At 49.9% G+C, this 70,474-nt stretch overlaps 3 protein-coding genes and 2 pseudogenes across 4 annotated transcripts; all 5 read left to right on the top strand.

The window, feature by feature from the left end:
- The first annotated feature begins 23,112 nt into the window (after positions 1–23,112).
- Positions 23,113–29,200, top strand: LOC136451063 (autophagy-related protein 18a-like). The gene is made up of 4 exons (XM_066451804.1): positions 23,113–24,231; positions 27,728–27,929; positions 28,633–28,759; positions 28,868–29,200. The coding sequence occupies exons 1-4, from the start codon at positions 23,320–23,322 to the stop codon at positions 28,956–28,958; spliced, it is 1,332 nt and encodes a 443-aa protein (XP_066307901.1). The 5' UTR covers positions 23,113–23,319; the 3' UTR covers positions 28,959–29,200.
- A 1,581-nt stretch (positions 29,201–30,781) lies between these two features.
- LOC136453984 (glutathione S-transferase 3-like) lies at positions 30,782–32,004 on the top strand. The gene is made up of 3 exons (XM_066454536.1): positions 30,782–31,042; positions 31,138–31,186; positions 31,414–32,004. Exons 1-3 carry the CDS (start codon positions 30,893–30,895, stop codon positions 31,869–31,871), a joined length of 657 nt encoding a protein of 218 aa, XP_066310633.1. The 5' UTR covers positions 30,782–30,892; the 3' UTR covers positions 31,872–32,004.
- A 448-nt stretch (positions 32,005–32,452) lies between these two features.
- LOC136453983 (uncharacterized) lies at positions 32,453–33,294 on the top strand (annotated as a pseudogene).
- A 26,041-nt stretch (positions 33,295–59,335) lies between these two features.
- LOC136453982 (flowering-promoting factor 1-like protein 2) lies at positions 59,336–60,222 on the top strand (annotated as a pseudogene).
- Positions 60,223–67,474: 7,252 nt separating this feature from the next.
- LOC136453981 (heavy metal-associated isoprenylated plant protein 35-like) lies at positions 67,475–69,570 on the top strand. 2 transcript variants are annotated; one of them, XM_066454534.1, is made up of 3 exons: positions 67,475–67,714; positions 67,860–67,935; positions 68,268–69,570. In XM_066454534.1, the coding sequence occupies exons 1-3, from the start codon at positions 67,688–67,690 to the stop codon at positions 69,158–69,160; spliced, it is 996 nt and encodes a 331-aa protein (XP_066310631.1). In that variant the 5' UTR covers positions 67,475–67,687; the 3' UTR covers positions 69,161–69,570. The 2 variants fall into 2 exon arrangements, with proteins under 2 accessions (XP_066310631.1, XP_066310632.1); XM_066454535.1 differs by lacking the exons at positions 67,475–67,714; positions 67,860–67,935 and adding an exon at positions 67,942–68,113.
- The last annotated feature ends 904 nt before the right edge of the window (positions 69,571–70,474 follow it).

Below are 70,474 nucleotides of genomic sequence, written 5' to 3'. Positions count from 1 at the left end.
TGATCCGAATAGCATGTAGCAAATTGATAGCACATCGATGAGACGTAGCAAGATCCGACCACCAAGAGAGTCTCCAGCTTAGCTGACGACGCTTGCACGAAGAATCGGAAAACCGAGAAGTCCCCAGCGTAGCTGACGACGAAACCCATGCAATGAGTAGTCCAACCAACTGGTCGGCGGCGAAGTGAACGCTAAGCAGGAGTGAGCGCCAAGCACTCCGACCAGTTGGTTGGCGGTGAAGTCAGTCTGATAGGTGGTCCGACCACCCGGACGATGATCATCTTGTCCGGTCTCTGAGCATAAGCTCGTTGACTAAACCGTGACCCTACGAAATAAATGTGTAGAATGGGTAGTACATGATGTAAAAATAAAACATATGAACTCGGCGATGAAGAATCAGCAATGGTGATGAAACAACGTATGCAGCTCGGCGATCAGTTGGCGCGAACACTTAGTGTTATTTTGAAGATGTGTTTATATTTAATATAAACTGTTCAACCAGTTAGTGTATAGCTGAGTCTCCAGCCCTTGCTAGCCTGTAAACCATAACGCGGAGCACGGAGCCCGTGTGCGTGTAGGAAGAGTAGGGCGTCGCTAAGTAGGCACTGTCGACCACCCCTAACGTAGAGGGTAGGCGCTCGTGCACGTGTAGGAAAAAAGCCAGAGATAGGGCCGTCTCTGAAAACATCCGAGCATCAACATGACTGGTCGGGGATTTGCCTTAGACTTAGCTGTATGTCATCTTTAAGATGATATACATGAAAGAAAATCGTTTGGAGAGCAAATATGGAGAAAGCAGCTCGGAGAAACATCATGGAGATATATGAAGGGTGGAGAATATTTAGAAAAATACTAAAGCATGACTTAGCTTTAGACAGAACGTCTAGTCAATGGCGTATGACGTTATGCGGTCGACGTTGACAAAATTGCCCGGCCCTCGAGCTTTCTGGCCTGTCATCGTGGCGACGGTCGCGGTTGTCACGGCGCTGTTCTTTGCTGCGATCATCATTGCGATGTGGCAGGTGGTTGGAGTAAGTAGTCCGGGCGACGTCGTCCTTATATTAGTGGTCGACGAATTTGTCTCTTAGAGCATCTTTGTAGGAGGCGGCGATACTGGTGAGCCCAAAGGATAGGGCCGTTAAGGCACCATCTCTTTGGCTATGCTGATCAGGCCCAGGCAGATTGGATCTGCGAGGTAGTTGACGCTGAGCGGCTGGTCGGCGATGGATCGTGCGCGCTTTCTGCGTCACGATGATGACGTGGGGCTCCTCGGACCGCCTACGATGGTAGGAGTGTATGGAGTGGTCGGAGCATGTCGTTCGGCGATGTGGACATGGCGAAAACTCCTCGTCGTCTGCAGGTCGGACAAGGGCTGATTCAGCAATGGACAAGCAGTTGGAAAGCTTCTGATTTACCTGATCGATAGATGTGACCAAGTCATCGTTGTCGATTTGCTTCCTCGGGTAGCGAGGGAGCAATCGATGAGTTGCTGATGAAGATGACCTCGGAGGTGGTTCCGAGATTGGATCTGCTGGCGCAGGCACAGGCGTAGGCGTAATCGACGTAGTAGAGTTCTGCGTCGGCTCGACGATCTCCCCATCACCGTTGTCGTTGATGAACCAGGAGATTGACCCAACCATGAAGGTTTGGCCGGGCTTTGGAGAGAACGGAGAGCTCGAGAATCGTACCATCTTGTTCGCCATGAAACAGCACGCACACCCCTTTCTAACGCGCCAACTGTCGATAGAATATCGTCGGTAGTCCTCCGAGGGGTATCCCACAAAGGTAGATTGATCAATAGAGGTGCGCGCAATCAAGAACAAGAAGGCAACAAAGACATAAGAGTTAGACAGGTTCGGATCATCAACACGACGTAATACCCTACCCCTGTGGTTTGTCGGTTTGTATTGGCTATCGTATGATATTGCGTGTTGTCAGATGCCTTAGGCTAAGCCTAGGATCCATATGGGGATGTCGACTAGAGGACCCCCACCCCTCCTTATATGCTCTAGAGGGGTAGGATTATAAGAAAAATATCATATTTGGTATTATACAATATCTAATAAATCACATCTTCATATAGTCCTACGGTGCACGCTGACTAGTGTCGTGTGCCGTATGCCTTGATCTTATGGGCTGGGCCACCTCTTATGATGCGGCCCATGTCTTGTCCTGTGGATACCGGGGGCCATACCCCCACAGGCTCCCATTTCGGAAGAAAGTCATAGATGAGCAGGGCGCCATGGCAGGGGCGGCTGGAGCCGGGGCAGGGGAGGTCATGGCGGTGCAGAGGGGCTACGGCTGCTTGGGCACGAAGGGGACGAGGCCCATGCGCGGCGTGCGCCTTTTGCTGCTGGTGCTGCTGCGCTATCTCGAGTTCGACTGCCGACGTTTGCTCAAGTCTGTTCTTGCTCGTAGTCGCTACGGTGTTCGCTCAAGCAAAAGGTAGCCCGTGCACGGAGGGGATGAGGCCCGTGCCAGCGTTCGGCTGCCGTGCTGTTCGCTCACCACGAGGGTGTGCCGGCTACCTTTTGCTCGCTCGGGATGAGGGCGTTCCGGGAGAGGCGACGTTCACCAGGTGTTTGATAAATTGCCTCAAAAGTGGTAAACTCACCTGTGCAGATAGGAAATGATGGTACCCAAGCCAAACCAGGTAACTAAACACGCTAGTTGCTAGCTAGACTTAGATGGTGCAGGTCCAAACAAGTCTATCTTCACTTGCTGCTAGGGACAGGCTTAGGCTAGACTCGCTTATTTTCTAGCCAGGCAACCAAATGTACCCTAATTCTCCGACTCGTTGATGGCCAACTTGGATGCAAATAAATCACTTGTCGTTCATGGTCGAATGACGCAAGCGAACACCAAGTGAGCTAGGCGCAACACAACCCCATCACAGAGCTCCGAGCACGAGTACAGGTTAGGGCTCATTTGGTAGGTCTATATCCCTCTAATAGACTACTCTCCATTCTCTCTGTAATTTTTTGGTATTTAATTAGACTACTTTCCAATCTCTCTATAATTTTTTATGTCTCAACTCTTATAGTACAAGAAGTAGTATCTAAACTCAGCACCAACTTACACTTCCTAGACTACACCTCTCTCCAATCTCTCTATAATTTTTTTATGCCTCAACTCATCAAGTACAAGAATACAGGTTAGGACTCATTTGGTAGGTCTATATCCCTCTAATTAGACTACTCCCCATTCTCCCAGTAATTTTTTTGTATTTAATTAGACTACTCTCTAATCTCTCTATAATTTTTTATGTCTCAACTCTTATAGTACAAGAAGTAGTATCTAAACTCAGCACCAACTTACACTTCCTAGACTACACCTCTCTCCAATCTCTCTATAATTTTTTTATGCCTCAGCTCTTCAAGTACAAGAATACAGGTTAGGACTCATTTGGTAGGTCTATATCCCTCTAATTAGACTACTCCCCATTCTCCCAGTATTTTTTTTGTATTTAATTAGACTACTCTCTAATCTCTCTATAATTTTTTATGTCTCAACTCTTATAGTACAAGAAGTAGTATCTAAACTCAGCACCAACTTACACATCCTAGACTACACCTCTCTCCAATCTCTCTATATTTTTTTATGCCTCAACTCTTCAAGTAAGAGAAAAGAAGTAGTATTTAAACTCAGCATCAACTTACACCACCACAACCCACACAGACTCACACATACATCCTAGACCTACAAGTCATCGAAGGCTTCGCAGGTGACAGGCACATCCTAGACTACACCTCTCTCGAATCTCTCTATAATTTTTTATGCCTCAACTCTTCAAATAAAAATCTCTCTATAATTTTTTTATGCCTCAACTCTTCAAATAAAAGAAAAGAAGTAGTATATGAACTCAGCACCAACTTACACCACCATAGCACAAACAGAGCCCATGTTTAGTTCCAACCCAAAATCCCAAAAAGTGCTACAGTAGCCATCACATCGAATGTTTGCGGTCCGTGCATGAAGCATTAAATGTAGATGAAAAAAATTAATTGCACAGTTTTGTGGGAAATTGCGAGACGAATGTTTTAAGTCTAATTAGTCCATATTTGAACACTAATTGCCAAATAAAAACGAAAAAGTGCTACAGTAGCCCAAAATTCCAACTTCCTGAAACTAAACACGGCCAGACTCACACATAGATCCTAGACAAAGCTTGGCAGGTGACAGTGGGAATCATGCACCAAGCAGCATTCGAACGCATGACCAGCGGCTTCCGCAACTGAAAAACCGACCGACCGAGCTAAGGCTCGCTCCCCCTGCAAAGTTTTGTTCTCATATAAATCTACCTGCCCGATCGCAGTCCAGTAGCGAAGCCACAACTTTTTAGAAGTCTGGACAATTATAGTTACTCAAAAATATTTAGCTAGTAAATTACTGAGTTTTTCTTTGAAACAATTATTTTTCTATTAAACTTCGCCGACTGGCTGTGCTATTTAAGCCGCGGATGCACACATTTGAGCTAATGAGTGGTTGCAGCAACAGTTGGATTCTATGAAGCTGCAACGTCAGCTGCAGCAGCAGTATTAGCTGAAAGCTTGAAACGGTCAGATCCTGCATTTTCTTTAGAGACAACCAGCCTCTTCTTTTATGCTGGCTGTAACTCAGCAACTGCAATTGCAAAGTTGACCTACTTACTTAGGCCTCCTTTCGAACACAGGATTGAAAAACATAAGAATAGAAAAAAAATAGGAATATGATAAGAATATATATGGAAAATATAGGATTGAAAAACATAGGGGTTTTGTAGGAATGGATGTTTGGACGAGCATAGAAAAAATGTAAGAAACAACCGCATGGGTAGAAAATAAATCCATCCATCCATACTAATAATCTACTAGTCTAATAGCTGCTTCTTCACCGAGGAAAAGCGTTTACATGTGGGCCAAGACTGCACCATCTCTGCCGTACGTGATCTTTTGCCTCGTTCCTACGCATGCATGATAGAAAAATGAGATCAGACTGGATGTTTCATTTCCTGTGCCTCTCTCGTGAAACCACGGTGAAAGGAAAAGTTTCTCCAATTTTTCTGTGCCTCAAACTTGGCAACCAAAGGCTGCTACAGTACAAATTCCTATAGGAATCAAAATCCCATGTTTTTCCTATGATCTTCCCACGATCCAAAGGAGGCCTTACAATGTTGGCCTGCTGAAGGATGTTTGGCGGATGGTGGGCAAAATCACAGATTAGGCGAATGGAGCATAGTCCGCAGCTATGTAAACGCAATTTGAATACCCGCTTGTCGAGAGAGCATAAACAAACACTTATAATAACCCCTCCTCCGTCTATTTAAAAAAACTATACAATTTATATGAATCAGACTAGTTCAGTTTTGATGAACGATATTAACAATTATGTTCAAAAACAATGAAAATTGCATTTTATTGTAGATCGAGGGAATAAAAGTGTCGGTGTTTTGGACCGGGGGTCCTCAACCGACTAGTGAATTTGTTCTGCGTGCTCCCGATTCCGGATGGTGATGCAAAGAGACACAAGGTTTATACTGGTTCAGGCAATCGGCGCCCTACGTCCAGTCTGAGGGATAGAACTTGTATTCCTTGCACCGAAGTGCTCGTAGTAGGGGGTTACAAGCTAAGGGAGAGAGGGAACTTGTCCCAGGTCTCGGCAGGGTGTCGTGGAGCCGTCTGAGACGTTGCTCTCAAGCGGCTGGAAGGTGTGCGTGTGTGTGTTCTCCGGGCGTCCCCCTAAGTGGCCCAAGTCCTTTCCTTTTATAGTTGAAGGGGGGACAAGGGCAGTACATGTATTACTATGCGGCGTCGTGCCGACAGGGACGGCATGTCCAAGCCCTGTGGCCTGTTCCTGTGGCGGCGTGGTCGTCGGAGCGGCCCATCCTTGGAGTACTGGGGCGGCGTGGTCGTTCCATCAGGTCCTGTGCGTCGTGGAAGCCCTAGGAATGCCTCGGAGTGGACGTGGCGGCGACCATAAGCCGCTGTGGACGGACTATGCACGAGGCCGAAACTTGGTCGGGGCCGAGGCTGGTACTGCGGTGGGGGGGTCTCGGCGGGCGCGAACCCCAACATTGCCGAGGCCCTGATGTACAGTGCCGAGGCCTTGGTGTACAGCGCCGAGGCCTTGAGCGGGCGGTTGATCGTGGACACAGTGGTAGGACACAGTGGCCAGTAACCCCCGCCACATCCTGTCCCAGGCGCTGACGGCGGCTGATCGTGGTCACAGTGTTTGGACACAGTGGCCGGTAATCCCCGCCGTGCCCTGTCCTGGCCGGTATGGTGCTGATGCGACCTCGGGTCGCGTCGGTCCTTCTCCTGTCCTGTGCGTCGTGGAAGCCCCAGGAATGCCTCGGAGTGGACGTGGCGGCGACCATAAGCCGCTGTGGACGGACTATGCACGAGGCCGAAACTTGGTCGGGGCTGAGGCTGGTACTGCGGTGGGGGGGTCTCGGCAGGCGTGGACCCCAACATTGCCGAGGCCCTGATGTACAGTGCCGAGGCCTTGGTGTACAGCGCCGAGGCCTTGAGCGGGCGGCTGATCGTGGACACAGTGGTAGGACACAGTGGCCAGTAGCCCCCGCCACCTCCTGTCCCAGGCGCTGACGGCGGCTGATCGTGGTCACAATGTTTGGACACAGTGGCCGGTAATCCCCGCCGTGCCCTGTCCTGGCCGGTATGGTGCTGATGCGACTTCGGGTCGCATCGGTCTTTCTGTGACGTTGAGCCACTGTCCGGCTGAGATCACGGGAGTGGTTGAAAGCATTAATGGGATGTGACCGGCTATCGGGAGGGTCGGCCGAGGCGGGGGGCGACGGACCACGGGCGAGCCGGCCTCGAGCGACATGGAGAATGGGGCCTCGCGCGAGACGGAGATCAGGCTCCTTGCCGAGGCTCCGCGCGAGAGGCCTCACGCGGTACGGAGAACGCGCCTCCTGCTGAGGCCTTCTGTGGAGAGCCTCGGGCGAGGCGGAGACGGCGTTTCCTACCGAGGCCTCCCTGGGGAGCCTCGCTAGGCCGTCGAGACCTCCTTCTCGGGGCTCGAGGCGAGGAGGAGGAGGACCCAGTGGGCCTGGTCGCGACGGGGAGGGGCCCACGACTTATCCTTTTGCTTTTATCATCATTATTATTTTTTAGATGGGACTTGGGCAACCCATTTGACGTTTTGCTTAGGGTACCCCATTATAAGGTACCCGACAGTAGCCCCCGAGCCTCGGGGGGAGTGCGTGCACTCCCCCTGAGGGTTTGCCGAGGCTTGTACTCCCCCGGAGGGTTTGCCAAGGCTTGGTTCATACCTGCCCCGTAGGAATTGGGGTTTGTTTTTTGAGGTTCTGGTGGGTGCGCGCGAGCGCACCTGCCGGGTGTAGCCCCCAAGCCCCTGGGGGAGTGGAGTTACTCCTCCAGGGGCTTTCTTCATTTCCGTGTCTGAACGAGTAGTTCTTATTGCATTTGCCAAGCCCCTAAGCGCAAGTTCGGGTTGCGGGGGTGTCGGCGAGGCTGCAGGGAAAAAAGGCCTCTAGCCTCTGCGCGGAGCAAGAGGTTCGCCAGGGGCCCCCTGACTTTGGGTATGATCCTCACGCTTCCTTTCGCTCGGAAGGAGGGGTGAAACATGCCATGCTACCCTCGATGGGCACGAGCGTGGACACTTTCGGTGAGCTGTTAGCGGGTAGTCCGAGTGGAGGCCCGAGCCCCTGTTCGCTGGGGGACGGCTAGTGGTCCAGGGACGCACTCCAAGAGTACCAGGGGGTTTCTCTAGTGGGTGCCGAGGCCATTCGCGGGCCTCGGTGGCTCGGTGTCTCCCTACGGTGGGATCCCATTCGGATACTTCCCCGCCGGTCTCAGACACGACTTAGGACGCCCTGAGCGACCGTTCGCTCGGGTCTGGGCCATTCGTAGGCTTGCCCCAATGTCGTCCCTGACTCTGTTGCCCTGGGGTGGCTGTCGAAACCTTTTGGAGGCCCAACCTTCGAACCCCTGGATCGTAACGGGCTCGACGCCCTTTTATCGTGTTTGTAGTGAAACCTCTAGCGCGGTTTTGGACCGTTTGTCTTTGTCTTGGGTGTTCTGGCCCTTTCATCTGGTCTTCATGTGTCCTTTTCGTTCGGATGGAGGGTTAGTTTGCCGAGCCCATTCTGGTCTCGGCAAGGTTGTAGGAAGAGCCCCTAGCCTCTGCGTGAGAGGGCCGTCGGGAGTTCTCCTGACTTTTTATACGCCCCTCGCGCGTGAGGGTTTGTTTGCCGAGGCCCCTTTGGGCGTGAGCCTGGGTCGTGAGGTCTTGGCATACTTGTAGGAGGAGCCCCTTAGCCTCTGCATAGGGCGAGAAGGCCGTCAGGGGTTCCCCTGACTTTTTATGCGACCCTCGCGCTTCCTTTTTGCTCAGAAGGAGGGGTGGAACGTGCCTCGCTACCCTCGATGGGCACGAGCGGTGGCACTTCCGGTGAGCTATTATCGGGTAGTCCGAGTGGAGGTCCGAACCCCGTTCGTTAGGGGACGGCTAGCGGTCCAGAGACACACTCCAAGAGTACCAAAGGATTTCTCTAGTGGGTGCCGAGGCCGTTCGTTGGGCCTCGATGGCTCGGTGCCTCCCTACGGTGGGATCCCATCCGGATACTTTCCTGCTGGTCTCGGACACAACTTTGGGCGTCCCAGGCGTTTCGCTCGCTTGGGTCTCGGCCCCGTATAGGCTCGCCCGTAGTTGCCCCTGACTCTGTTATCCAGGGGCGGCTGTCGAAACCCTTTGGGGTCCAGCCTTCGAACCCCTGGATCGTAACGGGCTCAGAGCCCGATTCCTTCCTATGAAAGGAACAGGCCGCGGGAAATGTCCTCCCTATCAGCTCAGCCGCGGGTGGCGTGCCTTTTGAGGCAGTTTCATGGGGAGGCGAAACGACGCCTGCTGCCGTAGTGGGCGAGCGCGACGTGATGGACGGGACATAACTGTTCACGCATTTAATGCGGGAGACGTGAGCGCGTGGGCCGCCGAAATCGGCTCGTGGTTAACCGCGCCGGACGGGGAAAACCTCCCTGATTTCATCGCCCGTTTGTTTCACCTCCTCCCTGCATAAATACCCGAAGAGTCTCGCCCCTCCTTATCTTACCTTGCCTGCCTCCTCCGTCGAGCCGTCGCCAGAGCAGCGGGTGCCGGGAAGAAGAGGAGAGAAGAGCGAGTCTAGGGAGAAAGCAAGAAAAAAAGCGAGAGCATGGAGGGAGGGAGAAAAACTCCCCACCGTGCCCGATTCCTCCATCGCATTCATGGCCGGCAACGTCGTCGTTGTCGAGGCGGACCCCTGGGATCCGTCGGATGTCACTGAGGAGATGCTCCAGTTGCTTGTCGACGGTGGACTCCTCCGCCCGGTGACAGACCCTAGTAGGCCAGAGTGGATTGCTCCATACGGCAAGCTGGAGCCGAGGCCCCACGATGGCTATGTCGTGAGCTTCGTCTCCTTCCATGAGCGCGGCCTCGGCGTTCCAGCGGACCGGTTCATGCGGGCGCTCCCGCATTACTACGGAGTGGAGCTCCATAATTTTAATCCCAACTCCATCGCTCAGGCGGCTATCTTTGTTGCCGTCTGCGAGGGGTATTTGGGGATCGCTCCCCATTGGGATTTGTGGCTCCACCTATTCTGGGCGGGGCATATTACCAAGCCGACGGGCACGTCGGGCAAGAAGAAGGCGTCGAGGGCCGGAGGCTGCACTCTCCAAGTGCGTCAGGACCGCCTGCACCTCTACATCCCGGCCCAACTCGCGTCCTCCAACCGCCGGTGGTACACGAGTTGGTTCTACCTCCGCAACGACGACGGGGGACTTCCCCCTTATACTGGGCGGATTGTGGGGAGTTGCCCGGAGAAAGTGGAAATGGGGCATCCTGAAGGTCGACCAGCCCAAGCTGGAGCCACTCCTAGAGGGGCTGGCGAGGCTGCGGAACCATGGCCTCACCGTTGCTGTGGTCGTGGCCGCCTTCCACCGCCGGAGGGTGCTGCCGCTGATGGCTCAACGGCGGCGGCTATTCGAGATGAGGCTGAGTGAGCCCGTCGAAGGCACCCGGATGTCTTCCTCTGCCCTCTCCGACGAGGAGATTCACCGTTGGGTGGGGGAGACGGTAGATGTGAAGTTGAGGGGCGGCAACCTGACCCCCTTCGCGATGCGACCGTCGTGGGGGTTTCTTTCGCTGGTAAGTCGAGTGCCGCTGCAGCCTCTGAGCCTCCTCAATCTCTCTTTATCCCTTGTTTCCTTATGTGCGTTTGTGGTTTGTTCAGGGGATGAGGGACGTGCGCTCCTCCCCGCCACCCGTTCCCGAGGACATGGGGCAGCGGGCGATTAACCGCGCTCACGCCAACGCGCAGAAGAAGCGGAAGGATGCTAAGGCGGCGAAGCGCACGAAGCACATCCTTGTGCGCGAGGCGTTGGATAAGCGCCGTCGTCAGCAACGGAAGGAAGGTCTCCCATTGGAGGAGTCCCCGTTGACGTCGTTGTCGACGGAGGCCTCGGACGGGAATGACAAGGGCGTGGTGGGGCGAGGCCCCCTAGACCACCTTCCGGACATCGAGGAGGTGGCGCCCGGGGCGTCGGTAAGCAGCCCGGCACCTCGGGAAGGGGAGAGGAAGTGGACCTGGGGCCGTGGCCGACATGCCCGAGGCACGGGCGTTAGGCAAACGCGCCGTTAGCCTGGTAAGCTCGGCGGAGCCGGCGGCGGTGGAGGCGACGCCACTGGCCCCGCAGAGGGTCGAAGGGGCACCGGGGTCCGCTGAGGACCGACCGGCGCCGGTGGATACAGATGCGATGCCCCTGCCACCGCCTTCGCCGTTGCGGAGGAGGTTTGCTGTGGCAAAGCTGGGGCTGTCCCGTTCAAAGTAAGTGTGTTTTTGGCGCGGTTATGGTGTCTTCCATTCGCTTTTTTGGTCTCGTGCTGACCCTGTAGGTTGATTTTCTTTAGTCGGAAGCGGCCTGCGGACGACCTCCCCTTGGCGCCCCTTAAAGCGCTTAAGGCGAGCCCCGGCTCCTCTGCCCACTGGGTGGCGGAGGCACAAGCCGCCATCCAGCGCAGCGCGGCGTCGGCGAGGGTGGACCCACAGGAACCGGCTACCCAAGGAAGGGTTGCCGAGGTGGCCCCTACACGGTCGGATGGGGCCGTCATGCCCTTTGTTGCCGAGGCTCCCGGGGCCTCTGGGGCTGAGGCGATGGGGGCCCCGGTGCCCATGACCGCCGAGACCGCAGTGTCCGCGGCCGGTGCTTCTGCGTCTGCCGAGGCCATAATGACGGAGGCCGGAGCCCCCGAGACCGCCGAGGCCGTGACTGCAGAGGCCGGAGCCCCCGAGGTCACCATGGTCGTCGTGATGGCAGCGAGGACGTCTGTGCAGGAGGCGGAGATGTCGGTGGCGGAGGCCTCGGCCGTGCCCTTGGCTCAGGGCCCGCCGTTGTTGCGGGAGAGTGCCCGGAAGACGGAGGTCTATCCGATCTCCTCCGACGATACTTCCCGGGCACGGGAGGTGGTTGGCGCCGAGGAGACCGACGCCGTGGAGCAGCCGGCGCCGCTCTTAGACGAGGGAAGCTCGGCCCTTGTGCGGGTGCGACCCGCGGGTACTGTGGTGGAGCCAGGACGACCCTGAGGGGGAGCCTTTGTTCGCCCTCGAGGACACGGCCGAGGGCAGGCGCTAGAGTACCTTCGAGCAGTACCGCGAGCTGGCGGAACGGTCATTACGAACGGCGCTGTCCGTGGTGGCCGACGACCTTCCCGGAGTCGCTCAGGTTCGTGTTTTCCTTTCTCGCGTGACGTTGTTCTTTCCTTGGTTTTGTCGCAATCGACGACCTCTGCTCTGCCTCCTCAGGAGCTCGAGACCCGGTCCCTCAGGAAGTCGGTCTTCCTCTGGTGGGAGAGGAGAATCTGGGACCAGCTTCAGAGGCAGAGGGGCCTTCTTACCGATGCTAACGAGCTTCTATCGGCCCGAAGCGCGGAGGTGGAGGACCTCCGCCTTCGCTGTGCCGACACGAAGGTCGAGGCGGCCACGGCCTAGACGTAGCTCGCCCCCTTGGCGGCATGGATCAAGGAGCTGGAGGAGGAGCTTACCCGCGCCGTCAGCGACCGGGATGCCTTCAGGTCCCGGGCTGAAGAAGCGATGACCTGAGGCAAGGCCCTCGCCGGGCAGCTAGGGGCAGAGGAGAGTGCGCACCGGCTGACCAAAGGCGCTCTGAACGAGGCCCTTGCTGCGGCTGAGGCCTCGTAATTCGAGGCTGTGGTTTTGAGGGGGACGGTCGAGGGTGAGTTTGAGTCCCCTTGTTTTGTTTTCTTCCCCTTATGTTCGCTTCCTAACTTCCTCGTATGATGCAGAGCTGGGGAGTGAAGCCTCCAGGGTGGCCGAGGCCTCTCGAGTCGAGGCCTAGCGGTTGAAGGCGAAAGCCGAGGCCTGCCAGGCCGAGACCCGACGCTGGGAGCTGAAGGCCAAGGGTGAGCTCCGTGGGCTCCCATCCCTAACTTAGGTTGTTTTTTCTCTGGCTCGACCTTATTTCATTTTCCGTGGTGCAGAGTCAGAGGCGGAGGTCATTCGGGCCACCGAGGCTTCCAGCGCGGTGCAGCCGGTGCTCGAGACCGAGATCGGGGAGCACGAGGCGCTAAAGCGTGCTGCCCTTTCCGCCTGCGAGGCCCTGGAAGTCGAGGGGGTTTAGTCAGGTAGCTCCCTGGGGAGCCGCTTGATTGCGCTGAGCAGCCAGATACACGAGCGGCTCTGAGGGGCGCTGCACACGGGTGTCAAGCGGGCGATGGCCGTCATCTCCTCTCGCTACCTTGGCATCGACCTCCCGGCCATCAGTGATGGCTACGTTCTGCCTGATGATGACGAGGAGGCCCACGTGGCAGTCGCGAAGCTGCTGGAGGCGGAGGAAGGCCCTGGCACGGCGCTGGCGACGCTCTTTGAAGATGAGGTGGTTCCTCCCCTACCCTCTGTCGGTGCTGGGGGCCCTGAGCCTTAATCTGGGCCCCGGGGGCTATGTAAAGATAGAATAGGGGTTATTTTTGTATCATAACGTTTGTGGCCGTCGAGGCTTTTATTTCTGACGTATTTGTGTTTCTTAGTTGTTTTTCTCATGTTTCCGAGCCTTTGCCCTCTGTTGCTCCTGATCCGATTTCGTTTGCAAAACACCCCTTTGGGGCCTAAGCCGTCCCTTGAGCGAGAGGTAGTGAGGGAGTGCCGTAACCCGGGGGGCGTAGGCCGTCTCGCGACTCAGCTGGCCTCTTGCTTAGGAAACAGACCTTGGTCCGAGGAGTCTCTACAAATGATTCGTCAGAGCCTGCTAGAGACTTGGCGTAGGAATTTTTTCGAAAAGCAACTAAAAAAAGGCGCGTGGGACCTAGGGGAAGTCCCCTATCTAGCCCCCGAGGGAGGCTTGGTTCTGCTAAGGCAGAGTCGAGTCTCCCTTATTGTGTTTATTGTACTGCCGAGACCTACTGTGGGCTCGGGGGGTTTCTTGAAAAGTAAAGACCAACTAAAGAGCGCTTTTTTAATTGTATTTCGAGAAACGATATATACAATGCTTGGAAATTTAGGGATAAAAGCGACGTAGCTGTTCTATGTTCCAAGCGTTGGTGAAGATTTCGCCCTTCTCGTTGACCAGCTTGTAGGTCCCAGGCTTCAGGACTTGGGCGATGACGTACGGTCCTTCCCATGGCGGGGTTAGCTTGTGGCGACCCTTGTTGCTCTATGCTAGCCTCAGCACCAGGTCGCCTACCTTCAGGTCTCGGCCTCGGACGCGTTGGGCCTGATAGCGCCGCAGGCTCTGCTGATACTTGGCTGAGTGTAGTAGCGCGACGTCTCGGGCTTCCTCCAGCTGATCGAGGGCGTCCTCTCGGGTTGTGTGGTTGCTTTGTTCGTTATAGGCTTGCAGCCTCGGGGAACCATATTCTAGGTCGGTGGGGAGGATGGCCTCGGCCCCATAGACTAGGAAGAAAGGCGTGAACCCCGTGGCTTGGCTTGGAGTGTTCCTCAGGCTCCAGATGACCGATGGGAGCTCGGCAAGCCATTTCTTGCCAAACTTTTTCAACCGGTTGTGAATTCTTGGCTTGAGGCCTTGTAGGATCATGCCGTTGGCATGCTCTACTTGGCCGTTGGTCCTTGGGTGTCCTATGGCCGACTAGGCCACACGGATGTGGTGGTCGTCGCAAAACGTCAGGAACTTTTTGCCGGTGAACTGCGTCCCGTTGTCGGTGATGATGGTGTTGGGGACCCCGAACCGGTGGATAATGTCAGTGAAGAACAGCACCGCTTGCTCGGATTTGATTCAATTGATCGGACGAGCCTCAATCCATTTGGAGAACTTGTCGATTGATACCAGTAGATGGGTGTAGCCCCCGGGGGCCTTTTGCAGAGGCCCGACCATGTCGAGCCCCCACACGGCGAATGGCCATGTGATGGGGATGGTTTGCAAGGCCAGGGCCGGGAGATGTGTCTGCCGAGCGTAGTACTAGCATCCTTCGTAGGAGCGTATTAGCTTGGTAGCGTCGGCGACCGCTGTCGGCCAGTAGAATCCTTGGCGGAAAGCGTTCCCTACGAGCGTCCGAGGCGCCGCATGGTGCCCGCAGGCGCCTGCGTGTAAGTCCCAAAGCAGGGCTTGGCTCGCCTCGGAACTGATGCATCGTTGAAGGACGCTTGAGGGACTTCGCCTGTATAATTCGCCATTGTAGAGGGTGTAGGTCTTGGCTCGGCGCGCAAGCCATCGTGCTTCAGTTCGGTCGTCGGGAAGCTCCCCCCGGTCAAGCCAATCGAGGAATGGGACTCGCCAATCCACGTCCTGATCGTTCTGCGGAGGCTCGGCGTTGACTTCCATGACCTCGGGCTTGGTCGAGGGGGTCTCGGCAGCAGAGGGGGTGTTTGGCTTTGCCATGGGTTCCCCAGGTGGGCCCTCCTCTATTGTCGAGGTGCAGCCGATGGACGGTTTGTGGAGGTCTCTAGCGAAGACGTTCGGGGGGACCGGGGCCCGTGCTGAGGCCATCTTTGCCAGCTCGTCGGCGGCCTCGTTGTACTTTCGCGCGACGTGATTTAGTTCGAGACCGTCGAACTTGTCTTCTAGGCGTCGCACCATCTTGCAGTAAGCCTCCATTTTAGGGTCAAGGCAGTTTGACTCCTTCATCACTTGGTCTATGACGAGCCGTGAGTCGCCTCGGACGTCGAGGCGCCGTGCCCCAAGCTTGATGGTGACTTGTAAGCCATTGATGAGGGCCTCGTATTCGGCCACGTTGTTGGAGGCGGCGAAGTGGAGCCGCACCATGTAGCGCATGTGTACTCCGAGGGGCGAAATGAAGAGCAGACCCGCGCCTGCCCCGATCTTCATCAGGGATCCGTCGAAGTACAGGGTCCAGCACTCTGTCTGAATCTGAGCAGGTGGCAATTGAGTATCTGTCCATTCAGCCACAAAATCGGCCAAGACCTGAGACTTGATCGCCTTTCGAGGCGCAAAGGTCAAGGTTTCCCCCATAAGCTCGATAGCCCACTTGGCTATCCTGCCCGAGGCCTCCCGGTTATGAACTATCTCGCCCAGGGGGAAGGATGATACCACAGTCACTGGGTGCGACTTGAAGTAGTGGCGCAGTTTGCGCCGGGCCAGGACCACGGCGTAGACTAGCTTCTGGATGTGGGGGTAGCGCGCTTTGGTCTCGGAGAGCACCTCGCTGATGAAATAGACCGGTCGTTGGGTAGGCAGAGTATGCCCTTCTTCCTGCCTCTCTACTACTACGGCGGCGCTGACCACTTGGGTTGTTGCGGCGACGTAGAGTAAGAGGGCCTCATCCAAGGTCAGGGGGTATCAGAACGGGAGGATTGGTGAGCAGCCTCTTGAGTCTGTCGAGGGCTTCCTCGGCCTCGGGGGTCCAAGAAAAACGCTCGGACTTTCTCAAGAGTCGGTACAGAGGCAAACCTTTTTCGCCGAGGCGCGAGATGAAGCGACTCAGGGCCGCAAGGCATCCCATGACCCTCTATACTCCCTTGAGGTCTCTGACTGGTCCCATGCTGGTTATAGCCGAGACCTTCTCTGGGTTGGCCTCAATGCCGCGTTCTGAGACTATGAATCCTAAGAGCATCCCTCGGAGGACCCCGAACACACACTTCTCGGGGTTGAGCTTGATGCCCTTCTCTCTAAGGCATTTGAAGGTCACCCTCAAGTCATTCATGAGATTTTCAGCCTTTCTGGTTTTGACCACGATGTCGTCTACGTAGGCCTCGATGGTCTACCCGATGTTGTCGCCAAAGACCTGGGTCATGCACCGCTGGTACGTGGCACCTGCGTTTCTGAGGCCGAAGGGCATCGTCACGTAGCAGTACATGCCAAACGGTGTGATGAAAGAAGTCGCGAGCTGGTCGGACTCTTTCATCTTGATCTGATGGTAACCAGAGTACGCATCGAGGAAAGACAGGGTCTCGCACCCTGCGGTGGAATCAACGATTTGATCGATTCGAGGTAATGGGAAGGGGACCTTTGGACAGGCTTTATTCAGACCGGTGTAGTCTACACACATCCTCCATTTCCCGCTTTTCTTTTTGACTAAAACGGGGTTAGCCAACCACTCTGGGTGGGATACTTCCTTGATGAACCCGGCCGCCAAGAGTTTCTGTACCTCCTCTCCGATGGCCCTGCGCTTTTCTTCGTCGAAGCGGCGTAGGCGTTGCCTCGCCAATCTAGATCCAGCCCGGATGTCCAGGGCGTGCTTGGCGACTTCTCTTGGTATGCCTGGCATGTCCGAGGGACTCCATGCGAATATGTCGGCGTTCACACGGAGAAAGTCAACGAGCACGGCTTCCTATTTGATGTTGAGGGTGGCGCTGATCCTCAGTGCTCGGTCGTCGGGGCATGCGGGGTCGACCGGGATGAGTTTGATGGTTTCAGCGGGCTCGAACGCCCCTGCACGACGCTTGGAGTCAGGCACCTTGCCACTGAGTTGGTCGAGGTGGGCGATGAGGGTCTCGGCCTCTGCAAGAGCCTCGGCGTACTCGATGCACTCGACGTCGCAGTCGTATGCATGTTCGTACGTGGACTCGATTGTGATGACACCATTAGGGCCTGGCATCTTGAGCTTGAGGTAGGTATAGTTGGGCACTGCCATGAACTTGGCGTAGCATGGTCGCCCTAGAATGGCATGGTAGGCTCCCCCAAACCCGACTACCTCGAAGGTGAGGACTTCCTTGCGGTAGTTGAAAGGGGTGCCGAAGCAGACAGGAAGGTCGATGCACCCGAGGGGTCGCGTGCGCTTCCCTGGCACGATGCCGTGGAAGGGTGCGACGTCACCTCGTAGCCTCGACCGATCGATCTCCAAGAGCTCTAGGGTGTTGGCGTAGAGGATGTTGAGGCCGCTGCCTCCGTCCATCAACACCTTGGAGAGTCGGGTGTTGCCGATGATCGGGTCGACGACCAGTGGGTACTGCCCGGGATTCAGAATACGGTCGGGGTGGTCACCTCGATCAAAGGTGATCGCCTCTTGAGACCAGTCGAGGTACTAGGGGTGGCTACCTTGACCGAGAAGACTTCTCGGCGTTCCCTCTTGCGCTGCCGCGCCGTAAGGCATGCCGAGGGCCCACCGAAGATCATGAAAGCGTTGCGTACCTCTCGGAACCCGTCGTCCTTGTCTTCGTCCCGCTCGCCGGTGCCTTTCTGCTTGGCGTCGTCGTCGGGGAGCCCAAGCCTGGCGTAATAACGCCGCAGCATGGTGCAATCCTCGAGAGCGTGCCTGACCGGGCCCTGGTGGTAAGGGCAGGGTTTCTTGAGCATGTCGTCGAAGGGCCTTGGGCCTTTGGGGCCTCGGGGATTCTTGCGCTCTATGGTCGCAACCAGATCAGCCTCCAGGACTTCCTGCCTCCCCAGGCGCCCCTTTTTCTTTTTCTTAGGGAGGTGGGAGGCTGAGGCCTCGGGGGCCTCTTCCCTCCGCTTACCCTTGGTATCGGCATCGGGGAAGAGGGCTCCGACAGCCTCTTCTCCTGAGGCGAAGCTGGTGGCGATGTCGAGGAGCACGGCAGCGGAGCGCAAGACATTGCGACCTAACTCTCGGACCAAGTCCCGACAAGTGGTGCCGGAGAGGAAAGCCTGGACAATCTCCGAGTCGTCGACGCTGGGTAGCTCGGTGCACTGTTTGGAGAAGCACCGGATGAAGTCTCGGAGAGACTCGTCCGGCTTCTGGCGACAGCTCTTAAGATCCCAGGAATTCCTAGGGCGCACGTATGTGCCCTGGAAGTTCCCGACGAAGATCCCAACCAAGTCGCGCCAGTCGTGGATTTGCGAGGGAGGGAGATGCTCAAGCCAGGCTCGTGCCGAGTCCAACAAGAGCAAAGGGAGATTACGGATGATGAGCAGGTCATCGTCCATGCCACCTAGCTGGCAGGCTAGGTGGTAATCGGCGAGCTAGAGCTCTGGGTTGGTCTCGCCGCTATACTTCACGAGATTGGCCGGCTGTCGGAACCGGGCGGGGAAAGGAGCAGCGCGGATGGCCCTGCTGAAGACCCGAGGGCCTGGCGGCTCAGGGGAAGGACTGCGGTCCTCACCGCTGTCGTAGCGACCGCCTCGGTGTGGGTGGTAGCCCTGAGCGGACCCCTCGTTGTCGTGGCATCGTCGCCTGCTGACCACCTCATGGTCTCCCTGCACCTCGCGTCGATTGCCGAGGCGGTCCAGAAGCATGGGGACCCTGTGGGCTATCAGCGCTCGGTCGGGGTCGGGACGAGCCGGGGCTTCCCTGTCCTACCGAGGCGGTGCCGTGAGAAGGTTCGTGGCGCCCCCGCGCCATCGGGAGGCGGAACTCTTGGCCTGCTGGACCGCAGCGGTCTCTAGGAGATCGTGGAGCTCACCGCGGACCCGCCGCCCCTCCGTGGTAGAAGGCTCGGGCATTGCACGAACCAGCATTGCCGCAGCCGCAACGTTCTAGCTGGCGCGATTAAAGACTGAGGGTTGCTCGCTTCCTTTGTCGTCATGGATGCGGTGATACACATCACGAGCTCTTCGTCGGGCTCCCCCACCTTCACCGCGGCCTCACTGTTCCTATTCGAGAGAGTCTTGAAGCTGCTACAGAAGGAGTTGGTCTTGCTCGACCTTGGCCTGGAGCTCACGGAGTTGCTCTAGGTCTGGGCGCTGAGGTCGTGCAAGAGCGACGTTCTCATTTCGTGCGGTCGGCAGGGCATTGCATGGGGGCGTGACGGCACCCGCCCCTGGACGAAGTGGGGAGCGGCTACCTGCCCCCTCATCCTCTTCGCCTGCCCTCGGCATCCCGAGCCCGACGTGAAAACACTCGTGAGTGGGGTCATAAGTGCCTTCGTCGTCGGAGTCGGAGTAACCGAAGCAGTAGTCGCTTGCGGCCAAGAACTGGCGCAAAGTCCCAGGGTCGTGGAGCCCGGAGAAATCCACTCCGGGCCATGCCTCGTCCTCATCCGAGGAGTCAGCGTGGGTGCTTAGGTCGAGACCGAAGCGCTGGCAGCGTTCTGAGGGACCCTCATGAACAGCAGCGTACGCGTAGGTGTAGGAAGCGGTGGCATTTTTCAACCCAAAGGGGTATGGGGATGATGTCGTTGCCAGATTCTGCTCCACCGGGGTTGGATCTTCAGGGAGTGGTGGAGCGGAGCTTGACGACTGGGCATCATCGCGAGCCACCGGCGATTTCCCTTTGTCCAAGCTCAGGCCAAACAGGTCCCCAGCCAGGGACCCCGTACCAACAGCTGGTCGTAGGATATCGGCAGGGAGTGGCGTGCCGCCCCGGGTTCGCGTAACGTCGGGGTGGTCTTGCTCGTGTCGTGCCTGGCGAGCGCGGCGAGAGCGGCCGCTCAGGCGTCGCCTGCGCCTAGGCTGCCGGTGCGTAACTTCATCGTCGGGTGGTGGGGCTCAAGGAGCGAGGAGTACCATGTCGTACTCATGCCCTAGAGACATGAACTCTAGGCTCCCGAACCAAACTACGGTGCCGAGACGCAATGGTCGCACGGGGTCTGCCATCCGGAACCTGCTGGGATGACGAAACTGACACGCAGACGCCCCCTACCTGGCGCGCCAACTGTCGGTGTTTCGGACCGGGGGGTCCTCAACCGACTAGTGAATTTGTTCTGCGTGCTCCCGATTCCGGATGGTGATGCAAAGAGACATAAGGTTTATACTGGTTCAGGCAATCGGCGCCCTACGTCCAGTCTAAGGGATAGAACTTGTATTCCTTGCACCGAAGTGCTCGTAGTAGGGGGTTACAAGCTAAGGGAGAGAGGGAACTTGTCCCAGGTCTCGACAAGGTGTCGTGGAGCCGTCTGAGACATTGCTCTCAAGCGGCTGGAAGGTGTGCGTGTGTGTGTGTTCTCCGGGCGTCCCCCCTAAGTGGCCCAAGTCCTCTCCTTTTATAGTTGAAGAGGGGACAAGGGCAGTACATATATTACTATGCGGCGTCGTGCCAACAGGGACGGCATGTCTAAGCCCTATGGCCTGTTCCTGTGGCAGCGTGGTCGTTGGAGCGGCCCATCCTTGGAGTACTGGGGCGGCGTGGTCGTCCCATCAGGTCCTGTGCGTCGTGGAAGCCCCAGGAATGCCTCGGAGTGGACGTGGCGGCGACCATAAGCCGCTGTGGACGGACTATGCACAAGGCCAAAACTTGGTCGGGGCCAAGGCTGGTACTGCGGTGGGGGGTCTCGGCGGGCGCGGACCCCAACATTGCCGAGGCCCTGATGTACAGTGCCGAGGCCTTGGTGTACAGCGCCGAGGCCTTGAGCGGGCGGCTGATCGTGGACATAGTGGTAGGACACAGTGGCCAGTAACCCCCGCCACATCCTGTCCCAGGCGCTGACGGCGGCTGATCGTGGTCACAGTGTTTGGACACAGTGGCCGGTAATCTCCGCCGTGCCCTGTCCTGGCCGGTATGGTGCTGATGCGACCTCGGGTCGCGTCGGTCCTTCTCCTGTCCTGTGCGTCGTGGAAGCCCCAGGAATGCCTCGGAGTGGACGTGGCGGCGACCATAAGCCGCTGTGGACGGACTATGCACGAGGCCGAAACTTGGTCGGGGCCGAGGCTGGTACTGCGGTGGGGGGGTCTCGGCAGGCACGGACCCCAACATTGCCGAGGCCCTGATGTACAGTGCCGAGGCCTTGGTGTATAGCGCCGAGGCCTTGAGCGGGCGGCTGATCGTGGACACAGTGGTAGGACACAGTGGCCAGTAGCCCCCGCCACCTCCTGTCCCAGGCGCTGACGGCGGCTGATCGTGGTCACAGTGTTTGGACACAGTGGCCGGTAATCCCCGCCGTGCCCTGTCCTGGCCGGTATGGTGCTGATGCTACTTCGGGTCGCGTCGGTCTTTCTGTGACGTTGAGCCGCTGTCCGGCTGAGATCACGAGAGTGGTTGAAAGCATTAATGGGACGTGACCGGCTGTCGGGAGGGTCGGCCGAGGCGGGGGCGACGGACCGCGGGCGAGCCGGCCTCGAGCGACACGGAGAATGGGGCCTCGCGCGAGACGGAGATCAGGCTCCTTGCCGAGGCTCCGTGCGAGAGGCCTCGCGCGGTACGGAGAACGCGCCTCCTGCTGAGGCCTTCTGTGGAGAGCCTCGGGCGAGGCGGAGACGGCGTTTTCTACCGAGGCCTCCCTGGGGAGCCTCGCCAGGCCGTCGAGACCTCCTTCTCGGGGCTCGAGGCGAGGAGGAGGAGGACCCAGTGGGCCTGGTCGCGACGGGGAGGGGCCCACGACTTATCCTTTTGCTTTTATCATCATTATTATTTTTTAGATGGGACTTGGGCAACCCATTTGACGTTTTGCTTGGGGTACCCCATTCTAAGGTACCCGACAAAAAGATAGTAGTTGCCACAACTCACAAAGCACAGAGTTTTTAACTCTAAAGAGCATAGACACATTCCTTTGACTGACACAACCTCCTAGAGCCTGTTCGGCAGGACTGAAAAATAAGCCAAAATACTGTTCCGGCTGATTGTTGTGAGAAAAAAAAATTGTTCTTTCTAAAAAAACACTGTTCACGTGAACAGTTGTCTCATGAGTGGGCTGGCCAGCCAGCCAACCAGTCACCCGCCAGCCGAACACCCTACTAGTCCCTGACTTTACCATCACCGCTGCTACCTTCGCTGATCCTCCTCCTCCTTCTCTTAAAGCAGCCTCAAGCTCTCACCAGCGGCAAGAGAAGCGGAAACCTATACTGAATAATGATTGTTCCATGGGACGACAACTAGTATCTTCTTCATCGCTGTATCATATTTATCATAGAGGTCTTTAGTGTACGTACCGCTCTAGGCATCTTATATGGGGGTCTTCATGTTGCTTATGTTTTTGTAAGGGCGGTGCAACCGTAGGATAATCGAGTTCCTTGTTCGCAACATCCGTGTGTGTGACCGACTCATTGGACTCTAACTCATGGCAGCTAGACAGATACTTGAACTTTTAGCGGCGTTGGTACTGGCAGAGCTAAATTGGTTGTACCTTGATCATCTTCGACGATGAGATGGAAGATGTTCTTCGAACATGTCAGATATGTCCTGAAAAGTTTCCGCGGTGCCAGATCATGTAGTGTTTTCAAGTCTAGGTGTTTGCCGTTAAGGATGATAAGAGAGTTATGCTCATTTGGCAATCATCAGTATTATTGGGTTCTAATTAGATAATCGTCAACATAATTTAGTGGTGAAGATTTTTATTAGTGGACTTAGCCTATACTATTTTTTCTATACTATTTTTTGCGTCCAGAGTTTCACATTTAAACATGATGATCTATACTATAGTATACTTACTATAGTATAAAGAGCGTGCAAGCCGCCGAGTTCCGTCTCTCTCACAGATCACTGTTACCGGGCAGTCAACGTGCGGCGTTTTTGCGATGAATAGTAACGTTTTTTGTGAACAGTAACGGGTTTTATGAACAGCAGCGGGTTACTACGAACAATACTCGATCCATTAAGGAACAGTATGATTTTTTTTTAACGCAATACAAATTTTTCCCCCCCACTATTACCCGCGCAACGCGCGGGGTTACCTGCTTGTGTATGTAATTACGCTACTTATATCAATACAATCCTTTTCCCGTAAAAAAACACCTACTATGAGAATAGCCAAAAGAATCAGAATTCAGAAGCGAGCGCGTAGAACATCTCTGAATCAGAAACATTTTCGTTTTCGCCCATCCATTCTGGTCACGGCAACCCGTACGCCACGAAAGGTACGCGCTGCCTTCCCCACCACGCCTCTACCCAAGCCGAGCCGAGGACGACCAGCCACCTCGACCAATGGCAACACCGTGAATAACCCCGACCGCCAGCCCCGCTTACCCTACCTCACCCCTGATCTCTATCGCTAACCCAGCAGCACCGTGACGCGGCCACTCACGCAACCCTACCTACCTCCCCGTTCTGCCCCTCGCCCCGCCCATGGCGACGCCCGCCCCCGCGCCGGGCCCACCGAACCCTAACCCCGTCCCCGACGACCCGCCGCTACAGCAGCAGCACGAGGAGGAGGAGGAAGAGGCGGCGGAGCCGGAGACGGCGCCGACGTCCCTCACCACCTCGATCGACCCCACCCCTTCCGGCGGCGAGGAGAGCGAGAGCGAGAGCGATGACTCCTCGTCCGTCTCCTCGGCGCCCTCCCCCGCCCCCGCGGCCAAGGACCTACTCCACATCTCCTTCAACCAGGACTACGGCTGCTTCGCGGCGGGCGCCAAGTCGGGCTTCCGCATCTACAACTGCGACCCCTTCCGCGAGATCTTCCGCCGGGACCTCGCCGCCGTGTGCGACGGCGCTACCGGCGCCGGCGTCGTCGGCGGCGGCGCCGGGGGAGGGGGTATCGGCGTCGTCGAGATGCTGTTCCGCTGCAACATACTCGCGCTCGTCGGCGGCGGCGATAACCCGCACTACCCGCCCAACAAGGTCATGATCTGGGACGACCACCAGAGTCGCTGCATCGGGGAGCTCTCCTTCCGCTCCCCCGTCCGGGGCGTCCGGCTCCGACGCGACCGCATCATCGTGGTGCTCGAGAACAAAATCTTCGTCTACAACTTCGCGGACCTTAAGCTCGTGCATCAGATCGAGACGGCGCCCAACCCCAAGGGCCTCTGCGCCGTGTCGCAGCAGCCCGGGTCTATCGTGCTTGTTTGCCCCGGTGCCCATAAGGGGCAGGTTAGGGTGGAACACTATGGGGCAAGGAAAACCAAGTTCATCAATGCGCACACTTCCCGCGTCGCGTGTTTCGCGTTGTCGCAGGATGGGAGGCTCATTGCAACTGCTAGCACCAAGGGAACACTTGTTAGAATCTATAATGCAGCTGAAGGCAATCTCCTGCAGGAAGTAAGCTTTCTTTCACGTGCTCGTAGTTGTATTGTATAGATGCAAGTTCTGTTGGGTGACGTTACAACTGACAAAAACTGATTTTGTCGAGTAAATTGGGGGAAAACATGTCCTTAAGCAGCTGCTGAATGGGAGCTTAGAATAGCCGTATGCCGCAATCAAATGTGTTACTTTTTGATAAGTATCGTATAGTGCCAGGCTGGCAGCTCACAGGATTGTTTTCTTACTGATCATTGAGTAGTAACCGCAGTCTTCTACGCTAGTTTGAAAACCTCTGAGCAGCTGCTGGATGGGAAATTATAGTAGCTCTATGCAACCACATGTGCTGCTTTGCTAGCATCGTATAGACCAGCGCACATGGTTTCCTTTTGAAGTAGTGTGATTAAATAGCAACTTTCTACTTTCTAGTATAAGTGGTTTTAGATGTTGACAGGATTTTTGGCTAGCTCAGAGATCTGTGGGGTATTAATAGAAACAGGACATAGCTTTTTTTGATCTTGACCAAAAATCAAGCAATCACAGTTTCATTGCTGTCGCGTGCCTTGGTTCATTTGTAAATTGAAGCTATTTAGGAGTGTGTAACAGATTGCATACTGTTAACTTTACAATGAAACTCAACAAAAGCCCGTGAAAATGTCTGAGTTCTGTTGGGTTACGTTACAATTGACAAAAACTGATTTTGTCGAGTAAATTGGTGGAAATCATGTCTTTAAGCAGCTGCTGAGTGGGAGCTTAGAATAGCCGTATGCTGCAATTAAATGTGTTACCTTTTGATGAGGATCGTATAGTACCAGACTGCCAGCTCACAGGATTGCTTTCTTACTTGTCATTGAGTAGTAACTGCAGTCTTCTACGCTAGTTTGAAAACCTCTGATCAGCTGCTGGATGGGAAACTGAAGTTATTTAGGAGTGTGTAACAGATTGCATACTGTTAACTTTTGCAACGAAACTCAACAAGAGCCTGTGAAAGTGTATGAGTTTATGCTTATTTGAAATCATGGTTCAAAAAGGCGACGCTAGGCGGTCGCCTGGGCGCGCTTACGCGCTGGGCGATGGGGTACCGCCTCGCCTAGGGGGGGTAGGTGGGTACCTAGGCGGCTGCCCAACTGTTGCCGGCGAAAGGCGGCCAGATCCACCAAGGCAGGGACGTGTCGGGGCGGTGCGGAGGTCGGGAGACGATGGGGGAGGAGCTAAGGTGAGGCAGCGGCGGCCGGTGGGGGAAGAGGCGGCGTCAGGCGGTGGCGGCGGGCAGATCCGCCAAAGCAGGGACGAGTGGGGGCGGCGCGGACGTCAGGCGGCGGTGGGGGAAGGAGGTAATGTTGGCGGGGGCGGCAGCGACCGGTGGGGAAGGAGGCGACGTCGGGGCGTCGGGCGATGGCGGCGGCGTGGGCGAGTGACGAGCGAGCGCGAGCAGAGGCTGGGAGGGAGAGAGACGGGAATAGAGGCTGGGAGGGGAGGGGATAAGACTTGGACTAGACTTGGGCTGTTATGGGGCCTTCTCTTCTTTCTCCACCACTGATCTGCTATTTTTTCTTTTTCTTTTAAGTATTTATGCATGTATTAGCTACCGCCTAGGAAAACGCCTTAAAACGCCTAGGCTCGCCTAGGCGCTAGGCTATGGGTCACCGCCTAGAGAGTGCCTAGCGCCTTCTTGAACTTTGTTTGAAATTGATGAGCGTTATAGCGGACTGGCTCTCCATTTTGAATATTTAAACTCGAATTTACGCCTCACAAAATTATTGCTTTGTAACAACAGTTAGTTTCTGACTTTGTGTTGCAAGTATTTCTTCTTGATGCTAGAAAATTTCAGAAAGATTACACTTGCCTCTGTAACCTATCAAAATTTGGTAGTAGGTTCAAATGTTTTCAGCTTTTCCTTTTTTTACTAGTTTTGGTTCCTGTAAAAGTAAATGAATGCAGCAAGATGGATTTTCATCCAAACAAACTGGAAATTTCGACTTCATATTTCAAACTTTGACCTGAAATTATACTTTTTCTTTTTGCTTAAAGGTCATTTTTTCAATTGAAATCTCATGAAGTTTCTATTTGAAAACCACACTATTATCACTGTATTATGAAGAAGACCTAGGTGATTCCACCTCCCCAAATCATACTACGATAGCAATGTTGGCAGTGAGAATGGTAGCAAAGACCATGGCATGGGCATAATTGAGGAATGAGGATCCCAGTTGGGTAATCATGGTTATTAAGGCGGGAAGGCGAGGTGACCCACCCCCTTCCAGACGACTAGGTGCTCAAGGCGCGTGGCAAGGCGATGCCATACACATGACCTAACCTATAGTGGAGAAGAATAAACTTACCTTGTTGCTGCCAATTTTGGAGCCCATGTAACAAGCATAAACATAGCCTAACCTATAGCAGAGAAGCATAAACACATGCACACAAAGCACATCACTTGTGCCTACACATAACAGATAGTAGTTGCACCAAGCACAAGCAGAGCAGTTCATATCTAAGCACAAGCAGCAGAGGCACAGAGTAGAGGGAGGATGCACAAATCAGGGGGCCGAATTGGCGGAGCAGAGAGTGGAGGTGTGAATCAAGGAGGCGAATCGTCGGAGCAGAGGGATGTGTCGCGAATTCGGTGGAGTAGAAGGGGAGGGAGTGGCTGGAAGGAGGCGCCGCCGGCGAGGACTCCAGGTGCTTCCTTCCCACCTGCTGCTTCTTTCCTCCGCCCTCTCTTGATTGATGCTAGATGGCTGGGTCATGGCCCCATGGGAGGTGTAGCTCTGGTTTCCCATGCGCGTAAACTCTCATCGTCTCCCCGTGTCTGTTTCCCACGCGTGCACATCTGCTCCTTCCGTTTCTTGCCTGCGTGCGCATCTCAGGTCGCGCTGCCCATGCCCTCTATTTCACTCGTGCGGCGTCCGCCTGGGGCACGGCACCAAAAAGATGCCCAATGTGGCAGGTAGGGCAGGATTTGGCGTTGACGATCTAGGCAAAGTGACAATTTGTTAGTGTGCAGGGGAGGCACAAAGCTGTGCCTATGGCATGGTGAGGATATGGTGTTTTTTGTTGAAGAGAACTGTATTGTGGCATCTGGGGCTGTTTCGCAATGGGTTGAACTATTTTAGAAAAAAAAAGTGATGCATGCAAGCTCTTGGATGACTACTGCAGAACTGTCCCATTCACAACGCTCATGAGGGGCACCCTTACTGATACTTACAATAGAGGAGTGACCTGACTTCTACCCTGTTTTTCTAATATATCTAGATTTGAACAAAAATTATAAACTTTTACTGTGTCGTGCTTCTGAGTTCTGATTGTGACTGTTCTTGATCAAGTTTCCTGCTTATGGATCTCTATGCGTAGCTATTACCATCCTTTGTTGCTCATTGATATATTCGTTCTTTTGGGTTTACCTTTCCCCCCAAGCTTTTGACAAATGTATTACGTGAGGAAGTTTTAACATTACAGTATCTTACTTTTTACTGAGGATATGGTTACTAATTGTGTCTGCTTTCTTCTGTTGTAGGTAAGGAGAGGTGCTGATAGAGCAGAAATATATAGCTTGGCTTTCTCGAATAATTTGCAGTATTTGTCTGTCTCCAGTGATAAAGGAACAATACATGTGTTCAACTTAAAGATAAATGTGGGATCGACTGCAAATGATAAGCCTATGCCTGCTCCAGATCCTGAAGTTCCCCATATAAGCCCCCCTCTTTCATTCATTAAGGGTAAGTTCTATCCATTTGAACGACTTGTCAGGATACCCAATGTCTGAGAGAAGTCCCCTTTTTGGTTTACTGTGAATGGTATTTATAGGCTTGAAAAGTTATGTTTCAAAATATACAAGCTTATTATTTGTTGTGATTTGTCTTAAATGCTTTTCGTAAATTTACGCATTGTACTTTGGGAGTTAGTTTGTTGGACAAAAGCCTTAGAAGGTTCATTATATGTTGCACATCCCATTTTAATAAATTCCAAATTGTTACAAGAATACAGAGCGTTTTCCTTGATCTCTTATTTAGATTTGATCGTGTCCTTTATGTTTTAGTATCATTGATATACTCCCTCCAATTTTTGTCGTATTAGGTTTGTCCTAAGTAAAACATTTGTAACTTTGACCATCAATTTCGAAAAATCCATGTAATTCCACAACATGTGAAATATTATATTATGAAAGTATTTCTCATAGTGAATCTAAAAACAAAAATCTTTTGTTGTTAACCTATACAGTTTTTTTTAATTGATGGTTAAAGATGTAAAAAAGTAGAGGGAGTATTGTCTTGCTGGAAGCTTAGAATTGAACACTCTTAGTATAATATATGATAGTTACACAGGACGAGACCATCTCAAAATGAAAGCGTCTCCTTGCTGTTTCTGATTACCTTTTTTAATCAGGCTCGTATTTACCTGTTTATTTTCCATCAATGGTAGGTGTGTTGCCGAAATATTTCCACTCTGAGTGGTCAGTAGCTCAATTCAGGCTCCATGAGGGTGAGCAGTATATTGTTGCATTTGGACATGAGAAGAATACTGTGGCAGTTGTTGGTATGGATGGAAGGTGAGAACATGGAATCGAACATTGATTCTCATCAACAGCTATAAACGCAGTAGTTGAAGCTATATATCTGAATCTAAATATTTCTTTTTGCCCCCAATGGTTTTGCAGCTTCTACAGATGCCAATTTGACCCAGTTAACGGAGGAGAAATGCTGCAGCTGGAGTGCTACAATTTCCTAAAACCGTCGGATCAACCGTAGCGACATAATCATCATCAATGTATTCATGGCTGCCCCCTGTAGCAAGGATTGTACAGTATCTTTGTGTGCCCTCGTTGACCCGAGGGCTAAGCAAGAGATAATAATATTTCTATTTGTAAATATATCTCTGATGTATGTTCTGCGGAAGGGCTAAAACACCCATTTGCAGATGAACGTAATAGAATGCATCGTTATTTATTTATGAATAAAATACATAAAATAGCCTAGCAATGTTTCTACAATGCTGTCTTAGTGAATTGTTCACTCATTTGGTGAATAGATTAGCTAGCGTTCTACATTATGCCTGATTTTTTTTAATATTCTGCTCGTACGGCAACTATTATGCCCCTGTGTTTGGTTGATTGATTGATTGCGTTGTGATCTGTATGATCCTTTAGGCCTTGTTCGGTTGTTGTCTAAATCAAAGGGATTGAAGGGTATCAGAGGGGGTTGAGGAGGATTTTGACTTGGGGATTTAATCACCCTCCATCCCTCCCGACCCCCTTAGTTTTGGGATAAAAAAACATGCCCTTGGGGTCCCTTTTTTTTTTTTTTTGGGGGGGGGGGGGGGGGGGGTACTGTATTATCCTTTTTTTAGTATAATAAATAATGTTTCGTCTCATTTGATGATTAGTTAGAGTGCCCAGTTGCTTGTCCCTGCAGTTGAATGAGTCGCCCGCCAGATAAGAGCTGTTCAGCTGGGGAATGGTCATATTATGAAATTAGCACAAGTAATCAGCTTATGAAAGATGAATGAACCGGAACGTATATTATATACACATAGCTAAAAGAAGGAAGGAACACGAGTTATGCATGATGAGCTTGGCAGGGACCAAGCAAAAACAAAAAGAGACCCAGACCTCATTTAGATTGCGAAAAAATTTCAAACCGATGAATAGTACCACTTTTGTCTTATTTGGCAAATATTGTCCAATCGTGGACCAACTAGGATCAAAAGATTCATATCGTGATTTCCAATTAAACTGTGTAATTAGTTATTTTTTTTACCTACATTTAATACTCCATACAAACGGCTAAAAATTAATGTGATAGAGAGAAAATGAAAAAACTTAAAATTTAGATGGCATCTAAACAAGGCCCCCAAGATCCATTTGCACCTCGACCAGAGAGACGTTTCAACGACCAGAAACGACGAATCAGGCCCCTGCTGCAGGCTGCGTCATCCGCATCCGGCTTCCCAACGACCCCGATCCAATCCGGTTCCTCGGGCCGGCCCGCTGGTCGGGCACACGCGGCTCGTCGCTTCTCCCCACGTCCGGCATTTTTTTCCTGCCGACACGACGCGTCCGTCATCCATGATTCCACGCCCGTAACGCCTTGTACCTACCGATCTACTCTATGATAAAAACGGATAGGATAGGAATGGATTGATATTACATTTATTTTTCTATTTCTATTTGGATTTGTATTTAAATACAGATAATATCAATCATATCTGTTATGATATGATTAAATATCAACATTATAAATATACGATTGAAGTATTCGAATACAGATATGATATCGGATGTTGAATATCCGGACACAGATCTTCACCCCTGCACCCCAGCCAGCAGCAGGTCATAATCGTTCATCGAGTTCAAAAAAAAAAAAAATCCATGTCTCCATTTTCGCGGTGAGAACAGGAATTTGCGCCATTTTATTATGGCGGTGGACGGTGGTGGTGGCGCAATTAAAAAATATGGCGGCTGCCACCGTCGCCCCGGCGTTCCCCGATCCCGAGTGATTGGCGCGCCCCGCTGGCCGCTGGCCGCTGGCCCCGCCCATCTCCCCACCCGTCTTCTTCATCGACTGCTATAAAGAACGGGAGGGCAAGTTGCAGTGTGGACGCGTGCGTGAGGGAGACTGACCGACCGACTTGTGTGAGAAGAAAGAAGCAAGCAGCAGCGAAGGAAGGCAACCAACAGGAGGAGATGGCGCCGCTGAAGCTGTACGGGATGCCGCTGTCCCCCAACGTGGTGCGCGTGGCCACCGTGCTCAACGAGAAGGGCCTCGACTTCGAGATCATCCCCGTCGACCTCACCACCGGCGCCCACAAGCAGCCCGACTTCCTCGCCCTCAACGTGCGTCTCTCCCCCACTTCCGGCTTCCGTTCCGCTACTAGTTTCGCTTGCTGCGCGTGCCTCTCGCTCATCATTTTGCTTGTTGTTCCAAACAGCCCTTCGGCCAGATCCCGGCTCTCGTCGACGGAGACGAAGTCCTCTACGGTAAACTCTCCATTCACCCCTCTGTTCTTATCTTACTGACATAACTCCTCGTAGCCTGTTGATTATAGTTTTGAATTGAATAACGAGATCCAGATCTAGGAACAAGATTAGATCCCTGTTTTTTTTTTTTTTTTGTTTTTCCAAACTAAACCTTATTCCAGTTGACCACTTGGACTTCGTCTGTCTGAAAACAAAAAAAAAAAATATCTCCGGATGTCTGATTGCAGAGTCCCGTGCCATCAACCGGTACATCGCGACCAAGTACGCGTCGTCGGGCGCGGCCCTGCTCCCCGCGACACCGTCGGCGAAGCTGGAGGTGTGGCTGGAGGTGGAGTCGCACCACTTCTACCCGAACGCGTCGCCGCTGGTGTTCCAGCTCGTCTTCAGGCCGCTCTTTGGCGGGTCCCCGGACCCGGTGGTGGTGGACAAGCACGCGCACGAGCTCGCCAAGGTGCTCGACGTCTACGAGGCGCACCTCGCGCAGAACAAGTACCTCGCCGGGGACCAGTTCACGCTCGCCGACGCCAACCACGCGTCCTACCTGCTCTACCTCACCAAGACCCCCAAGGCCGGGCTCGTGAACGACCGCCCCCATGTGAAGGCCTGGTGGGAGGACATCGCCGCCCGCCCCGCGTTCCAGAAGACCGCCGCCGCCCTCCCCTTGCCCCCGCCGCCCTCCGCTTGAGTTGACCTTGCACTGGGTCGCCGGTCGCGGACGCGTCCAAGTTTGAATAAAAAGGCCGCCTCTTGCTGCGCCATTGTGTGAATCAAATTCAAATCAAATAAACACTGTAGTGGTTTTCATGTGTGTTCATTCACTGCTTGCTTCGTTGTGTGAAGAGCACGGTGGGGGTGTGTTAGAATTGACTTCTTTGATCCTTGGATATTTCTACTAGTGCTTCCGTTGTTGCTTTCTCGGTAAAATCGATACGTATTTTTTTGGAACTTGGATTGGATGAACGCGTTTTCTTGCCTAATCCCTTTTTTCCTGAGGGACGTGATTGTTGATTGAACCAAAAAAAAAACAGAGAGAAAACGAAAAGCGAACTGCGTTGGCCAATGTGATAGGGCCACATCGCCGGGCCCGTTGCGAGCCGGAGGACTCCCCTGTTGGGCTGTAGTCAGTGGCGCATGGCGATTAAGCCCATGAAGTTGTTATCATAGGCCCAGGGTCCAACTGCTCCAGACCCGCATCAATCAACCCAGCAAAACGTTGCTGCCCTCCAAGCCGGCCCCCGAGCCGCGAGATGCGAGCCCACAAGGCCACAACTAGCATCGGCCTCGTAATCAGCCTGCGACTCCCCGAGCCCCAATTCTCGGGAGCGGCAGTGTTTTGGAGAAACTTTCCCCGGCGTGCCTGGGATTCCTGTGCTCCCACTGAATCTTCAGTGTGAGATCTCTCAATATCTCCCCAAGCAAACCAGCTCCTCATTGCTCTAAGTCCCAACGCAATTCGGGCTGGTTAAAGGGCAAACATTGGTTTAGCTTCTCGGCCTTGGTTGCGACTTCGGGATTTGGGAGTGGTAGCACCGTTTGGTAAGCTGCTCAGTTTGGGGATGGCCGAGTCTAACTCGGGACTGCAGCAATCTGTAAGGGAAAGGGACGGTGACCTCGATGTTTTGCTCCAGCACTTGGAGATAAAGAGAGGATGAAGAACAAGATATTGTTTTAGAGAAGAAGATCTGGAGGAGTTAAAAGCAGAGGCGCGATGGACAGCTTTGGCAAAGATTTGTTCCTCAAAAACCTTCAATCATGCTGCTTTCATTGTGAATATGAACTATGCGTGGAGCTTGGCAAAAGATGTTAGCTTTAAGGCCATAGAGGAAAACTTGCTTCTACTTAAGTTTACTTGCCTAGGAGATTGGCGCAAGGTGATGGATGAGGGCCCTTGGATTTTTAGGGGGCATGCTATTCTCTTGGAAGAATACGATGGGATTACAAAGCCCTCCAAAGTGAGATTCAAATATCTGGCAACTTGGGTTCGAATTTATGATTTGCCAATAGGATTTAGAACGAAGAAAATAGGGCACCAATTGGGAAATAAAATAGGTGATTTTTTGAAGGTGGATCTGGATGATAACATTAATCAGTGACGAAGCCAGCGGTGGGGCTAGCCCCCCCTACCGATCCTGAGCACGTGGAGTTTCCCTAAGCCTTTTCTTAAAATTTTATGCATACATGTATTAGGTAGGAGGGGCTAAGATTAAGAGAAGATAAAAAAGCCTCTATTCTTTTGTTCAGCCCCTCCTAAATTTTTTCTGGCTTCGTCACTGATATTAATGGGTGGAGAGACTTACGTATCAGAGTTAAGCTACATGTGGAGAAACCTCTTACCAGGATTGTCTATGTTTCGTTAGGAGTTGGAAAACGAGAGGCCTTTCGTTGAAGTATGAGAAGCTCCCCAGATTCTGTGCTGTGTGTGGTCTTTATTACAAAATATCTTGATGATCTCAACTAACTGGATTGACTGAGGACAATAAAACAACCAAGTTAACAAGAATCAAGCAACCGGCTTCCAAATGGATACCTCTGCCTGAAGCTTTCTTGAAGTTTAATGTTGATGGCGAAGGGGACTGTTGGAGTGGTGCGTCGGGATACTGCAGGGAATTATGTTGCTACAACTGCTATGGTCATTGATGGTTTAACTGATCCGTCATCTTTGGAAGCTCTGGCTTGTAATGAAGCAACTTAATTCATTGGCCGTGGACATGGGTGTGCGCAAGTGTGTAATAGCTTCAGATTGCTTGGAAATGATTATGAATCTTCAGAAACAAAATTTGTGTGCTTATTCCACAATCTTGAAGGAAATTAAAGCCAGGGGCACTTTGTTTCAGAAAGTCATTTTTAAGCACGAAGGTAGACAATCAAATCGTGAGGCCCATGCTCTTGCTAAAAGTGTTTGTAAATTGGCACCATGGAGATATGTATGGCTTCTTGGGCGTCCAAAAATTTTACATGTACCTTAAAACATTATGAATTAATAAGAGTCTACCTCGATTACAGCCTCCTCAAAACACAAAACCTGAAAACCTGATAGTCTACACTTGAAATTAACTAATACTTTACAAATGACAATGTTAGCTAGTTTATTTAGTACTCCCCTTTCCAAATTATAGTTCAAAATTATAAGACGTTTTGACGTTTTTCTAGATACATTACTTTTACTTTGCGTCTAGACATATACAATGTATATCTAAGTACATTGAAAAACCTATGAAAATAGAAATATCAAAAAGTCTCATAATTTGGAACGAAAGAGGTGATTTCACTGATTTCACGTGACTTGAAAAGAGACACCAAAAAAGTCAGGAAGGAGTAGATGATTTCACGTGACTATAGACACCACATGTTAGGTGGTGCCAACTAGCGTTTGTCACATCGATGTATGACGATATGACAGAGAGAAAGATCGCAGAAGAATTCAATGAGTGTACTAACGCTAAGAAGAAGAGGAGAGACCGGGCCGCGGGGGAAGATGATGGATGTCACTATTTCTTAATGCCCGGAACCTTTACGTCGTTGTCCGACGTGTGATCTCCACACCGCCCTTGAAGGAGTCCTCCATGCTCGACGATGCTGACGTAGCGTCAAGGTGGTCATGGACACCCATCGTCCCCGAAGGAAGCAGGGTGAGTTTGATGCCTTCCATGTGCTTGTCGTTGGAGTGTGCAATGAATACCGGCCCAGCTTCGTTGTCAATGGAGAGCTTGTCGTTGTCATTGGAGTATGCTTGAGGGAAGAATGAAAACGACAAAGACTGTTGGACCCGGCCGTTTTGTAGCCTCAGCGGATGCTAGAGAACTTGCATATATAGTTGCATTGCTAGCTGCTGATCGATCTTGGCAGGAGGAGATTGATGAATGTGTACAATCGATTGGCAAGGGAAGATTGAGGAACGTGAACACCCATCATCAACGAAGGAAAGGAAAAATTGTTCCCATGGGCGACCAAGACCGTGGGCGCGCATCCGACGTTCGCGGAGCTCTTCGAGCGAGGGGTCGCCTCTGTCGAGGGCGAGGTCCGCTGCAAGCACTGCGACGCCAGCAAAACCATCTCCTACGAGATTAAGCTGTCCGGCTTCATCGTTCGCAATGTGGACGCCATGAATGACCTCGTGCCATCGGAGTGGATGTACCCGGCGCTACCAGACTGCGACAAGTGCGGGCAGAAGAACAACTTGTGCCTCGTGATTGCGCCCAAGCACGAATGGAGGATCAACTGGATGTTTTTGCTACTCCGCCAAACACTGGGGCTCTACATGCTAGGGCAGCTGAAGAACTTCTATGCCGTACCAGGCTGCACCGCACCGCCGCCAAGGATAAAACGGACTTCGCGGGAGCGGATGACGAGACTATTACTAATGAACCTTCATCGACACCTCTGGCTCGAGTAGATCGGATTGAACTCGAACTCGAACCTCCTGCATTCACCTCCGTGCTCCATGCCTCCTCCCTCGCGCCTAGATCCAGAATTCCGGATTCGATAATAATGACTACGGGCAGCGAACGTGAATTGCTGTCCCTCTGTAACGACCTGCTCGCTGCCATCTTCATCCACTCGCTGCCATCTTCGTCCTATCCTAACCCTCGTTTACCTAGGGCGCATCTATATGCTCTACCTGCTTTCCACCTTGTCATCATTGGACCGGACTCCTAGCTTACAGTGCATCCATTCCACTCGCCACGTTCCCGACGGTTTGAGCCCGATGAGGAGGCGCTCCACCTTGTGGCTGACTTCTAAAAGCTATATTGCTAAAAACTAGATTATACATAAAAGTTGAGTTGTGATTGAAATTTAAAGGACAATATAAAATTAAATAATGGATGACCCTAATTTCCTAAATTGATGACCCCAAATTCATGATCATGTCACTAAAAACGGAAATCTATGAATGATTTATGTGCATGGTTTAAAAGGCGTCGCCTAGTCGTCCAGGCGAGGAAAGTTGCTGGGCGTCGGGCTCGCCTGGACTTCCACGCGTAAGGCGTCCGCCTTGACGTACTAGGCGTCCACCTTGCTCGATTAGGCGTCTGGTCGTCGCCAAGGCGCCCGCGGCGGATCCTTTAACTCGCGAAATCAGGGGGGGGGGCGCGGAAAGAAGCGATGCGCGCCAGCGCGCGGGAAGAAATCGCTCCCGTGTCGGGCCTTCCCGCCTTTTCGCTGCTGCGTGTAGGAACAAATTGAGAGGGAGAGATAAAGCGCAGGAGGTAAATTAGAGAGATGGAGGGTAATTAGATTTAGAAACCAAAGGCCCGCCGCTCCGCCCCTTCCTGACACGGCGATTCCCACCTGCGCGGCGTCAAATCCTCGCGGAGCGCGGCATAGCCGGCGGCCCCCGCACATCTCCGTTGGTCGCCCCCCTCCTGCAGCAACCGGATCCCGCCGTTCGCAGCTCGATTGAAGCCTGCCGGTCGCCAAATTGACTGGAGACCAGCCGTCCACCATCTGCTCTCCATCAGGCACTAGGACGGGGCTCCGATTTGCTTTACCGTCGGCCCCCAGCTCCGACCTGCTCACCTGCCTTCCCGCTAGGCACCTGCAAGCTGAGGTAGTGCCTCTCCTCTCTGTTTCCCTCCCTTCCTCTGTTACTTAAAGAGTCGATTGTGCCTGACTGCTTGTGGTTGGATTGCATAAAAAACAGAGCACGTCACATGGTGTTGTCTGCTTCTTGCTTGGATACTTGTGGTTTGTTTTATAGATGCAGATTGGAGTGGTCCACTCGTAGAGTCGTAGTTTTTTTTGGTTAGAACATCTAGGGCTGTGTATTATATGCTGATTGCTCTATTTTATATGCTAATTGCTCTATTTTATATGCTAATTGCTCCGATTTATGTGCTAAAGTGACTTGATTTATGCTAATTTCTACACCTTTATCCCATATTATACTGCTACTTTCCGCTAGTGTTTGCTTTAGGATGTACTGTAGTGTCCTTTGCTCTTTGTTGAACTGCTCGTTAGCCTATATAAACTATACAGAGCATTAACCATGCTATGTGCTTGGGTTCTTTGCCTTTTTATGCAGGAGAAGCACAATGGCAAGTCCACCTTCCGCTGCTAGCGAGTATGATCCCAAGAATGATCCAACCCGGAAGCCACAAAAGACCAAGGATCCAGGGTGGAAGTACGCCTACTGGCCAAACCTTAGCAACAAGGATGAGGTAGCATGCACCTTGTGTGGTGGGAGTGTTCATGGAGGGATAAAAAGGTTGAAGCAACATTTAGCAGGTGGCTTTGGAGATGCAAAAAAATTGTCCTAAAGTGAGCACTGAAATTAGATTAACTTCCTAGTGAACAGCCCGGAGGGGACATACTTCTTAGAGTCAGTTGATGCATCAAGTGAAGTACATGATGCTAAGATGCTTGCTGATATGCTAGAGGAAAGAATTGATTACATTGGAAAAGACAAGGTTGTCCAAGTTGTTACAGATAATGGTGCTAACTTCAAGGCAGCAGGCAAGCTTTTGATGGAAAGGATTCCTACAATATTTTGGAGTCCATGTGTTGCATACTGTTTGGATCTCATGCTAGAGGAGATTGAGAACTTGCCAGCATTCAAGAAATATATTGCACGTGCAAGGCGTGTTACAACTTTCATCTATAGGCATGGGAGGATCCTTCATGCCATGAGGAAGAAGACAGGTGGGGCTGATCTTGTGAGACCTGCAGCAACTCGTTTTGCAACTTCCTTTCTTACTTTGAAGAGTTTGTACAAGCACAAGGAAGCTTTGAAGGCTTTATTTCATAATGAACAGTGGATTGGGAATAAATTGGCAAAAACCAAAGCAGGTCTAGATGTGCATGCCATTGTGTTCTCTACAGAGTTCTGGAACAAAGTTGAAGATTGCCTTAGAGCTTCAGCCCCACTTCTCATTGTGCTTAGGGTGATTGATGGAGATGAGAAGCCAGCAATGCCAAAGGTTCAAGCATTAATGAACCATGCAAAAGAGAAGATCAATCTGAGCTTTGACATACCATCCAAGAAAAAGTTGCTTGACAAGATCATGGAGATAATTGAGCGAAGGTGGGAGAAACAAATGGATCATCCACTCTATGGGGCTGCATTGTTTTTGAACCCAGGGATGCGCCATCCTCTCATAAGAAAAAATGATGATGCAACTGTTGGATAGCTAAGAGGTTGCTTTCTTGATGTACTTGCAAGAATGGTGGAGGATAAGGAAACTAGAGACAAGATCAATGCTCAAGCCATGGATTATGAATTTCTTTGAGGAGATGTTTTTTCAAACAAAATGGCCAAGCAAAACCTTGAGTCTTTGAGCCCTCATAAGTGTTGTGTTCTTCTCTTTTAATGTCATCAAGTGTACATTACAGCAATTTAATTCCAGCAAGCTAGCATTTTTTAATCCCAGCTCCTAACATATGATGCATTTGTTGTTCTAGATGATTGGTGGCGTTCATATGGTGGCCGTGCTATTGAGATACAAAGGTTTGATAAGCGTGTGGTCAGTCTTTGTGCTTCATCATCTGGTTGTGAGCGCAATTGGAGCACCTTTGAATTTGTGAGTTTTTTTCCCATCTGTCATCTCCTTGCTGTTCTTACCAATATTTCAGCAAGCATTTTATTCATCTTTTTGGTGTATTGTATTTCTTATTTTGTAGATCCACACAAAGAAAAGGAACCGGTTGTTGCATAAGAGGTTAAATTCTATTGTCTTTGTTTCCTACAACCGGAAGATGAAAACTAGGTTCTAGAAATTGAGGCAGAAGAAAGGTAAAGGCTTTGATTCTTTGGTTGTTGAGGAGTTTGATTGGGACAATGAGTGGGCTGACTCACTGCATGTGCCCCCTCATGGTGCTCGTGGCTGTGAGTGTGACCTTACATGGGACCTTGTTGATGAAGCTATTGGAGCATCAGAGTTACTTCGTGGCAGAAATTTACCAAGAACAACCCACAACAAGCGTGCTAGAAATTCTGCACCTATTGGGGTTCAGGAGGAGCTGGGTTTAGAAAATGAGGATGAAGAAAATCAAGATCCCTATGATGACGCAGGTGTGACAGATTGAGGATGATCCTTGTGATGCCAATGGTAGTAGAGGAGATGAGGAGGCAGCCAACATCATTGGAGAGTTTGATGATGGCTATTAAGAGGAGGGATTTCATACTTCCTATGTTGCTATTTCATATATGATGCGCACTAGCAGCGCTACTAATTAAGTCATACCATTAGAGACTAGTTTTTGGCTACTGAGACATTTCAGATTTGCTCTTTTGCTACTTCATATTGTGCACTAGTAGACTAGTACTCTAGTAGCACTACTTATCATCCTTATTATGGTCTAAAACTATGTATGTTTGCTAAGAATTGGTAATATTAAGGTCTGATTTGCTTCTGAATTTTAGCGCCATTATATATTATGATATTCTTATGGCGTTGCCTAGGCGTCCTCCTTGCTCGCATAGGCGTCCGGAAGGGGGTCGCTCGCCTTGCCTCGCCTTAACACCTTTTAAACCATGATTCCGATAGACAAACTACTACAGAAACTGGAAAGATTAAAGGATAGAAATGACCACCCAAAAAACTGACACCAGTCTGTATGTTAAACCATTCACAAGTGATCGGTGGTAACAATTGTTGTAGCATGTTGGATAAGTTATGCAGTCAGAACTTAGAAACATTAAACTGGAATTGCAAATCATAAGGCTACCTTTTCCCTCTGAGCACTGACTAATTGTGCAAGAGCCCTTTCAAATTCATCCATGCGAAGGCATACCCTTTTAACTTCATTCATCAGAAGGCGTATTTCAGCCTCTGCAGCTTGATTCTTATCTGGCTATCCTTAGCCATGCTTCGCTGCTTCAATTCAACCATCCGCCTTGCTCGCGTAGGCGTCCAGAAGGGGTGGCTCGCCTCGCCTTAACGCCTTTTAAAACATGTTTATGTGTTATAATCATGTGAATTATGATGATGCTTTCGAGGGAGCCTGATTGCGGTTGTGACAGTGAACGATTTACATTGCTGATAAGGATCAAATGACAACGATTTTTCTTATTAACATTGCACATTTTTTTGCATATAGTGTTGGTTTGCAACGGGAGAGTGAGTGGGAGAGTGAGAGAGAGAGATGGAGTGGAAAAAGAGGAAGAGAGTGAGTGATGGACCAAGCCCTCTCGCACCTTCTATCCCCTTTTTATAGGGGAGGTGGGATGTGGATTTTTCCATTTTCTTCTCTGGTGGGGCTAGCAATTACAGATAGGTCGTTACAAATTACATTCGGACCTTAAATACTCACAAATAGGCCCTTGGGCTTAGTAACTAGGCCCATTAGATCGGAGAAGTTTATAACAAGAAAATGACGATTTGGACTTTGAGAATGTCAAATGGCTTGGGCTGGTTGGCACAACTTTGCATGGGAGGCTATTGAAAATAGGCCAGACTAGTTTTCAATAATGAATTGGATTTTTTTGCAGGGTTCCCCCAAATTTGATCCTTTTTTTATCTCTTTTGTCTGCACGTGATTTTCTAGTTCTATCTTCGACCCCCTGATCATATTTTGACGGCCAACATGAGGAATGTGAGATAGGGTGAGAGCACCAATCACGTCGTGCCACTTCGAGAGATGCAATGAAAGGATTGGTGCTCCTTAAGCGTGTCCTAGAGCGTGCCTGTGTGGTGCGTCCACACGACACTCTCAGATTTTCACATTAGTGACACGGTTAGATAGTCAGTGTGACGCACAAAAAACTCATCACTTATATTGCGTCTGTAATGTGGAAGAGTCTCTGATCACTTGTTTTTAGTGACACATTTTATTTTCTAGTCATGGGCGATAACTAATCAACGAAGCGTATTATTTACCCGCGTCACTAGTGTAATTCTAGTGACGCATTTCAATTCCGAGTCGCTGATTTAGGCGTCTCCTTTGTGCTGTCTTGCCATAGTGCGATATAGGGAAGAGGGATATAATAACAAGAGACCACCTACCATATTGCCATATGGGGCGCACACCGTCACATCATACGAAACCACTGTTGAATGAAAGCCAGCCAGTTGTAACGTGCGGCTTATCCGATGGTTAGTTTAGGGTGCACCATATCTTGATTTGTGTTTTGAGAGGAAAATCAAACCATCAAGATGATAGTTGTGGGAGGCCAAATCACCCCCCCCCCCCCCCCCCCCCCCCCCCCCCCCCAATATACTACAAACAGATATATAATTGGTGCGTGAACGCATGAATGTATGCATTCATTCACGTGTACGTTACACTATGTTAACACCACAGAATATCCATTCGCATCGATGCATCTTCGCTGCACGAGGGGACGCACAGACACTATTGTAGCCGAAGCCTGCTATGTGCTATGCTTTGCTATATACCCAGGTACATGGAGCATCTCGTCACATGCATATGCATGGCCGGGTCTGGCGAGCTAGAGAGACGATAAGCGATAAGGATTCGATCGGTGATTTTGATCTCTCGCTCCGATCCGTCGCTTGTCTTAGAAAATGTAACCTCATATATCGTCTCGGCCGGGGCGGATCGATCCATCCACCACCTTTGTTATTCGCATGGAAATTCGTCCATATAATATATCCTCATCGCTGGGTTGGGTTGGGTATATATGTGACGATGGGGATATAGATAGATAGATGCATATTCTTTCACATATGACATATCGGTCCTTGTCATCAATCATCACTGCGCTGAGCCTAGCTAGAAGGCTACAGTCGTGCTGTTGTGACTGTGAATTCGTGATTTGGCAATTGACGGACTGGCGCTGGCCCGGTACGGTCTTTTCGCTGTACCGCTACCAACATAATGGTGTCATATGCTCCGTTCGTTCTTGAAAAAAAATCAATTCAAGAGTTGTCCTAAGCAAAACATTTCTTACATATATGTGGATTTTATAGGAAAAAATATAAATATTTATGATACCAAATAAGCATACTATGAAACTATAGTTTATGATATATCTAATGACACTAATTTCGTGTTATAAATCTTGACGCTCTTTTCTATAAATTTGGTCAAACTTTTGGACAATTATAGAAATTGATTTATTGAAGGATGGATGGAGTATGTCCAAGTAGATCTCGAGCGGTATCCTTAATAGCGGAGGCGGTGAGGCCAAAGCCTGTGCTCCGTAGGCGGACGAGGGAGGTGGAAGGTTGCTTTGTCAATGGGTGCCCGCCCCGCTCAAAAATAAGGTGTGTATCCAACCACCACCAAGCAGATCGATCTCGTAGCCAAGCACCTTCCAGCCGCTTGTTAGTCCATTGCCACGAGCAGGGTCTTGCCGCTAACGAACTCACACTATGACTCGATGAGGATGGTCGCCTCAACAACCTCTGACATTATCGATGATCTGCTCAGAGCTAGAGGTGGAGTGCCAAAGGTCGTCATGTAGGCACCAGACGCACCACCCTCATGTGTGACCCTCTAGTCAAGAGCCACGGAGGCATATAGCATCAGGGCATGGAGTGGTTTGGTGCTCGTTTGGAGTTAGCCCATATTATTTGACAAGTTTAAGGATCTAGATGGCATCTTAATTAGGAAGTGCGGGGATATTAAAAATGCTATTTTTTAAAGATTTAGATTAGAGGCTGTATTCGAGAACGGGGAGTACCTAAATAAACACTCCAACACGACACGAGGACAGGTTTGACTGTAGCACCATATCGGGCTGTCCTGTCGTAGTGGTACCAGCCTGTCAGAGCGGCATATGGTAGAGTACGTACGTGTGAGCTGTGACGTGCTAATAATTCCAGCGAGATCATGCATGCATGTCCTCCTCCGTCCAGCCAGGGAGAGGGCTCGCGGCGACCGGTCGCGGCCGTAGACGACGCGCGCATGAGACGCAAGGACGAGCCGACGGGATCGGACGAGGACCAGCGGCACCGCGCTCTGCTCCGGTCCGGGTCCGGCCAGGCCTACCTATACCTATAGTCTATCGATGGTGAGTGGTGACCACGTCCGGTCCGGCCACTGCGCCGCGATTAAATTCGGCGACGGCGACTGGTCGAGGGGCGGGCCGTCCTGCCTGCGCTTGCGCTTGCTGCGCGTCCGCGCGGCCACAGGCCACAGCGCACAGCAGGCTCCAGCCAGAGCCAGCAGCGCGCCATGAGCCGGCCGGCCAGTAGGTACAGCTGTCACGTCAGCGAGGGCGCGGTCACCCGGACCCGGCCGGGGACGGGATGCATGATATGATCGATACCAAGGACGACCTCCGATCCGCCGCCGGCGCCACGTTCCGGAGCGTGGCCCGCGCGGCCGAGATCGCCATCTATCATCCGCGCGCAGCACAGCGTGCCATCAATGCTCGCTCTAGCATACGCGGTCGCGGTCGCGGTCGTCGTCAATCGATCGCAATCCACCGGCCGGGCTGGCCGCTGACACACGCTCTCTCCAGCTCCGTCCTTGACGCCGACGCCGGCGGGCGCGCTGTCTTCGTCCCAGTCGTCGAGATCGGGGCCGGGGTGGTTGGGTGCACACTGACACTGCCACACGGCAGAGCGTAGCGTGCTGTACGTGCGCGGCATGCATGAATCGATGAGGCCTGGCCGTGCGCGGGCGTATAACGTCACGGCGCGCGTGTGCGTGCCACACAATTCGATCGATCGCGATTTGCATGGGTGGGGAGCGTAGGGCCACATATGCATGTACCACCGCTCTGGGATGTGGAAGCTAGGAAAGAAAGAGAAATGCCTCCCTCCTTTTATGGAAACAGTACACACACTATTTATGGTTGACTTCTTTTGTTCTAAATTAAATACCCCCTCCGCCCAAGAAAAAATGCAACTATGACATTCATGTCGGTCAAACTAATTCAAGTTTAACAAATTTTATAGTAAATAATATTAATGTTTATATCTTCAAATAAATTTATTATGAAAATATATCCTATAATGAATTCAATGATACTTATTTTGTATCATGAATGTTAGTACATTTTTATACAAATTTAGTGAAAGTTCAAACTGCTTAACTTCTTGAAAAACGATAATTATATTCTTTTGTGGATGGAGGGAGTAAAATGTATAAAAAAATTAGAACCAAATAAGAAGTCTAGCAAAAAAGCCTGACTTTGTTTCTCACTAATTAGTTAGTTAGTTTGTTAACTTAGCTTAATTTTCAAGTAAAACATAGTTTTAAAGGACATGCATGTATATATCATTAATTTTGGCTACAAACTACGTGATTCATTTTGGGCAGGATAAAGTTTAAAAGGTAGTCCAGTATGGCTAAGTTTGAGCAATATAGAATACCTTAGGGCCTCTTTGGAGCTTCTGGCTTTATTGCTACAGTACCAAGAAGTTAAAGTCGATTAACCAAAAAAAAAAATAATGGCTTCACCAGCTTCTAGTTGTTGGAGAGGAGGAGAGAGAAAAGGGGCTTCCTCCGCCTCGACGACTACTGCACCCAAAGCTTCCTCCACCTCGGTGGCTTCACGACTCCTATGCCCCGACGACCTCGTAGCCCCCGGAGTACCGATGGCCTTGATGGCAATGGTCCACCATGGTTCGACGCCGCTCCTCCGCCACGGTCCAACGGCGATGCTCCAGCTTTGACGACACCCCCTGCTTGTGCTCATGTTTTTTTTTATGCCTCACCTCTTCGAGTACAAGTTGTAGTATCTGAACGTACACACCAACTCACACAACCACACACACACAAACTCACACACACCCACACTAGTGTGCACGCTAGTGCCTATACCTACACGAAGAGGCTGCACGTGGTTGAGAGATATCCGAAGTCCACCAGGCTTCGCACGTGACAGGCACGTCACACTTACCATTGTGGCACATCCACGCATGAGACTGGAGATACACAATACCTGCAAATTTATTTAACGGGGAAAAACCCCGTGGGTGCGAGACAGGAAATTCAGCTCCCCGGGGGATCGAGCTCCGGTCGGCAAGCACCAGCACCTAGTTACTCGCCACTCGAGCTAGGCTCGGTCTGCTGTGCTCATGTTGTTTGTTCACTGCACTTGGAGGAGGGGTATTTTCGCCTGGACCCGCAAGCACCAAGGATGGAGCTGGGAAAAGCTGTTTTTTGGGGGTTTCTCGCCTCTTGACGCACGAAGTGGCGTCTCCCTATACCTGTCCATGTAGCCCGAGGCACGACGACACGACACGAAGCCCGTTTTTTAGCCCGACACAAGCACGGTCTGGCCCGGTGACGTGCGGGCTCGGGCTGGCCTGGCCCGAGGGAGCAGGCCGTGCCTGGGCCGCTGCTCAGGCCCGTGGGCTGGCCCGGCACGGCCCGCCCTGCATCGGTCGGCCCGGCAGTGGCCCGGCCTCCCCCACCCCCCTCCTCACTCCTCCTCCCCTCCTCGCGGCCCGGCACGGCCGACCCAGTGTCCCCACCTCCCCCCACCTCATATGGCCCCGCGGCCCGCGCAGCCGCAGCCCCACGCTGGCACGCTTCCACCCTCGGCTGAACCCTAACTCCCTTCTGGCCTTCCCCTCCCCCTCCCTGCCGCCACCTCCCATTCCCTGCACCGTAGACCGCACACGCACGAACGCAACATGACTTCGTACATGCGCGGCGTGGACGTGGCCTTCTCCTTCCCCGCTGTTCACCTGCATCTCTGCCCTACAGCTACCCGCCTCCTCCTCGCGCACAAACTATAGAACGCCACGATAGCCATCCGCGACCTACCTCGGGCTCCTCTCCTCCCGTCCCTCCACGAGGCCGCGCCTTGGGAGCGAGCGCAGGTGTGCTCGAGATCCACCCTGCCGACCGCCGACTGCCTCGAGCTCCTACTTCCCCGCGGCTCACCGAAGTCCCACCCACCTCCACCGACGGTGGCCACCTCCTCCTCACCGCCACGCGCTGCTGCTCCTCCATATGCCTCCTCTGCGTGGATCCAACCTTGTTCTTCGCGGATCCTGGCCTCCTCATCGCTCATCCTTCGTGGATCCGGCCTCCTCATTGCTCATCCTCCGCAGATGGAAAGGTCACGTCGTCCATGGCCTTCCAAAGCAATGACGGCAGCCTGGCTGCACTGGCCTCCCCCCTCTCTCTCTCTGTCGGTGTAGTGGGCCTTGGACCGGCCCGGCACGCTGGATTAGCCATGCTTCTCGGGTCGGCCGGGCACGAAAAATGGCCCAGCAGGCCATGCCTGGGCCATCGACCAGGCACGAAGCCCATGGCGGCACGGCCCACAGGGCACGTCAGTGCCTTGTCGGCCCGACCCCTATCGGGTCGTGCTGTTGGACATCTATACGTCTCGCTCACCCGTTTGGCTGTGGCGTCGTTGAGAAACAACTTTAGAAGCTGAGTGAGAATCGCTACCAAACAAGCCCAAAGAGTGAGAGTGAGGGACCGTATAGCAAGGGGCAAAGATGATTGAGGGACGAACGGGAGGTGAGAGAGTGAGAGATGAGAGAAATAAATTTCTGATCTTTATTACTTCCCTGGGTCCTAAAACAAGTGTTGTTCTCGCTTCTCGAGTAGTGAAATGCTATTAACTTTGACAAAATATATACAATAAAATATTAATATTTATAATTTATAACTAGTTAGTTTATTAAGGCCTTATTTAAATTAAGGGTGTAAAGTTTTGGGTGTCATATCGAGTGTCATATGGGTTTGTCGTGTGGGGTATTCGGATACTAATAAAAAAACAAATTATAGAATCCATCAGTTATCTGCGAGACGAATTTATTAAGCCTAATTAACCCATCATTAGAGCATGTGTGTACTGTAGCACCACTTTGTCAAATCATAGACTAATTAAGCTTAAAAGATTCGCTTAACAAATTAGTTGCAAACTTTGTAATTAGCTATTTTTAGTCTATATTTAATACTCCATGTATGTGTCCAAATATTCGATGGGATATGAAGTAAACTTTAGGGGAGAAACTAAACAAGACCTAAATCTATTTTCGTAATAAATTTATTTAGAGATATAAAAATTGCTAATATTTTCTACAAACCTAGTTAAATTTAAAAAAGTTTGAGCAGCACAGATATCAAAGTAACACTTAGGGCGCGTTTAGTTCCCAAATTTTTTTGGATTTGGGTACTGTTGGGCCACTGTAGCACTTTTCATTTGTATTTGGTAATTAGTATCTAATTATGGACTAATTAGGTTCAAAAGTTTCGTCTCGCGATTTCTCATCTAACTATACAATTAGTTTTGTTTTTCGTCTACATTTAGTACTGCATGTGTTGTAAGATTCGATATGACACTTTGGGTTGAAAATTTTGGGATCTAAACAGGGCCTTATTTTTGGAACGGGGTGAGTATTAGACGTAGAATATGGATTTAGAGATATAAGATATCGGTGGCAGAGCTAGATAGGGGTCCATGTGGTCCATGGACCATCTTTTAATTTTGGCCAAAGACTACTACCCAATACTAATTTTAGCAGATGCAGCTTCGGGACTCACTAGATAGGTGATGTATGCGAGTGTTCGTCTTGCTGGCCGCCTAATAGTCAAGACGTTTAACTGCACGAGTCCCAACGAACTAAGTTCACAACGTCCACGTCACCCTTCGTCTTAGAGCAAGGCTAATAATACAGTCGGTTTGTTGGCTGTAAGATTACTTGCAACCTTCTTTCAGCCCACTCATATAGTAGTTAGCTCTTTACAGTTAATATATAGTCCACTTGTTTCTCTCACAAACTTTCTTGGTTCTTGTATCCAAACCGGCTGTACAGCCCGCTTCTCATCTTCTCTCCTCTCCTCTCTCCTCCACCTCAGCATTTAGTCGGCTTATAGCATGCTACTATACTTGCTCTTAGTCGTCACGGCAGCAGCAGAGACGAGCAGTGCTGCAGCAGCATTAAGGTCGTAGGCATAGGGTATGCATCGATCTGTGACCAGTTACCCTATGTATTTGTGTTTCCCTTATTTCTTGTTCTCATCTCTTTAGATTTTCTATTTAACTTTAGTTTAAACATTTTAGTGCGTCATTGGAATGGTAAATTAAAGCCTTGCACAACTCACTTGTAGATTTGTTGAATATAATTAAAGAGGAGTGGAGATATATTACAGTTCCTTTTCAAAAACATGCATAAAAAAGAAGGTCGAATTGTTTCAAGGGCCTAAAAAGCAACATATAATAAATACTTGCCTATTGATGATACATTATAGCGGTTAAAAAAACTATTTTGCAATGGACCACCCGGATTTTTTTAATTTTAACACTTTTTTAAAACTAATTTTAAATCTAATACTGTCGTTTTTTAAAACTAACACTTTTTGCCGCACCTATTGCCCTGGCGCGGCCAAATGCATGTGCCACGCCATGCATGGTGACGCGGCAGCGGGCTGACGTGGTGACGACCGGAATCACGACCGGTGATGTGGCTGGGCTCTGTCGCGCCACCGATCTTGGCGCGGCAGAGCCGAATAAAACCCCAGCCACCTGATCCGTCCCGCTGCCCCAGCAGCAAGGCCGCCTGGCCGCCATGCCCGCGTCCGCCCGCGCCAGCCCTCCGCCGAGCACGCCGGCCGTCGCGCCACGAAGGCCGACAGCCCACCCCTGCCTGGCCCTCCGTTGCCGCCTCCCTCCCCTCCCTTCCATTCCCCGGTCGCCTCCCTCTCTCCTCGTTCTCGTTCAAGGTAATGACACACATTTTATTTTTGTTTGAATGGTGGATAGGATATTATGAATGAGAGTTAAGGTTAGGAGAAAAATTATGTTTGAAAACTATGGGCTGCGGTTTAAAGGAAGATATTAGTTTGATTTTGTCAATATTAAGGTTAATTATTTAGTTAGAAGTATGTTTACCATGTATATTTTTGTTGCTATAAGTGTTGGTTATATTATTTTAGTTGCATTGCAAATGATTATATTTTACATTAATTTGTGTTGTTTTGATTGATGTTTAATTTAAACCGTTTTATTAGATGGAAGACATGTTTTGGGAGCAGTTATGGCGAAAACGGGGTCGTCCTAGAGAATTGTACCCCGACGAGTCTAGCAAAGATGCCCCCGTCCCCACTGAACTTCCTGTCTCTAATTGTGACTGTGGTCGTCTGGGCGACGTATTTCAATCGAGACATCTGGACACAGCAGTTCGTTGCTTCTATACGTACAGTCGTTTTAATGTAAATAATTATGTCCGTATATTTTTCTTCTTTATTTGTATTACTAGGTTACTAATTTTGTTGAATTTTTGTTGTGTAGACTCATGAGAGGTGTTTTTTCTTTCAGTGGGTCGATGGTGCAGACAAGTTTAACCCTAGGTACCTCCTTTTCAACGATTGGTGGAGAGGACGATATCCACGAGAGCACTTCGAGCGGTGTGTTCCACCTCCCCCTAACCCCCCTCCAATGATGGTTAAGGAGAAGCACTTAGCCACAGTTAGACTACTCGATGAACCACCTCTGTGCCATTGCGGAGACCGAACCGTGATAAACCCTAATAATACGTTAGAGTTTGTGTGTCTAAACAAGCATGAAGTAAGTGCAAAGTGTATGTGTTGAAATATTAAGCTATATGTGTTATGTACTAATGTCACGTCATTTAGGTGTATTCAATGGCGAAGTGTTGTTTTAAGGAGTGGTTGAAAGGTTCTAATGGCTAGAGGGGGGTGAATAGCCTAATAAAAATTTCTACAACAACACTTAACCAAATGGTTAGACAATTAAGAGGCGAAGCGAGTGTTGCGCTAGCCTACTCAAAATGCAAGCCACCTACCACAATTCTAGTTTAGATAGTGTCAATTCACACAAGAGCAATGATACTACTCTATGTTAGTGTGCTCTCAAAGGCTAACTAAAGAGCCACACCAACCAAGCATACAAGCTCTCACTACTAGCTACACTAAAGAGCTTGTCAACTAGTTTGCGGTAAAGTAAAGAGAGTGATCAAGAGGGTTATACCGCTGTGTAGATGAATGAACCAATCAATCACGAAGATGAATAACAATGATGACCAATCACCTTGGAATCAATGATGAAGACAATGATTTTTACCGAGGTTCACTTGCTTGCCGGCAAGCTAGTCCTCGTTGTGGCGATTCACTCACTTGGAGGTTCACGCGCTAATTGGCTTCACACGCCAAACCCTCAATAGGGTGCCGTACAACCAACACAAGATGAGGATCACACAAGCCATGAGCAATCCACTAGAGTACCTTTTGGCGCTCCACCGGGGAAAGGTCAAGAACCCCTCACAATCACCACGATCGGAGCCGGAGACAATCACCACCTCCGCTCGACGATCCTCGCTACTCCAAGCCGTCTAGGTGGTGGCAACCACCAAGAGTAACAAGCGAAACCCGCAGCGAAACACGATCACTAAGTGCCTCTAGATGCAATCACTCAAGCAATGCACTTGGATCACTCCTAATCTCACTATGATGATGAATCAATGATGTAGATAAGTGGGAGGGCTTTGGCTTAGCTCACAAGGTTGCTATGTCAATGAAAATGGCCAAAGATGTGAGCCACAGCCGGCCATGGGGCTATAAATAGAGCCCCAATCAAATAGAGCCGTTATACCCCTTCACTGGGCAAAACGCGCTCTGACCGGACGCTCTGGTCATACTGACCGGACGCTGGCCCTCAGCGTCCGGTCGCCCGATGGACGCCACGTGTCATCGCCTTCAAACGTTGTTCGTCAGATTCCAACGGTTATGACGCTGATCGGACGCTCCGGTCAAAACTGACCGGACGCTGAAGCCCCAGCGTCCGATCGTTTCCAGTAAGCTCCCCGAGGCATGTTTTTCCGACCGGACGCGTCCGGTCCACCTTGACCGGACGCAGCTAGCGTCCGGTGCTCAACCCTAGCCTACTGTGCCGTCTGACAGCTCGACCGGACGCAGCCTTTCAGCGTTCGGTCGCTGAGTGACCCAGCGTCCGGTCAGTAGACCGACGCCAGCATCAATTCGATCAACTCCATTTCAACTCTAACTTCTTCACCCTTGCTCCAATGTGCCAATCACCAAGAATTTTACATCCGGCGTAATAGAAAATAGACATTTCATTTTTCCAAAAGCGCCGAATCCCACCTCGCAAGCTCGGCGGGAGGGAGAGAGGGACCCAAACCCATCTCAACCCTGCAAACACCTTGTGCACATGTGTTAGCATATTTTCACAAATGTTATCAAGGGTGTTAGCACTCCACTAGATCCTAAATGCATATGCAATGAGTTAGAGCATCTAGTGACACTTTGATAACCGCATTCAGATACGAGTTTCACCCCTCTTAATAGTACGGCTATCAAACCTAAATGTGATCACACTCTTTAAGTGTCTTGATCACCAAAACAAAATAGCTCCTATGATTTATACCTTTGCCTTGAGCTTTTTGTTTTTCTCTTTCTTCTCTTCAAGTTTAAGCCCTTGATCATCTCCATGCTATCACCATTGTCATGTTATGATCTTCATTTGCTTCTCTACTTGAAGTGTGCTACCTATCTCATGATCACTTGATGAACTAGGTTAGCACTTAGGGTTTCATCAATTCACCAAAACCAAACTAGAGCTTTCAGTGGTTTTATGGTCCTAAGAACAAATAGCTCGAAGAACCTCCAAAAGCAAAGCAAAAGAAGAAAGAAAGATTAATTTACAAAGCACCGCCAGTCAAGTGCGAATGTGGTGTCAAATCCAACTACGGTCTAGTCCCTTCGGAGCTTGGAATAGGCCAATATTATGGCCATATGATTGACTCTGATGAGGTTGGTTATTTTTATGGTAACCATGAAATCGTATTTTGTTTCTTTTGCTAAGACATATATGATATAATTTTTCGTTTGAACAGAGCACTAGGAAATGCAGGTGGGAATGTTATGATGGTCAAGCTAAGTTCTTCGATAAACTGAAGGGGAAGCAAGTAATTGTACGAAAGAGAGGATATGGACCTGATTACGTTAACCTTTTCGTTAAGCATCACAAAGACAAGATGTGTGAGTTTGCTAGACAACACGATATTTATAACTCGATCGACGTTGGGCTTGACAAATGGGGATTGAAGAGATGAATGACGTTAGAGGAGGAAAGGGCAAGAAAGGAGGCAAGGGAGGAGACAAGAGTACAGATACAGGTCTTGAACGAGCATGTTGTTGCATTATGTGTCAGTGAGTGCTCGAAAGCCTTTTTGGTTGTCTGATTTTAAATGTAATATAATCACGTTGCTAATTGATTGCATTTTATACATGAAGGGATTAGATGTAGCAAGGAACATGCTGCAGAGGTGGCTCATGCAAGGTACGAGGAAAAGAAGTTAGATGAGCATAGAAAGCGAGTTGGTCGCACCGTTGAATCACCGATTATGTTGTTTGATGAGGGGGACGAGGATGAGGACGACACTACCAGACTCAGCAAGCTCATCGCTCTAGTAGAGGTGGACTTGAAGGTGGAGGAGGCTGAAGATGACACTGTTAGACTGAGTAAGCTCATCGCTCTAGCAGAGGTGAACTTGCAGGCAGACGAGGCTGAGGACGACACTACCAAACTGAGCGAGCTCATCGCTCTAGCAGAGGCAGGCTTGCAGGCGGAGGAGGATGACGACACGTTCTTCACTCAGGCCGTAGAGGCCATAGGCGGAGGCCGCTTACTACAAGTGAAAGGTAGATCATGGCAATACAGGCGAGCCTAGCCACAACAACAGGGTTCTAGTTGAGGATTGGTACTCGGACGACGAGTTTCTTACTCAGTATGTTTCTGACTAAGGGTTTTTGATTGGCCGTCTGTTAGTTCCATGCTTTATTAATGATCAATGTAGCTATGTAGTAGAAATTCTATTGTGTTGTCTTATATTCCATTTGAACTATTGATGTATTGTACCCATGTATTATGTACTCGGATTACCCATGATCGATCTTAAGTGATCACATCTATTTGTATCATGCGTTGAGAATTTCTAAAATGAACGTAATCGTGTTAAATTATCTCGAATACAGCGCTGTAGCCCATTGGTTCAGTCGCGCCATAGCCTAGGCTTTGTCGTGCCATAGTCCATAGCGCGTCAGTGCCGCGCCATATACCATGATGCGGTAGTGACGTGGCTAGACAACGGCTAGACTCAATTGAGTTGTTGTCGGTGCTGTAATAAACTTCAAGTGATGCCTTCACCGTGCGCAAGTTAAAACCAATATGAAGCAAATAAATGGCCGACAAGTTGCCACATAACATTTTTATTGGTTTATGAGTCTGCAAGTTTTCGACGATAATATTCGTTCGACATAAGTTCGACGTAATAAACTAAGTCCTAAGAATGTAAGGATCCCTCAAACGCCTCTTGGAAACCTCATCGTCCGGTGGAAGAAGGGGGTCATCGTACTCCACCTCAAGAAGGGGGTACAACTGGTGCGGCGTGGTAGGGGCCATCCTTTTATAAATTGATAAACAAAGGGTTAGAGTATTCAAATTAACAATATTCAGATTAACATTATGTAGGATTGCAAAATTTAAACTACTTGTTATGCAATACAAACCTGCTGCCCTCGTCTTCTATGCCTGCTAGCCTTGTGACCAGATTGTTTGCAAACAGAGCAAAGATTCCTGCCATGGGTCTCGTTGAAGATCCCCCCACTGTACATGTCTTCGTCGTTCCCTCTCATAGCGTCTATGTCCCTCTTGAATCGCTTCTTCTTTCTCCTATCCTTCCCTACCTTTATTAGATCGAGATGCGACACATAGTCATAGCCATTATAAGGTGGTCACTGTGTCGGATCAAGGTATGGCTCGAGGCTCATCTCCCAAATAGTAACAGTGTTCGAACGGAAGATAGAAGGGTGACATATATGGTGGATCCTCATAGTTGTACCCATGAACCCTACAGGTCGTGATCATATGAGAGCAAGGGGCATGCATGATCTGAGGGATATTGCAACTGCACTCTACCTTTTCAAGATCAACTCGGTAGTTTCGTCCACTATAACATTTACCGCCCAAGCTTGTGCTATCCTTGTTCCGTACACTAAAGATATGGCGACGGGGTCCATACGGCTCGGTGGTGTGCTGCTTGGTCAATTCCTCGACGTCCTTCCAATATTCAGCTCTAGCCTTTCCAAAATGCCCCTGCTCGGCTATATTCCTCTACACAAGTTCCCACCTCTTCATAAAATATTCATTGCACTTATGAAAGGAGAACTCAACAATTCTAGACATAGGCAACGATCGAACTCCGATGAATACACGATTGAAGGACTCTAAGGACTTAGTGGTCATGATGTCATACCTAAACCCTCCTCATCATATGCTAATGCCCACTGAGCCTTCTGTTCTATCTGCACCTCTAACCAGGCCTTTCTCGCTACATTTATCATCTTGTCTAGTTCTCACTTTATCTCCTTGAACTGGTGCTCTGTACGTACACAACATAGAGCCTTTACCTTGTCACATACCTCCAGCTTCCGCTGATGCTACCAGAAATTAGCGGCAAAGTGTCTCATGCACCATCTATGTACTAGAGGCGGGAACCCATCTATATGCTCAGCTGTAGCATTAAGAAGCCCTACATGACGGTTCAAGATCAAACATATAGTGCGAGTTGGGTTAAGCACTTGCACACGTAGAAGCCGCATGAACCATGACCACTGATTCATTATTCTCTCTCTTTGCCAAAGCAAAAGCCATGGGTACTATCTAGGTCCTCATGATCAACTAACTGACAGCCCATCATCAATGTGCCCCTATACTTTCCTATCAGGAAAGTGCCATCAACAAGTACGACTAGCCGACAAAATTGGAATGCATGTTCTGTTTGCGTGAAAGACCAGAAACACACGATAGAGGACATGCCTCAATGGGTCCCAAAAACACATCCCTCCAGTGTCCACAAACCATTTCAAGCCAAAGTTGTAGTAATACATTGCACATAAGATATGGGGCATCCTGTTGTACGCTTCCTCCCAACTACCCCATCGAATCACCAGAGCAATTTACTTAGCATGCCAAGCCTTTCTGTATGTCACATCGTACTTAACAAATCCAGATATGGACTATTGTAAAGAAGACACCGAGATGTCGTTATTGTCATCAACGAGCCCCAATATACAATGGGCAAGGTAACGTGTAGTGAGTTGCGATGATTTTCCCTTCCCCCTATTGTCTAGGCAAGTGTGGGGTTCGACAACTTTAGTTATCCTCCACTTGCCTTCACTCTGTCTCTTTCGTGTATTTAACCTCCACATACAACCATTTTTGCATATCACGTGGTACCTCAACTCCTGGTCCAAATGAGTGATGATGTACAGCCTATGGTGGTACACAGCATAGTCCTAAAGGAAGAGTTTTATCTCTGATATTGTGTTGAATATCATCCTCTTCCTAAGGGTTTCTTTCTCATGGTCATACAATAAATTCCTACACATCTGGAGACCGGTGTCACAAACTGCCATATCTGTCATACTGATATTCCTATAGTTCGAAACGCCCCTGAAAGGTAAGTTCTTGGATCTTAGTTGCTCAAGCTCAGTCGCTAGTGTAAGGTGGTGGTGCAACATACTGCCTGCGCTTCGCTAATTCTGGCCCATGAATCACTAGGGGTATCATCTGCAGCTAAATTTATGACTAGTCTACCCTGATCCTGGACACCATGCAAAACCTCAGTTGGTACTAGTAATGGCATAGTATGAACCGGTACTGGCATGGCATCAACCGGTGTTGGCATAGCATCTGTACCTCCTTGGTCATCATCACAATCGTCTGAATCACTGCTAACTACATCATCGATCCTGTCCTCCTCCGCCAGCTCCTTCTCTTTCTGTTCGAACTCATTCACATTGAAGTCATTGCTTATATAGCCTACTGCAGTTGAATGAAACTGCTCCTGCGTCAACCGACCGTCTAAATCTATGTTATCCTGTGTTGCTTCCCCTTTGACACCTAATCCTTGTTCATTGCCTCTAAAACCATCAATGGACGGGCTGTTTTGAACACCATGCATCCTGTACCCATTCTCTACCATCACCTCAACCATGGGTACATTGGAACCTTAGAGAACCCTAGTGTAGCAGGACCAGTGAGCAGGGTCGCGCAAGGGCATGAGAACATAGTGTGCCCTAGTCTTTCCAGTATGAAACCTTCCCTTCAGTGTGAAATCACCGCCAAACTTTATATTCAAATGGACATAGAGGTCGTTGAAGCTAGGAGGTTCATCAAACTATTCTAATTCTTCTTTCATATCCTCAAACATACCATCTTCTCTCCTAACACTTCCTCTGTATAAAACTCTAACACAACAATCTATCTACAAAAGCATTTCAACAAACTTCATCAAGTCGTCGAAATCGTCTAACTATAACTATAGGTAGTAATATTAATGCCTATTCTAACTATAACTATACTAACTAATCTAATATTAACATCTATACAAGGCTAACTACAATAACTAATTAGACTAAATCCAATGTATAACTAGACTCAATAACTGTACTAACTAAACTAACTAACTATACTAACTATACTTTAATAATTTTATAAACTTTATTAACTATACTAACTATATTAGGAGAGCACCTCGCTGCAGCGTGCTAGACCGGGCTGGGAGACGCGGGCGCAGGCCTCGGCGGGCAGCCGCCGTGCGTGGCCGGAGAGGGAGGCGTGCGGGCGCTGCGGTCGCACCGGGCGGCCGGCGGCCATGCCGTGCTCGGCGGCGGGCTGGCTGGCGCGGGCGGACGTAGGCGCGGCGGCCAGGCGGCCTTGCTGCGCTGCTCGGGCAACGGTGGCTACTTGGGCACTGGCGGACGCGGGCCGCGGCGGGGGTTTTATTCGGCTCTGCCGCGCCATAGATCAGGGCGCGGCACTGCCGCGCCAAGATCGGTGGCGCGACAGAGCCCTGCCACGTCACCTGTCGTGATTCCGGTCATCGCCACGTCAGCTCGCTGTCGCGCCATCATGTATGGCACAGTACAGGCATTTGGCCGTGCCTAGGGCAATAAACGCGGCCAAAAGTGTTAGTTTTTTTTTAAAAAAAAACCGAAAATTTAAAATTAATTTTAAAAAAGTGTTAAAATTTAAAAAAAATCACCACCCGAGAGTAAAATCCTAGCTACGCCACTGTCAGATATAGAGAAAAGTTTTGCTCTTCTAGAGATACGGGCTTACCAACACGACATCCCCATCATGTCCGTGCCTGTACGCCAATTTCTTTCTTTAGCGCGCGCGGATCGGAGCGGACAGGCACTGTGGCAACTGTGTTTGCCTATACTCGCTCTGTGCTTGCACGCGTGCCCTGCTGGCCGGGCCGACGCTCGATCTCGTACTCGTACCCTAGCTGGTCAAGTGGGAAGAAAAGAAAGGCGTTAACGCTGGGGCGGCTGGGCAACAACTGCCAGGGCAGCAGGCCCGTGATGAGGTGAGGTGGCAGGCGGAAAAAGGCTGCCGCATAGTATTCTGTAGCGCACGTACGCGACGCAGGCCACACAACGGGATCACCCATATTCTCAGGCCTTTTCTTAGTCTTTTTTTTGTGTAAAGTTTCTGGGTGATACTAATAAAAAAAATACATAATCCGTCAGTAAATCATGAAATAAATTTATTAACTATAATTAATCCATTATTAGCGCATGTGTTACTGTAGCACTTTATTGTTAAATCATGCACTAATTAGATTTAAAAGATTCGTCTCGCAAATTAGTCATAATATGTGTAATTAATTATTTTTTAAGTCTATATTTAATACTTCATGTGTCCTAACATTTGACGTGACAGTGTAAATTTTTTGGGTTGGAACTAAACAACACTAGACTAGAGCCAGCTATAGCCTATGCCTATAGGGTTTGGTGATCCATCCGCGATATTCCTTCTCACTGCAAACCCGTTTATTTAGGGCTGAAGAGCATATCGATTATTAGTCCGTGTATACATATAGTAATAGGATAGATAGGAGAGTATGTGTCAAGAAGTATCGTTCACGGGTAAAGGTAGCTAACAAGCAGAAAGCATATATGGCCTCGTTTAGTTCCCTAGAATTGGCGCCGCCCAAGTTACTGCAGCAACATAGAGTGCACTGTAGCGTTTTGTTTTTATTTGGTAATAATTGTCCAATCGTTGACTAATTAGGTTCAAAACGTTCGTTTCGTAAAGTACAATCAAACTGTGCAATTAGTTTTTGATTTCGTCAACATTTAGTACTCCATGCATGTACCATAAATTTGATGTGACGAAGAATCTTCTTTTTGTATAGTGCCAAAGTTTGGAATTTGGGGTGAACTAAACAGGCCCTATGATGGATGCATGGATGGATGCATGTAACTGTAGTAGACGGAGACAGAGACGAGAAGGAAGACGACTCACTCAAGACAACTCGTATCCCCAATCCATTTGGTGTCACCCTTGACGCACCCAATGCACGTACCGTCCGCGAATCGATGCTTCCATATGCATTCCTGCCAGCTAGCACTTAAGCCTATCTTCTCTAGCTAGGTGCTGGGGATGGGGGTGGTGGTTTTCGTGGATCGAGGATTGGATTCCATGGACACCACTGTTTCTCTGCACCGTGCATGCATGGCATCATGACGCATGTCTATGTAGAGGCGGGTTGGACGGGACATTCCGATCCATATTGTTTTCTGCTCCTAAACTTTAGTATCGATGTCCAACGAATATTTAACACATATATAGAGTATTAAATATAGATTAATTATAAAACTAATTATATATTTTACGACTAATTTACGAGATGAATCTTTTAAACCTAATTAGTTAATGATTTAATAATGTAGTACTACAGTAAACATGCGCTAATGATAGATTAATTAGGCTTAATAAATTTATCTAGTTGAGTGCCGACAGATTCTATAATTTGTTTTTTATTGATATCTAAATACCCCATACAACATCATCACTGACACCTCCTTAAATTTTAGTCATAGGATCAAACATCCCCTTAGCCATGGCCATAGTAGCCGCGGCTAGGCATTGACATGGATGATTATTCCCTGCTTGCATGCTTGTTCCATTCGGATGGCAACAAACCGAGAGGCCAGAGCTCTCAAGCCTCGCAGGCCGTCCGTTCTCGATCGCCGGATCCCGGCACGGCACGGCTGGACGACGACGCGCTGCGTGTAGTAGCGTGCAAGTACGGCTGGCGCTCACAACACATCGTCCCGTCCCCAGCAATCCCTCTCCGTCCACAGCAACAGAGAGACGCCGACGCGCGCGCATTCCATCGGTCGGTATCGTCACACACGGCTGCGCCAGCGCGCGCCGGACGCCTATTTATAGCCCCCTCGCCCACCACCCTCCCCCGCACATCCGGACCGGACATCGTCGTCCCCAACCTAAAAGACTCCGATCGACTCCATCGCCAGGGATCGGACATCGGAGAGGGAGGAAAAGCAAAGCAAAACAAGCGGCGCGCGGCAGCCACCCACCACCAGCAGCAACAAGGCAGCTAAGGAAGCAGGCAGGCATGTCGGGCGTGTGGGTGTTCCGGAACGGCGTGGTGAGGCTGGTGGAGAACCCGACGTCGGGGAACGCCGCGGCGGCGTCGGGCAAGCGCAAGGCGCTGCTGCACACGCCGTCCGGGGAGGTGGTCACGTCCTACGCCTCGCTGGAGGGCAAGCTGGCGGCGCTCGGCTGGGAGCGCTACTACGCCGACAACAACGGCTGCGGCGGCGGCCTGCTGCAGTACCACAAGCGCACCTCCGTGGACCTCATCTCGCTGCCCAAGGACTTCGCCCACTTCGGCTCCGTCCACATGTACGACATCGTCATCAAGAACCGCGACGCCTTTCCGCGTCATCGACGCCTAGTCGTACTCTGGCTGCTGCTACCTCTCCTCTCTCGATCGCCTTCTTCGTTATTAATTCCTGCCTGCCTGCTGCATCACTGCAGTTCATCGTATAGCTAGCTAGCTAGCCTTTGTTTGTACCCTAATTTGTTGCGTCTATCTACTTGCTCATCCATCGATCGGTTTGTGTAATGTACGTGGCGTTCGCGTGCTGTGCATAGGGAGTTACTTGTTCGTAGCCATTGCTCGATTTGGTTGCCCTTGGGTCCAAAAGAGCTGATTTACTGATGAGTTTGCATGCTTGTGGCCTTATGCATGTTTTCACTTGTTGCTGGGTCGATCTGCTTGTATTCTCAGTCGATCTCATGAGCTGTGATCCAAGAACCAATTAATCGGTTAGTTTCTATTGCAGAGTTTTAGGATCGATGAATCGGATTACAGCAACAGACTTTAAAATTAATTAGGTGATGACGTACTGATCCAAAACCAAGTGTCAGAAGCCTGATCACTAGCCAGCTAACACTTGAAGAGCGAGCACAATACTCTTGCTAGTAACCACAATCCTCTTCGCCAGCTAACACTTGAAATAATCAAGTGCAGAGCCAGCTACCACTTGAATAGTAATCAAGTGCAGAGCGAGTACAGAACTCTTTGCTAGTAGCTAGTAACCGATCCTCTTCTGGCTGCGGCGGCCAGCCATGGCCATGGCCATGCCGTCGATCAGTGGCAGAGCCACCCCTGGCGTCCAACCAACTCATCGTCGTCAGCGGCGAAGTATAAAGAAAAAATTTCTTTTACATATCAAACAGAAACATCATAATTTTTTTTGGATAGATATTTTTATACAACGAGATCGAATCGCTTGGGCTGGTAAGAATTTTCTGGCTATATATGCCACCACCGCGCCGTCGATGGATGGAGACTGCCGGAGAGAGGACCAACCAATGCAAAGCCGGTAGTCACTGTAGCTGAGATACTCCGTCTCTGTTTTTACTGATCAATAGCGACCACTCAGTCATGGATGTGCACAGGGAGTCAGGGACAGGATACAGCTAGAGCTAGGCCCGTGGGGACGTGATCGTGAGTGAGATTGCTGACTTGCTGTCGCTGGGTTGGGTACGTTCGCCTCCGCCTCCGCCTCCGCCTCTGGTTGCACTCGCTCGCTCATCCACCAATGGCCCGGCCACGACACAACCGCTCTGGCTGGCATCATTCTTGCACACAATAATTTCTGCGCGTCCTACTCCTACCCCGGCTGCTACCTCTCTCTGCTCGACCGTCCGGTCGTTTAGAGATTTTAGATAGAGGGCTTTTTACCAAACTTAGGTATGCTGTAGCTGTACTGCAGCAGCAGTAGTCAGAGCATTAGAAAACTCGTGCATGCTTTAAATTGTCCTTAATCAAACTATTTTAAGTTGAATCAAATTTATAAAAGATAGTACCAACAGTTATAACTCTGATATATTGCAAGATATATTTAACAATACCTATTTGACATCAATTAGAGTCTTTTATAGAAATTTAGTTACACTTAAGATTGACTGACTTAGAACTACGTAGAATTACATTTCTTTTGGATGGAGGTAGTTATAAAAATATAGTGGTATAGATGATATAGATATATAAAAAGGAGATATTTTGAAAAAAGAAAAAAAGCCCAAAACGGGCATGGGAAAGAATGACAGAAAAAATGGACACAAAAAAAAAACCTAAGAGCCTCTCAAGAGTCTTTCTAGCTAAAATTTAATCTCCATCATGTGGAGAGTAGTTATAGTAAAAGTCGCTCTCTATATATCTTTGTACCCTCCAACAACTTTTCTATATCTTATACGCACTCTAGAAAGCCTACCTCACTCTTCATCTTTAGCTAGCTAGAAATCCGTAATAGAAGATGTATATTTTTTAGGATTCATTTAAAAAGGCTATTGGAGGATATTTTTTTTCACCAAAATCTTTATTGTTATAAATTACGAACGATATAAGTCCCGGAATGCTCTAAGGTCGGATAATCATACGAAAACAAAAAAAAGCATGAAAACCAAACGACAAAAGGTAGGACGTGGAAAACTGTAGTCGAAAAAAAGGAAAAAGATCCATGGAGAAAAAAATAACTCGGACATGGAAACGGAAAAAAGAAGCGATAACCAAGTGGATGTCTTAGGCTGGACGAAAGATTTTGCGACAGAATTTTTGTCTCTTTAATATTATAGGTGTAGATATCCAAGTTAAATAAAAAATCAGTATGCTGTGTCCGCTCTATTTTTAAGATCATGTATTTTCCTATTTAATATATGTTCGAGTTAAATGAAAAATCACTATGCTTGAAAATTTCTAAAAAGGAGAAAAAAAAAATCACTATGCTTGAAAAATCCTGAAAAAAGAGAAAAGCTACTTTTAAGAGCATGTATTTTCCTATTTTAATATGTGTTAAATGAAATATCAGTATGCTTGAAAAATCTCTGAAAAAGAGAAAACAAAAAAAATCACCATGCTTAAAAAATCCGGGAAAAAGAAAAAAAAAAGCCAGGCGCACATATCGTACGCCAGCCTATATGAATCTTGTGTGATTTCAAATTGTTTATTAGCTGCAGAGCGTACGATTTAGCAGACAATGTGGCGCTAATAACAAACGGTACTGCTTATAAATTCGCCCCACGCCCCGTCGTTCTGCACTTGGGCCAAACCGATTATAGGCCTGCTGGGCCAATCAACGGACCGGACTGGTCTGGGTTCGGATTCATGCATGGGCTAAACTACTAATAATGCGCGCCAAAGTCCAATCGTCGGTCAGCAGGCTTGTGCTACCGAGCCTAACCAACTAATAATGCTGCCGAGTGATTTGAATTTTTATATGTTACCGTGTTTCCGCTCAAAAAAAAGTTACCGTGTTACTAATTAAATTAAAGAAATCACCTCTTTCACTCGCTCTTAGGGTTAAAAACTACCATATTCCTACAAATATAATATTGTAATAATGTTTGGATCTATATCAAAAGATACATGAGAATAAATAAAGACACAAATACAGCAGCACGGGTATGAATATGAAAAGATATAGTAGTGTAATTCAATAACTATATTTGCCATGTGAATAAAGAAAATGAGGAAACCACATCGAACGTGTACGGGACGGTCGGACGGGTTACACCCACATAGAAGAGTCATCCAAGTCGGACACCATTGTCTGTGCGCCCATATAAAAATCATCAAAGTAAGTCATCATGCCACTTCTTCCTCACCTTCCATAATGGCCCTGTTCGTTTGTCTTTAATCCGTACTTTTCAGCTTGTTTTTTCAGCTGGAACTTCGCCTCGCTGCTTTCGTCCATACTGCTCCTGCTCGTTTCTGCCTGCAACGCGTGCCACCCCGCGACAGTTGCTCCCTCTCGTCGCTCGCCTCACCCATCGTGCACCCGTTCCGCGTGGATCCAACACCCTCGTCGTGCAGCCCGCCCATCGCGCGGCCTGCCCCACCGCAGCCATCCCTCGCCGCGCCCCATCCCGCGCACTGCATCTGCTTGAAATGGGTGGCGGCTGCGAGGCATCCCGACAACGTTTGGGTTCGATAATCTCTTTGAAGGTTTGAGGTCTTGACCGAAATGGGTGAATCTCGGAAATTTCTGTAATTTGGACCGGGATTTGCTCATTTTGACCGGTCAAAAATTTCAGATTTAGCTAATATTTGACTGAATTTTGGCCAAACTTTGATTAAGAGGCATGAAGATGAGACAAATAAGTCATAGCTTGGTAAGTTTGCACTTTCTATACTGAAATAATAACTTGTAGGAATGTTTGAACTCTAGACCCGACTAAAAATTCAAATTTAACTGAATTATTTGACCGGTACGATGTTGTTTCGGATCTCACCGAAGTGGGTGAATTCCACTGAAATTCGGTCATTTCGGGCCGAATCCTAGAACCTTGGACGGATGTTGGAAAATGACAAGATCGGCCAAGGTTTCTTAAGGCAATAGTGGTTCCAACCTCCAATATACATGAGCATCATTCTGATGAGTCCAACTATGTTTTAGGGCAAAAAGGTAACTACAAATCCAATGTAGAATAATGTATATGATGGTTCAAAATTTAAATTTATAAAAGTATAAGGTCTGAACAATCTGTGAGAGATTTCATAGTGTGGTTTCATTGAGGAATATGGATCTTACCGAAAGAAATAATGATAGGTACCTTGGTTTGGCATAGATAGGAATTGCATAGCTACGTGATATGAGTGGGAGAAAAAGAAAGACCGAGGGAAACCTGCCTTTATTTTCTTGAGCGGCAGCTATCGTCCGTGGCTTTCTTTGCTGCTGCCAAACGGCAAATGCTCACCGCTCGCTGTGCTCTTCTCCTCGATCTGCCTGTCGTTGCCCGCCATGCTTGCAACGTGTGCGTGCGTTCCTTGCGTCTGAATCTTCTTCTGCTCCGATCCCATCCCACACTGCTTGCTAGCTGCCGCCTTCCTCCTTCATTTCCATCCATCCCTGTCTGTCTCTGTCCTTATCGCCTCCCTCCCACTGCTCGCTGCCGCCTTTCCGTCGCCAGCTGTTACGCGTCCGTCCGTCCGTCCCAGCTCAACGCGTGGCGCGGCACACGTCCACGTCATGGCGATCCAAACGGCCACCATGCATATTCCTCACTCCCTCCTCCACCGTGTCCGATCGAGCTAGACAAAAACCTCTCGCTGACGACGAACCAACCAAAAGGCCGGGGCCGGCCGTCCCATTCCGAATTTTCGATCCGTCCCCGCCGGCTTCGCTCGATGGATCTTGCTGACTTGCTCTTGGTCGATCGACTCCCCGGCCGGTCGCTTTTTCATTCCACCATCGCGCGTCCCCACACACACTGCCCGGCGTGCAGCAGTCAGCCGTGCCGTCGCTGTACCTCTCCGAGTCTCCGTCCGTCTTTAACAGCTAATGCTCGGGAGCTTTTGCGCTCGTGGTGGTGACGGCTGACAGGATGGGACATGGGGAGGAACGCGAGAGGAGGAAGAGAGACTCGGCGCCGGCGACCGCGACAGCGACGGTCATATATACTAACGAACGGAATGGCAGGGATGATTGATCGATCCGGGCATCCGGCCGGCAATCTTTCTTGGAAGTATCACCCTGTTCGTGAGTCGTGACTCGTGACAGCAACAGGGACCGTATGTATGTACCATTCAGAGACAAAATAGATATGTATCAGCATGTTCATGTTCATGCTGGTGGATCGGTGAGATTCAGATTTTTGTTTGGGAAAGTGCTTTCTCTGATATGGCACGCACTTTGTTGTTTGTGTTCACAACCAACAATAGTTAAACTAAACAAGCCAACCTGTGTGCAGCCAGGCAGCCAGCGTGCTTCTTCCATGCATGGAGCAGCTGCAGCAGAAACAGAAAGTATAACTGAATGAACTAGCCAATTGCCTGTTCAATTTCGACGGCGTTGGACAGTGTGAGTGAGGGTCAAGAGCCTCCTTTTCCTTTCCATGTCTTTAGCAGATAGTCTAGCTATGCTTTTCATGAACAGGAAAGGAAAGCACGTTCTGGGAGTCACCAATCACCATCTCTTGACGTTGCAATAATGCGGCGTGCTTTATATCTCTCTCGTCGACGCCTTCCTGCTTCATTGCTGATCAATGCGTTTACATGCATCTTCTTGTTCTGCACGGTCGGAGTGATGATATCCTGCCACCGGAAGACAGGTCTACTGCCTCATTCAGCACATTCAGACATTCAGTATGTAAAATCCGCATATTATCTCAATCTCCAAAACAATTGCGATACACATAATGATATTAATCCAGAACTAACTAGTGCGTGATCGCCTAACGGCAATTAAGTTTGCCGACCAAATAATAAGCATCTATATATATAACCAAACACAGCCAGCCATATTCGAGGTCTCCTTCCACGTTCCTGCAAAAACACAAAAATACCAATTCTAGATCACTCCAGAATTCAGCTTTTGCAAATATAATGTGGCCGGCCAAAGCAAGCACCTGCAATTTGCGCTTAATGATGGCTCACAAACAAAGCTAGACGTATCTATATATAAATATAACTAAGAGCCCCAGCCCCAGGCATGGACAACTAACAGGCGTTGTCAAAAAAGGCTTCTTCTCCTGGAATGTGGAATCGATGCTTTCTTCTCCATGCACAACTGAAAAAAGCGTGACACAACACAACACGAGCGCTTTGTGACGAGGCATGCAGCAGCAAAACAAACCCTTCCTCTGCACGGCCGGGAAGGCAAAGGAACCAATAAGAAATACCTGAAAGAAGATGCGTAGGCCTTCAATCATGGTGCAATGAATATCGTAGATAGAGTGATGGAAGAAGTTTGATCTCATATAGCTAGCTGGAGTCTTTCTTTTCAAAGTGAAACGATTTTCCTTTTACGTTGAGATATTTGAATTGGATTTTCTTTCACCACTACTATCGTAACGCACAGAAAACACTGACGTTTCCGCTCGCTTTCAACCACTGCCACTTTACCTGAGCACTGTGACGTCGATCTGGTGTTTGGCGGCGGCGACTGGTGGCGTGGCGTGACGAAGCTGGCGGCTGGTCACCACTAACCCGCGGTTGCATGCATGCATTGGGTTGCCCGCGACGCCGTAACACTCCATGGGAGGGCAACGAATCTCACTCGGCAACAAGCAGCTAGCCATGGGAGGGGCAGTCGTATCCTGAATTCCTGACACATATTCAGTTTGATCTGCGCTTCTTTTTCTTCGTCGTCGTCGTCGTAATTCAGTATTTCAGTGCCGTCTCCTTCAGCGAGTTGTTGTTGCCTTCGCTTTTAATTTGCTTGTTTCATTCACAAGTGAAACTCTGACTACGTGCAGCAATATGAGAAAAAGGTGTTAAAAGCGTATAAGAGACAGGGACACATATTTTTGTTTTCCTTTCTCTTTTGGTTGTAATGTTTGAAGGCAAGAGCATGCGTCGACAAGAGGGATAACATAGAATATGGTTAGCGGTTTATATGATGATGCCAAACTAAGACCGCTGCACTGCATACCACGAAAATTGCATGTGAACTTGTCTTTCTCTGAAACTCTGAACTCTGAACATTACCCTTTTCATTTGTTCCTGCGGGGAAATCTTTCTGAGTACGTATCTATATATATGGGCACACATATCTACTAATCTTGCTCTACAGATATCATCACAACTAAACTCCACATAAGCATCCAAATTACAAGAAAGATCAGATGAATCTGTCTGTCTGTCCACATGCTGCACATATGACATACCTAAAAGGTTGCCCAATGACCTCTGCTTGGTCTTAAGAAAAACAAAAGAGAAGGAAGAAGAAGAAGAAGAAGAAGAGGAACGGCACAGCAGGAAAATCTCTCTACTAAAGGTAGCTCAGCTCAGCAAGATAGCAACAATTAGCAAAAGAGATGTTCAAGTGTAATTCTCCCTCCCTCCCTCCCTGCAAAAAGCCGCTTTAATTGCCATCATGCATCACCAAAATGAAAATCTCAGCTGCTGCATGCACAGTATTGTAGTACAGCTCATGATGAGCTCTGAAAGGAAGAAGAAGACGACTAGGACTAGCACTGAACCATCGATCACCACCTCCATACGCTTGCTTTCACTGTCACAGGCTCACATCCATCTTTACCTCCTTCCAAAGCCTCTAAGGGCGTGGTGCGCTCTGCGCTGCGCCCATTTGTAAAGCCACCCCCTCCCTCCCTCCCCTAGCTGATCAGCTCTCCAAAGATTTTCAATTCAGCACTATTCCTTCTCTGTATGGCGGTTACTTCGATTCCTTTCACTTGTTGTGACTAAACTAGTGCGGGTATAAAGATCGCCCTCCGCACTTCCCCCACAGTTCACGACTCCACGGACACACTTTCCCCTCCTGTCCTCCTGCAAGCACCTTCCTCACCTCGCTCTCATGGCCTCAGAGGCTATAGAGTGCCAGGTACCAATATTCTCTCTTCTCTCTTTAATTTGTCTCCCTGGGCCTGGATTCCAGAGCGATTTCTGTTCTTCAGTTTGATTCCTGTTCCAGTCACTGATTTTGTTTGATTCTTGTTCTCAATCCGTTTGTGTGTGCCCTGTTTCAGGATGTGGTGCTGAGGGTGGCCATTCACTGCCAAGGATGCAAGAAGAAGGTGAAGAAAGTGCTCCAGAACATCAGTGGTACGCTCTTGTTTAATTTCGCCCCCGAATTGCATGATATGATTTGATATACGACAGGTCTTTCAGTTCACCAGCACGTAGCTTCGCATTGTCAAAGGCCTTGCTTTGCTTACACAAGTCCTGATGCTGCAAAATTTGCGTCTTCGATTGCAACACTGAACACTGAGCACTAGTACATGTTAGTAGTTGCCTTTGTTTGCGAGCAATTGCCTCTTTATCTTTGTACTATACCAAAATTGGAAAAAAAAATCGATGAAAGTCTAGCACAATTTGATCGGTGAAGATGGTCCATGCATGCTGACCATACTGAATTTGTGCTGTTTTGATGTTAGGCGTGTACCGATGCGAAATCGATGCCCGGAGCAACAAGGTCGTGGCGACGGTCTCGACGAAGCTCGACCCCTACATGCTCGTCGCCAAGCTGCGCAAGTCCGGCAAGCAGGCGGAGCTATGGCCGGAGCAGCCGCCACCACCACCAGCAGCAGCTTTGAGCCAAACGCAGGAGCCCAAGAACAACCAGCCTGACGAGACGAGCAAACCCAGCGAACCTGCCGAGAAGCGCGGCGCCGACACGGCCGCCGCCGCCGCGGCAGAGCCGAGCAACCCTCCGGAACCCAAGCAGAGCACCAGCGAGGCCCCGAATCCGGCTCCGGACAGCAAAGAAAATGCCAGCGCCGACGACGCCGTCGATGACACCGCGGCGGCACCGGCGCAGCATGGACCCAGCGAGGCGAAGGGGAAAGCGAAAGCGATGCAGCAGCCGGAGATGGAGAGGCAGCCGGTGGACGCCAGAGTGACTGTAGAGTACGACCGAGGCGTCCCGGGCTACGTGAACCGCATGCCGGTGCCGCCGCCGGCAGTCATGAGCTATAACCAGGTGCGGCCGAGCGTGAGCGCGTCCTACTACGCCCCGGCACCAGCGCCGGCCCCGGCGCCGATGCCGATGGCGAGGCCGGGGCCGTCGCAGGGTTACATCGACGAGCACTACACGCCGTCCTACTACAACAACTACAACCGGTCGCCGGCGTACGAGCCCGAGCCGTACTACTACAGTCCTCCGCAGCCGGCGCCGTACAGCTACCAGTACCAGTACCAGCCGGCTTCTTCGTCGGAAGACTACTACTACAGCGCGCCGCCGCCGCAGAGGAGCGCCTTCTCGCCGCCGCGGGACGGCTACGGCGACATGTTCAACGACGAGAGCGCCAATTCTTGCACGGTCATGTGAAGGGATCGGAGGAGTTGCAACATGAAAATGGGTTAATCGCTAGTAGCTAGTTTACTTACAGTTCCTTATTAATCAAGCGAGTCTATATATATATGTTAATTGATTTTAGAATCAGTACGAGTAAGGAGATGTATTAAAAGCACTGCTCAGACTTGATGGCGCTGAATAAGTTGAGAGCTGAGCTTGGATGCTTTGATGCATGTATGATAGAGGAGAATGTGAGGATCTGAGGGAACAGCTCTGGTGGTGCTCATCAGAGCAATTTTGTAATGTATGACACGGTTAAACTGGAGACTTCCAATCTCCTCAACTTCTTCATCTGAGAACTTTGTATGTACAGAGAATATGAGCAAAGGCACGAGCTGTTCTGTTTCCTTGTGAATCTTGCACCTGAAACGGTGCTATGTCAATCATTCAGGAGGTTGGTTAACTAAACTGACTAGGAGTATCCTAGGAGTAGCATGGGTGAAATGACAACTCCTCAGCTAACTCCAATGTAAAGTTGCTTGGACGTTCTCAAAAGAACCCAAGGAACAGAGCTAGTAAGTTTTTTCGCTGTTCCTTCGCCTTTCATTTGAAACCTGCTACTGCTCCTACTATTTGTTCACCGAGTAACGTTAGAGAGAGCAAGAGGAGCTGACGTTTGTAGACTGACACTGTAAAGATGAAACACTGAAGATGCATGGACTAGTTCTGACCACACCTGAAGTCCTGAAGAGCGGCTGCATGGAGATAAACTTGCTCCAAGTACAACGAAGAATGCACATGCATGAATCATTATGCGGCAGCTTCTGTAGCTTATACAACAAATGCAGAGTCAGAAATTCAGGGACCAGAGAACAGTAGAGGCGTTTGGGATTGACACGCCTCTGCTTTGGATTTGCCCCACGGACACCAATTATGGATTCCAAACTGCGGTTAGTTAACTGAAGCCGACGTCTGTGCGCTTCACAATCCCCATGAAAGTGAGGTGAAAGCAAACAGGCTACGTCGGCATCACTGTTTCTTTAACCCAAAGCAAGGCTGCCACTGCCATGAAAATTGCTGTCCTAGTCGGCCATTTAGGCAGCAGGGAATGTCATTTTTAAGCTTTGTAGACATAAACATGTTGTCCAAGGCCTGGGTGTTATCATCTAGAGGGACCAGGTTGTAAACATGTAAACACGCTGTCCAAGAAAATTAATATAAAAATTGCTTAATATTAATTTGAATGTTTTATCTTTATTTATTTTCTATCACGGTTGGCATATAAAAATTAACACGCCTGGAGTAGCACGATGACTTCAAAGGTTTAGAGTCATGGTGGAGATTGGT

Source organism: Miscanthus floridulus, chromosome 5 (genome assembly GCF_019320115.1).
Source record: "Miscanthus floridulus cultivar M001 chromosome 5, ASM1932011v1, whole genome shotgun sequence".
Classification (NCBI taxonomy): domain Eukaryota; kingdom Viridiplantae; phylum Streptophyta; class Magnoliopsida; order Poales; family Poaceae; genus Miscanthus; species Miscanthus floridulus.
Note: the sequence above shows the minus strand (reverse complement) of the source record. Positions and strands in the feature narration are given on the sequence as shown.

What these genes read in the sequence shown, in the direction of transcription:
- LOC136453981 (XM_066454534.1), top strand. Translation starts at nt 67,688, where the DNA reads ATGGCCTCAGAGGCTATAGAGTGCCAG. An exon ending in CAGAGGCTATAGAGTGCCAG is followed by an intron (nt 67,715 to 67,859) that starts GTACCAATATTC and finishes GCCCTGTTTCAG; the next exon opens with GATGTGGTGCTGAGGGTGGC. An exon ending in AGTGCTCCAGAACATCAGTG is followed by an intron (nt 67,936 to 68,267) that starts GTACGCTCTTGT and finishes TTTTGATGTTAG; the next exon opens with GCGTGTACCGATGCGAAATC.
- LOC136453984 (XM_066454536.1), top strand. Translation starts at nt 30,893, where the DNA reads ATGGCGCCGCTGAAGCTGTACGGGATGCCGCTGTCCCCCAACGTGGTG. An exon ending in CCGACTTCCTCGCCCTCAAC is followed by an intron (nt 31,043 to 31,137) that starts GTGCGTCTCTCC and finishes TGTTCCAAACAG; the next exon opens with CCCTTCGGCCAGATCCCGGC. An exon ending in CGGAGACGAAGTCCTCTACG is followed by an intron (nt 31,187 to 31,413) that starts GTAAACTCTCCA and finishes GTCTGATTGCAG; the next exon opens with AGTCCCGTGCCATCAACCGG.
- LOC136451063 (XM_066451804.1), top strand. Translation starts at nt 23,320, where the DNA reads ATGGCGACGCCCGCCCCCGCGCCGGGCCCACCGAACCCTAACCCCGTC. An exon ending in AAGGCAATCTCCTGCAGGAA is followed by an intron (nt 24,232 to 27,727) that starts GTAAGCTTTCTT and finishes CTTCTGTTGTAG; the next exon opens with GTAAGGAGAGGTGCTGATAG. An exon ending in GTTGTTGGTATGGATGGAAG is followed by an intron (nt 28,760 to 28,867) that starts GTGAGAACATGG and finishes ATGGTTTTGCAG; the next exon opens with CTTCTACAGATGCCAATTTG.